The sequence below is a fragment of the Bactrocera tryoni genome, chromosome 5, assembly GCF_016617805.1.
Source record: "Bactrocera tryoni isolate S06 chromosome 5, CSIRO_BtryS06_freeze2, whole genome shotgun sequence".
Classification (NCBI taxonomy): domain Eukaryota; kingdom Metazoa; phylum Arthropoda; class Insecta; order Diptera; family Tephritidae; genus Bactrocera; species Bactrocera tryoni.
In genome coordinates this window covers 55,264,656-55,324,348 of record NC_052503.1, presented here as the reverse complement: position 1 = coordinate 55,324,348, position 59,693 = coordinate 55,264,656, and the positions used below count along the sequence as shown (strand labels likewise).

General features: G+C 34.5%; 3 protein-coding genes and 1 pseudogene across 5 annotated transcripts; 1 reads left to right on the top strand and 3 right to left on the bottom strand.

Annotated features, from left to right (window-relative positions):
- Positions 1 to 15,903: 15,903 nt before the first annotated feature.
- LOC120777990 (serine/threonine-protein kinase tricornered) lies at positions 15,904 to 19,527 on the bottom strand. Of its 3 annotated transcripts, none has more exons than XM_040109636.1 (6): positions 19,313 to 19,527; positions 18,065 to 18,595; positions 17,621 to 17,830; positions 17,456 to 17,562; positions 16,903 to 17,387; positions 15,904 to 16,836 (listed from the first exon to the last, which is right to left on the bottom strand). In XM_040109636.1, exons 2-6 carry the CDS (start codon positions 18,527 to 18,529, stop codon positions 16,742 to 16,744), a joined length of 1,362 nt encoding a protein of 453 aa, XP_039965570.1. In that variant the 5' UTR covers positions 18,530 to 18,595; positions 19,313 to 19,527; the 3' UTR covers positions 15,904 to 16,741. The 3 variants fall into 3 exon arrangements, with proteins under 3 accessions (XP_039965570.1, XP_039965569.1, XP_039965571.1); XM_040109635.1 differs by having other exon boundaries at positions 19,317 to 19,527; XM_040109637.1 differs by having other exon boundaries at positions 18,065 to 18,540; positions 19,317 to 19,527.
- An 18,894-nt stretch (positions 19,528 to 38,421) lies between these two features.
- On the bottom strand, positions 38,422 to 39,191 carry LOC120776394 (annotated as a pseudogene).
- Positions 39,192 to 42,165: 2,974 nt separating this feature from the next.
- Positions 42,166 to 50,302, bottom strand: LOC120777395 (tudor domain-containing protein 3). The gene is made up of 5 exons (XM_040108691.1): positions 50,196 to 50,302; positions 50,039 to 50,141; positions 49,387 to 49,971; positions 47,713 to 49,272; positions 42,166 to 42,890 (listed from the first exon to the last, which is right to left on the bottom strand). Exons 1-5 carry the CDS (start codon positions 50,228 to 50,230, stop codon positions 42,582 to 42,584), a joined length of 2,592 nt encoding a protein of 863 aa, XP_039964625.1. The 5' UTR covers positions 50,231 to 50,302; the 3' UTR covers positions 42,166 to 42,581.
- A 646-nt stretch (positions 50,303 to 50,948) lies between these two features.
- On the top strand, positions 50,949 to 56,004 carry LOC120778063 (deformed epidermal autoregulatory factor 1). The gene is made up of 4 exons (XM_040109746.1): positions 50,949 to 51,293; positions 51,511 to 52,174; positions 53,889 to 54,439; positions 55,356 to 56,004. The coding sequence occupies exons 1-4, from the start codon at positions 51,165 to 51,167 to the stop codon at positions 55,527 to 55,529; spliced, it is 1,518 nt and encodes a 505-aa protein (XP_039965680.1). The 5' UTR covers positions 50,949 to 51,164; the 3' UTR covers positions 55,530 to 56,004.
- The last annotated feature ends 3,689 nt before the right edge of the window (positions 56,005 to 59,693 follow it).

Here is a 59,693-nt window from a genome sequence, read left to right as displayed (position 1 = left end):
GAGCTAAATACATCAGAGACATTAAATTTTACCTACGAGATGGTATGGGAGAGCTTTACGGAAGCCGGTGTAAAAATTGGGCAATGGGCGTGGCACTGCCCACATTTTGGTAAAATCTCATATCTCGGGACCCGTCTAACCGATTTCGGCTTTTCGTATGTGGCATTCTTTTTATATTATTATGTCACAGAGCGAAAATGGGCGAAATCGGAGTACATTCACGTCTACTTCCCATATAACACAATTTCAAATTCCACTTGATTGTTTCACTTTTCAGTACACAAATCAAGAAGCAATTAATATAACGTGATGAAACTATGCACGAATAATGCTTTTAGTGTATGTCATTTTAGGAGCAAAAATTGTTAAAATTCAACCAAAAATGTTCAAGCCCCTAGATACCGATTAGTTCGACCCCAGTACCTATAGTTGACTTTTGATAAAAATATTGGTTAATGTGTGAGATATATAATTGAAAATCAGGGATAATCTTTCTCTTACAATGGTATGTCTGTATGTTAAAAATGGGTTGAATCGGGGAAAGCCCCCACACACCTAATATAAAGATTTTAAAACTTCCGGGAGACCTTGTACCGCATATATCGGCAAATAAGTGAGTTATCTCAATGAAAATTAGAGAGCGTGTTTTACGCATAACGTGTATCTTTGTGTCTAAAATAAATAAATTTGAGCGAAAATTTGATATATGATTGGTTTTTTGGTATGCGACTGGTTAATAATATGTGGCATTGGAAAAATAGATAAAATCGGGTCGATACTACCCCAAAGTCCATAAAATACATATAATTATTTTCGTCTTTCTAACACACCCTATGTGTCTGTCAGTATAGGAGTTATATATAGTATATGTATGTATATATAAAATTGATTGGATTTCGATCCTCTGGTTAACGGCTACTTTATTAGATTATGGGCGAAGGAGACAATTGCATTCATAACAAAGCAAACACGACATCTAACATAAAAAATAGCGGAATAACTGCAGTGTTGATAAAAAGGTATATTATAATTTGAGATAAACAGAAATATTTTCGAAGCATTTCACAGAGCAGTGCAATGTTTAAACGGAAACGATGAAGTATATGCGCACAAATTCAAACTGGTTTTGGGAATGGTAGAAATGAACTGCAATCAACTACGCAGTGCAATGGATCATAACTGGCTCAGTAATCAGTTGATGAATTTTATACCTCGTGCATCCCAAAGGACTTTTTCGTCTTTCCACTCTTGAGAACTGGTTCATCATGTGTAGTCCACTAGGCCAATAATGGAGCCATGTTTCTATTGTCACACTTCTTCTTCTTAATTGGCGTAGACACCGCTTACGCGATTATAGCCGAGTTAACAACAGAGCGCCAGTCGTTTCTTCTTTTCGCCACGTGGCGCCAATTGGATATTCCAAGCGAAGCCAGGTCCTTCTCCACTTGGTCCTTTCAACGGTGGGTACTGCGTCGAATACTTTCAGAGCTGGAGTGTTTTCGTCCATCCGGATAACATGACTTTTAATTCGCTGAACTACGTCAATGTCGTCGTATATCTCGTACAGTTCATCGTTCCATTGAATGCGATATTCGCCGTGGCCAATGCGTAAAGGACCATAAATCTTTCGCAGAACTTTCCTCTCGAAAACTCGTAACGTCGACTCATCGGTTGCTGTCATCGTCCAAGCCTCTACACCATATAGCTGGACGGGAATTACGAGCGACTTATAGAGTTTGGCTTTTGTTCGTCGAGAGAGGACTTTACTTTTCAATTGCCTACTCAGTCCGAAGTAGCACCTGTTGGCAAGAGTTATCCTGCGTTGGATTTCCAGGCTGACATTGTTCCTAAATAGACGAAATTATCTGCAACTTCAAAGTTATGACTGTCAACAGTGACGTGAAAGCCAAGTCGCGAGTGCGACGACTGTTTGTTTGATGACAGGAGATATTTCGTCTTGCCCTCGTTCACCGCCAGGCCCATTTTCTGTGCTTTCTTGTCCTTCGTTTGCCATGGTCGTCATCAAAAGGGAAGTCTCTCATCCGAGGCTTGTTGCTTCCTTTCATTGAGGGTGTTTTTTTTACGTGGCGGGTCCCAAACCCAGCGCACAACCCTATGTAGGGGATATTTCGCCTTCTCACTTTAGCTCGCCTTCAAACGGATGTTCTTAGGCTACCCAGAGGATACTCTTTAAGACCGGAAGTCGTGAGCTGCTTGAGTCATATGTAAAAGAATCGCTTCTGGCCACTCCCAAGTGAATGGCGATCAGAGAACTTTCCTCACTTGCGTGAACTTCTACACATGACTCCATCCTCCTCTATTGTCACATGTGCAGAACCCAAATTATAAGTACAAGCATTTTTCCCCGAAAAAGCAATGCTTTATTAACAGACGAAATGCTGTTTGACCCATTTTTTGTAAACTAACACAAATTACATCATCCAAAATGCTATATCTTATAAATGTAACTAATAGTTCTAATCTAATTAATAGAAATCATGTAGATGGTATTAGTAGTGCTTTTTATGTATCAGCTACTGTAAAGCAGGGAAGGGTCCTCTAGTTATACTATATATAAAAATTAACGAAATAGCTTATGTACCCGCAGAAACGTCCGAACAACAGCACGGAAAGATGTGAAAATTTGCGCAGTTATTCGTTTTTTCCTAACGGGGGCCTTTTTTGCAAAATCACCGTTGAGTTTGCAACTTATTTATATATTAAAAGAGAGCCGTGTAGGTTACTCAATTTTTAACTCAAGAAAGGCTGAACAGAAAAAAAATTCATATACAAGTTAAAAAACGTTTTGTTATTTTTATTAAAAAAAATGTTTTCTGGGAGCTATGCTCCTTTATTGAATTCCACTAAAGAACTAAAGTTAACAATTAATTATACTTAACTCTAGACCTATGTTTGCCGCTGCAACGGGTACGGAGTTTGCTGACGCTGCGCTTCCCACAGGTTGCCACTACACGTGTCGCACTCTCAGCGATTTAGTGGTGTCATATTATATTACTTTGTATCATATGATATTAATGCATCATATGATACTTTTTGAATGTATGGGGTGCTAACTAGTCCCCCCTTGAAATTCAAACGTCCTCGTTTGAACCTTTAGGTGTATTAAAAATTTGGTTGAGTCCTTCTATTGCGGGTTGTGACAGTTTATTGGGTTCCTCTTCTTTTTGTTTCATCAGAAGATTCTTCCCGAAAATTAAGGCGATGATTATTAAAATTACGATTAGAGTGATGCTGGTTCCGAATTTAACTCTGTTTGCTGCTTCTAACAGACTTACTTCCTTTGTATTGTTGAAGTTAAGCTGTTTCAGCATTTCCAGCGAGAGGAATTCTTCTATCTTGAGTGGTGCGGATGACGGTTGTAGGATGGCTGGTAGTGGTTTACTTGCTGTTCTTTCTTCGCTATAGAACTTTTTCCCGTTGATAGCAATGGTTACGTTGGTATACAAAATGATGAAAGTCCCGTTTAGAAATGTAGATTCGTTGTTTATTAAAATTTCTCCGTTGTATTTATTTAAAAGTAAAATTCCAGGTCCCATTTCCTCTATAGTTGGGATATGCTGATTGTTGACCTCCGTGCAGTTTGGCAAACGACTTTTTAAAAGATTAATTATACAAGTATCATTACTTAAATCTACTACATTATTACTTAAGCATATTTGTAGGGAATTGTATTTCTTACAATAATTTTCTATTCCATAAATTCCCTTTTCGCAGTTTAAAATTGTATTAAAATTTATCTTATTGATCCTCCCGTTATTTTTTACTGCCCTTATATCTAATGTTTTACAATTTTGGTTATCTACGGTTGGGAGGCTAACAATATAAATTATAATTTTGCCATTAGTTGCAATTTTTATTTCGGAAAATTCGAGTGCTTCGTCTAAATTTACATATGGAATATTGTCATTGTCTATTACTTCTTTCACAATATTTATTTCTTCATTTGATAAAATAAAAGAGTTTATTATGTTGGCTTTTGCCCAATGTATTGCGTATGTAAAATTTTAAAATTTCTTCCTTAATTATTTCTAATTTATATTTTAGCTGTAAAAATGCTTCAATTTCTAAACTTTTTTCATTTTGCATGGTTTTAATTATATTATTTGTAATATTGGTTATCTCGCTAATTTTGCCAATTGTAAGTTTGTTAATTAATACCTGATTATTGTTATTTTGTAAGACATTATTTATTTTATTTGAAATTATTTCGTAGTCTTCATGGTCAGGACTTCCTGCGATCCATTTCCATGCGCTACCCAGGAAATTTAACGATCTTTTTATTTTTTGTTCTACTCTGAGATTGTTAAGTTGGGCTCTTATCTGTGTTATCAAGTGGCATATGAAGGGATAATTAGGGTTTTTGCGGATAGTTTCAGTTTTGATAGTCGCTTCTATGTGGTCAAGTGTGTCCGTATATTTTTCTATGTCAATTTCATGTATTATCCTAAATGTTCCTGTTTGCAGTCTAGCTGTTCCCTTTTCTATTGTTATTAATTGGGAGTTTGAGTAGTCGAGGATCTGTACTTCCGCCAGGCATAGCGGTAGTAGTATTCTGAAAAAAATATCGTACATATTTAGTTACGTATTCTACCTTTGTGAATTATTTGTCCTTTTTCAGTTAACACGGTACTATTTCTATCTTCCTTAACTATTTCCTTACTGTAGGGTTTACTTAACTTAGTTCCTAATCTTCTATTTTTCTTAACGAATATTATTTGTCCTGGTAGATATGATTTTATTTCCTTCTTATTCTCATTATGGTATTCGATATCCTTTCTTTGTTTCTCGGCTAATTTTTCTAAATTGCTTTGTCTAGTTCTTTCTATGTCCTCGGGGGTAAATGTAACATTTCTATGAAAAAATAGGTCTACTGGTCTTTTAAATGTTGTGGAATGAACCGAATGATTATACTCAGATACTGCTCTTTCTAAAAGTTCTTCAAAATTTCTGTGTCCACCGTTTTCTTTTATGCAACGCATTATTTCGATTAATGTAGAGTGGAACCTTTCCACTTGTCCGTTAGCTTGGCTTTTGTATGGAGGAGTAGTGTAAACTTCTATTCCTAATTCGTCTTTCATCATAAATTTTAAGGAAGCTGAGTTTAAAGATGGCTCATTGTCGATAACTATTAATTTTGGTACTCCGAAGAAAAATATAATATCTCTTAAAGGTTTTCTGACGTCTTCTATTGCTCTGCTATTTAGGCTTTTTGTTATTGCGTATTTTGTAAATTTATCCAAAGCTGTCATAACTATCTTTCCCTCTGTTAAAAATATATCGATATGGACTGTGTGTCCTGGATATGTTGGTAATGGAGTTTCTGCAATTTTCGATTGATTGGGATGTCTCTCGTACTTATTTTCTTTACACACGGTGCAGTTGGCTATTATTCGTTTTATTTTATTTAACATACCTGGAAAATATTTTGTTTCGAGAATTTGTGTTTTGTTTTCAGTGGCATTCCTATGCGCTCTTAAATGTTCTTTTAATATGACGTTCTCCTGTTCTTGTTCGTTACTAATATCTTCAACTAATTTTTGGGTATATCAACTTTTAATGTTACTAAAATGAAAAGGATAGATATTTTGCATCATACCCATTATCCTTTCTTCTGTATGAATTCCATTTATAACAGATGGGTTAAGGTATCGTTTCATGTAAGAAATCAATAGCTGTTCGTTGTACTCTGGTTCTGTAATTATATGTCTATGAACTGTTGGAAAAATTATTTTAAATTGATATGAGGATATTTCATCGATCTTGAAAAAAATTTGATTTTTGAAAACATTAATTGGAACTTCTGTACAAGGGATTAAATTGTGGCTTGAGCTTTCATCGCTATGAATCGTAGGTGTGAGTGAATTTATTTGAATTGGTATCCTTGAAAGGGCGTCTGCAACTACATTTGTTTTACCAGGTTTGTAAGTTAGTTCATAGTTATATTCTTCTAAAATGGCTTTCCATCGCTTCATTTTACTATTCGTATTCTTATGGCTTAAGGCAGAGGTAAGAGGTTGATGATCGGTGATAATTTTAACTTTTTTTGAACCGTAGAGGTAATTTCTAAGTGAATTCAGTGACCATATTATACCAAGCATTTCTTTCTCATTGGTAGCATAATGCTCTTCGGCTTTACTTAAAGTTCTCGATATGAAAGTAATTGGTCTACCGTCTTGCGATAGCACGGCACCTAATGCGAAATCTGAGGCGTCGGTCGTTAGTTCAAAATCTTTATCGAAATTTGGGTGCGCTAAAACTATATCCTTGGATACTAAAGTATTTTTTATTTTATTAAATGCTTCTAAGGCCTCGTTGTCTAATTCTACTTCTATTTTCTTCGAGTTCCGTTTGGAGACATGACCGGCTTCTCCTCTTAATAGTGCTGTTAATGGTTTAGCTACTTTTGCGTAATCCTGGATAAATCGTCGGTAATAACCTGACATACCTAGGAAGGATCTTAATTCTTTGAGAGTTTTTGGAACTGGAAATTTAGCTACCGCTTCTACTTTTTCGGGGTTTGTTTTTATTCCATTTGAACTGATTACATATCCTAAAAATTCTACTTCCTCTTTAGCGAATGTGCATTTGTCTAACTGGATATTCATATTTGCCTTTTCTAATGTTTGGAATACTAACTCTATATTTTTAAAATGCTCTTCTTCATTTTTTCCGAATATAATTACATCGTCAATGTAAACGTAGCATCTTACTCCTATATGTTGTCGTAGGATGTCGTCTAGTGCTCTTTGGAATGTGGCCGGAGCGTTTTTTAGACCGAAGGGTAAGCGGAGGAATTCCGTTGTTTACGGAAAATGCGGTTTTTTCAATGTCTGACTCGCGAAGTGGAATCTGATGGAACCCACTTTTTAAGTCAATAACAGTAAATAGTTTATTGTTTCCCAGATTTGCAAGGACTTCATTAATTTCTGGTATGGGATATTTATCGGGGATCGTAACCGAATTAAGTTTACGATAATCAACGACCATTCTATACTTTTTTTCACCAGAGGCATCTGACTTTTTGTTAACTATCCATATTGGGGAGTTGTATGGAGATTTCGATCTCCTTATTATTCCATTATCTAGGAGTTCTTCGATTTGGCGTTCGATTTCGTATTTTAATGCCATCGGATACGGGTATGGCTTGGAGTAGACGGGGGTTTCGGTTATTGTCCGGATTTCACCTTTTACGAGAGTGGTGTAGGTGAGTTTTTCATCAGGATCAGAAAAAAGGTTTGGGCATTTATCAATAATATTATTAACTTTGTTTTGTTGTTGTAAAGAGAGGTGTGGAATATTGATTGCCACATTATTCACTTCGTGTGATATTCTTTGCTTTAACCTTATATTTATACCTTGACAAATCGTCATTAAATTTTTATCGGTATGAATAATTGCTTTTAATTCTTTAAGAGTATCGTTGCCTACTATGCCGTGAAACGACCTTAAAGTTGGCAATATGAAAAATTTTATTTTCCCTACTGTTGGTCCAAAAATATCGACAAAGGTGTGGTGGGTAATTTCGATTATCCCGGCAACTGATTTTACTGTAAAGGGCTTTTCGTTCAGAATTGGATTCCTAATTCTAGTGGATTGAATGTAATTCTTATTGGATCCGGTATCAATAAGAAAATCTATTGTGTCTCCGCGTCTTGTTCTAAATTCGTAATAAGGCAGCGAAGACGGCGCTAATCTAAAAAATTAATAGTATCAGGCTTATTTTTACCTGCATTATCATAATTGCTATAGGAATTGTCATCATATATCCCGTTCGGGTCTAATTCGACTGCGTTAGTAAAAAAATTTCTTTGTATTTTGCTTGGAGGGTGAGTCAGTTGTGCAGAAATAGGACGTTTCGGTGGTCGATTGTCCTGGAATATATTGGGCCTATTTTGATAATTAATTTGTCTTGACCGTATGGACTGGTCTACTTCCATTGGGGTCGGTGGTTTAGGTGGTAGGTTCGGTCTGTTATTAAAGGAGGTATTTTCTCTAGTAATATGGGGGTTGTTCGGGTAATTGCTGAACCTCGGCATGAATCCTTGGTTATTTTGCATATAGTTGGGAAAATGTTGGGGATATCGGTTTGTTTGGCGACCGAATGCCTGTTGGTCAAAATTTCGTCTGGGGGAATGGGAATACGTTAATTCGGGGTAAAAAGCTCTGTTGTTATTGAAATTATTAAAGTTGTTATTGAAATTATTAAAACTGTTATTTCGGGGAGGTCGTGGTGGTGGTTGGATATTGGGTTTGTGAGTATTGTTCGCATGATTTATTCTATATGTCATATTGTCAAGTTTTTGACATAAATGTAGTGCTTGGGGCAAGGTCGTCGGTTCTCTCATGCTGAGAAGACGAGGTAAGTCACCATTAAGTCCTCTAATAAATGTGTCAAGGGCTTTATCCCTATATGAGTTTGTCATAGTCCGTATGGATTCGTCACTTAGCTCGAGACATGAAATTTTGTCTAATATAAGTGAAAGGTGTTGGTAAACTTTTTGGTAGAAGGTTGCTATGTTGTCGTAGCGTTGAACCAGAGTGGTCATCTGGTATTCGAGGGTACCTATGTCCCTTTTATCCGAATAATGCATCATAAGACATTTTCGAATTTGACTCCAATCGAGTGGAGTATTGTATGATTCTAATGCGGTGTCGGCATCGCCAATTATTTTGTGCCTTATCGTATGAAGTATCGCAAAGTATTTAGGAGTATTCTTGACTCCCTCATAAGCTTTAAAAATTCTGTCTACGCTCTTCCTCCAGGAGTTAAATTCACCTGGTCGTCCTGAAAATTCCCTAAGGCATTTAACCATGTCCGGAATTTTATCTAGTTCGTTTATGTTATTCGCGTTCAGTGTCACACTGTGGTCGGGTTCGGTAAAGTCAGTAATATTCTGAGTACTCATTCGTTCGAGTACTTCTCGAACTATTGTCGTTATGGAAGTTGGGTTAGGGGTGGGAGGGTTTAAAGGATGGTTGGAGGGATTTGTAGGATGGGTGGTTTGCCCATAGTCTATCCTCATTTGATTTAATTGCTCAATTAGCTCCTCAGCTGTATCCGGCATTATGATAATCTTTTCTTTTACGTTAATTAGTTTTTTAAAAAAAATTTTCTTTGTAATAGTACTTTCTTTGACAATATTAGAATCTTTTTGCAAAGCTTACGTTAATTTAAGGTTTTTTTCTTTTTGTGTCGGATAATTAATTTCTTTCAATTCAAGTTTCGTATTCTTTATAATAATAAAATTCTTTATAATTTCTTTTTTTTCTTTTTGTGTCGAATAATTATTTTCTTTCAATTCAAATTCCGTATTCTTTATAATAATAATATTCTTTATAATTTCTTTTTTTTTTGTTTCGAATAATTATTTTCTTTCAATTCAAATTCCGTATTCTTTATGATATTCTTTATAATAGTCTTAAAATATAATATTTTATAAATCTTACATTAGGTGTTTCCAGCTTTCCATAGGATGTTGTGATGCGCTCCGGGGTTGTCCCTTTTCTTTAACAGTACTGAGGTCCCTCGGCGTTTAAAAATCCCACGTTGTGCGTTTTAGCCGCTCGTTAGCACAGTATTTATTGTATTTTCCGTTGTTACACACTTTTTTTTTTGTTTTTTAACTCACGGAGCCTTACTTTTTTATTTTCAGGCTTTTCTTTTTTATTCACAATCACTACCGTTCGCCACTCGCGAAGCCTTACTTTTTGTTTTCAGGCTGTTACTATTACGCGCGCTGGTCCCTGCTCGGGCGCCAGTTAAAAAACGTTTTGTTATTTTTATTAAAAAAAATGTTTTCTGGGAGCTATGCTCCTTTATTGAATTCCACTAAAGAACTAAAATTAACAATTAATTATACTTAACTCTAGACCTATGTTTGCCGCTGCAACGGGTACGGAGTTTGCTGACGCTGCGCTTCCCACAGGTTGCCACTACACGTGTCGCACTCTCAGCGATTTAGTGGTGTCATATTATATTACTTTGTATCATATGATATTAATGCATCATATGATACTTTTTGAATGTATGGGGTGCTAACTTACATATAAAAAAATTATATTTCAAATCATAAGTATGCGTTCAATATTTGTTTTTTCTGCAACAAAACAAAGTAATATCACACAGCTAATGCCAGGGAACAGTATTTCTTTTTACAAACGCAAGTCATCTATTGGGTTAAGCCTGGTTTTACATGAGCCAGGTCTTTTCAGTGTGGGCTGCCTCTGGCTTGGGACTATCGAATGCCCAAAGGTTCGATATCTCTGCGGGCATATATGTACATATGTCTCAAACTGTACAATTGGTACTATTGAGTATAAAAATACTCGACGCATGGTGACGTTTCATTTAAATCCGTTTATCTCGCCAAAAAGCCTCAACTTGTCTGTCCAATAGTATCACGCTTTGCCCAGCTGAGCGGAATCATCTATATACATAGTTACTATAAGTTGCCCAAGTTACCCATTTCATTTTCGTCAATTTCTGTGAAGTTATACCTTATTCTGGTAAATAAAGTGCCCAATTTTGAATATCTAAAATGGTAAGTATCGATGTTGTTTCGCATTTAATGTTCGTTTTTGTGCGTGGTGAAATTTCACTGACATTCAAACGAGTGTTTACATAAAAATTGAGGTTAGGTTTGTTTATTCAACAATAGTAGTAGCCAATTTCGCATATAGAACCCGTGTTTTAACTTGCCCTCGTCCTCGGAACACGGCGATTCCCGACGATAACGGCTGGTCCGGAAACGCCTGGAAATCAGGCACGGAAATTTTCCCGGCTCTGTCGGGAAATGGACCCGATTTTTATTCACATTTTGTAAAAAAAAAATATTCGGCCGAATATGCTGTCATGACTCCGTGTTTCTCGCACAAACTCAACAACAGTATTTCAAAGTCAGTGAAAGTACAATTAATCGAAAACGTTGCCAGTGCCATACGAGAAGTCGACAAATTCTTCAAGAACTCATTTCCAAAACGTGTGGCGAAGTTACCGTTGATCATCGAAGCTCTGTAAAAATCAGTGAGTGGAAGAACAGAGAAAAAGCAAGCAAAGCAACAATTTTCATATGGGCTTTGTGCAAGTTCGAATTTATCGTCGGGCTCTTCTGCCTCAGCGACATTCTATCGCTCACCCATTCGCTCAGCGTAGTTCTTCAAAATTAAGCAATTGATTTGGCGAAGGCATCAAAAATGATTGGGACGTTGCTTGCCACGTTGGAAAAAAAGAGGGAAAAAGTTGATGAAATATTCCGATTGATTTATTCAGAAGCCAAGAAAATGGCGGAAAAACTCGATGTTGACGAAGCGAAACCGAGAACATGTGGTCGACAAACGAAACGCGAAAATTACGACGTGAAAACTTGCGAAGATTACTACAGGGTCTCTGTCTACATACCTCTGCTGGATACCATCAAAGAAGATTTGGAAGCTCGTTTTTCACAAGAAGTTTTGGATGGTTACCAATTGAGTGTGTTGCTTCCAGAAAAAGCAAGTATTTTAAAAGAAAACGAAATCGATGATCTAATCGGATACTTGATAGAAAGATTTGGGAATTTTCTGGATGATGAAAAAAGCGTACAAAAATTGAAATTCAAAAGTGAATTAAGCTACTGGCAATGTCACTGGCAGCAGCAAAAAAAATTGAAGGCAGCGAAATTACAACTTCTGCACTGGAAACATTAAGAAAATGTGAGGCCGACATATTCCCAACAATCCACACCTATGTATCTCCGAGTATTCTGTACACTTCCCGTAAGAAACGCGAGCTCTGAACGTTCTTTCTCTTATCTTCCCCGCATCAAAACATGGCTTAGGACGACCGTGCTTCAAGAGAGAGTAGTTGGATTAGCGTTGCTTCATACTCATCATGACATCGAAATCACCGCAGAAGAAGTCATCGAAAGATTCGCAAAACTTGGCAGTCATCGTTTTGTGTTTTGAAACACGCAATGTAAAAGGAATTTTCTGTTTGAATTTTTAATAAAATGAGCCACTATGTAATGCATGCATATGGTTGACTTTTCGATTATACCACTTTGTTTACCAAAAAATTGGAATTGACAATTTTTGTTGTAATTTGTACTGTATTTCTCTCGCAATAATAAGTTTGAAGCCCAAATCGAAGGATAAATTCAATTTCCCCCCCAAGAATCGTCTCTGGATCCGCCACTGACAATGAGGTCATAAAAACTATTTGGATGTATGGCATTCAACTTTGGGTACGACCTGTGCAACTAATATTGATATATGCTACAAAGGTTCCAATCGAAAATGCTTAGAACAATCACGAGTTCATATACATAAAGACCTTGGTATTCCTATTATAATGAAAGAAATAGAAGACAGCAGAATTAAATAAATATCTAAACTCCGAGGTCACCCAAACACTTTGGCTAATGCTTACTAAATAGCAACGTATCACCAAAACAGCTCAATCACTAGATTTAAGATTTTTTAACTTATTGTTAGGCTTAAAAAAAGCAGATCCAATGAATAAAATAATATTGAAAAAAAAAAAATTACCTAAAAATTTAATTCGGGGAAGTTGGAAAAAAGTCACAGCTGTTCAAAAATGAGTGAAAATAATGAAGAAATTCGCTATATTTTAAAATTTTTGTGAAATGATGCTGCATCAGTTCATGTATCACAACAATGGTTCGCTCGCTTCCTTTCTGGAAATTTCGATTTACACTGATGGGATAATGTCTCTAGCGAAAAAATGGCAAAAAGTGGTAGTAATACGAAAAGACTTTTTCGACTACCCAATATTCAGATAATTCATAGTAATCGCACACATGAACATGCATACATATGCACAATCATTAAAATTTTAAGCACGTTTTTTTGTTGCTTATGTTTTCTTCGAATTGTGTTTGAATATGGAAAATAATCATTAGTTGGTAGTCGCTTTGATTAAGTCAAATTAAATAACGCAAAAAATTATTATATTAAAAAAGCTATTATAGTTTAAATTTGAATTTGTATACTTTTTTCATTTTGCAAGCAGTTAATTGACAAACTGTATGTACAGTAATGAGCGATAAAATAAAGCCACGCATTCACTGAAGATGTTACATTATTTAAATTCTTTTGTGAACCTAAAATGTCATGAACTAATTGTAGTTTAATAATCACATCGCTTGTGAATAAATATGCAGAAATAACTGTCTGCATTCAATTGTGTGTTCGGTTTTTGCAAATCAGTGAAATTGTGCTATTGACTATGAAACGACGTGTGCGTTAAAGTAAAGCCAAACGATAAAAATAATCATTTTGCGAAGTGAAACAATAGAGATGCAGAACCCAAAATCAGAGCGATTTTGCAAAAGCTAATCCTGCATCAATTGAAAAAAGATTCGTTTGTGATCTCTTCTGTTTTTTAAAAAACAGTATTTTTTGGATATGAATGCTTCGACCGCTTGAAAATCAGAAACAATTTGAAAGCTAAAGTTGTTCAATTTAAGGAATAAAAAAAACCTTTAAATTTTGCCGAAATCGTGCTGATTGGTTAGCTAGCAAGTGGCGAAATATTCCTTGGTCAGATGAAACCAGATTTATTCAACTCTAAACGGGACAGTCTCTCTTTGCAAAGAGCATCCAACACCAAATTTCTACGACAACACACTATAAAAACGATAAAACATGGCGGCGGGAGAATAATAGTTTAGGGGTACATCTCGTATTATGGAACAGATCTGCTATTTCGTATCGAGGGTACAATGGATGCCTTAAAATACACCTGAAATTTAAGTGAAACCACTTTACCTTACGCGGAGTTTAATGTGTCCCTTCGACGGATGTTTCAACAAGATAATGACCCAAAGCGAGCAAAGAAATGTTTTAGGCAAAATGGCATTGAAGTTTTAAGCTGGCCCCGCAATCGCCAGATTTCAATCCGCATGGGATAAAATTCCAAACGTTATATGCCAGAATAAATAGAATCTATGACCAGATGTTGCTCGGCAGTTATAAAAAACAATGGATGCTGCACTAAATACCAACGTAACATGTACTCGTATGCCAGACAAGCCCTACCCTTGAGGCTACAAATTGTTCTTTATGTGCGATAATTTAGGCTTTTACTACAATTTTGAAATTTACTCGGGGACCGAACGACTATCCATTTGAAAACGAACCGAATATAGGGCGTCATGTAATGTTGTAGTTCGTTTGAGCCGTATTGTGCCACGTTTCGTCAATTATTGTATATTTTTCGACAACTACTACACCATTTGAGTTATTTGCGCACTCAAGGAATTTAAGTATTGGTAACAGTTCGACGAAACAGAATTCCTAGCTGTAAACCATATCTGCATCAGTATGCAATTGTAGAACAGATGTTGTTTGTAACTGACAATTATAATAAATATCAAAATTTTGAATGAATCGGAGTTATCAGGCTTTTAAGGGTTAAAATTACGGTATTTTAAATTCCGTTGTACTCTTTAAATATCGGAGGACATGTGGATTGTACACATACAGTACTTTTCTGAATGTACTATGTTTTCGGATGAATAATCCCATTCCCAAGTCGGTCGAGTCTACGTTACCAGAAAGTACCCGGACCAAGGAGTGTCAACCAACAAAACAACACGAATAATCCTGCAAGGAGTGTGTGCAGAGGTATTTTTGCCCCTGCAGGTCCAAATACAAGCTAAAGCAGCCGGAGTTAAAGGTGTAGTACGAAGGCGTACTGTCTCGAAAGTCCAGCATTATTAGACAGTACTGTCTGGGCGTGGTGCCATAGCTTTAACGGAGCTACTATTTCGCATTGACAGTACCTTTGGATCAATCATTTCGACCAAATTTATTTATTTTTATACCCTGAACAAGGTATATTAAGTGTGCCACGAAGTTTGCAACACCCAGAAGGAAGCGCCGGAGACCCTATAAAGTATATATTTAAATGGTCAGTATGTTGAGCTGAGTCGATTTAGCCATGTACGTCTGTCCGTCTGTCTGTATATATACGAACTAGTCCCTCAGTTTTTAAGATATCATTATAAAATTTTGCAAACGTCATTTTTTTTTTCTCTTCAAGAAGCTGCTATTTTCGGAACTGCCGATATCGGACCACTATAACATATAGCTGCCATACAAACTGAACGATCGGAATCAAATGCTTGCATGGGAAACTTTTGCATTTGACAGGATATATTCACGAAATTATTAGATTGTTTTCTAAGGCAACAATGTAATCTCCGAAGAAATTGTTCAGATCGGTTAACTATAGCATATAGCTTCCATACAAACTGTATAATCGAAATCAAATGCTTCCAAGGGAAACTTTCTCATTTGACGATACAACTTCACGAAATTTGGTATGAGTTAATTGTTAATGTTTCTAGCAAACAACCTGGCTAAAAAGAACTAGTAAAATGTTTTCCTTTGGATGAAAACCACTGGCCGGTTACGTTTTTAGAATTACTTAAGCACATAGTAACTAAAAGAAATGCACCTGTGAAGAGTATAGTAGCTTCGGTGCAGCCGAAGTTAACGTTAAATATACATAAGTTTATAAAATAAGATATGATCTGCCAAAAAAAATGTTTCGCTATCCGTAAACGTGTATACATATGTATATATTTTAATAATAAGAATCCTAAGTCCTTTCTAAAAACAATAGGAATATATGTACAATTTCATAATGATCTTTATGTAATAACGACTCAGTTAACATTTTAAGTTGGAGTTGTTAAATGGAGCAGCTCATGAACAAATCGGAGGATTTGCTTGGATTTGATACAGGATAGGGCCCTGGTTGGGTAGCAGCTATCAAGAAGAAGAAGTCGGACAATGACTCTCAAAGAGGAAGAATAATTAAAGGATTCTCACAAAATTCATTCATTAAGGTCAAGATGAAAAGTTAAAAGAAAATACTTTAAGGCTTGTATTTTGCAAATTCACATTCATCTTATATTGCGTTATTTTTGTTATCATATTTCTATCGTTTATTTCTATGCATTACCAAAAATAATTTAAAATTTTTCGCAGACAATAAGTCCATTTCTTAACATTTTTATACGTAACATCTAGCAAATAAGCGAAAATTAAACATTATTTTATATTAAGTATCAGTTAATACACATATTAATATTTTTAGAATTATTAATAAAAAGTCAAATATATTTTTGTTAGTAATATTCTTCAACAATTATGAATATTGCGCACTAATTTGTGAAGTTTTTGTTTACTAAGCCCATATGAATGAATTTAGAATCAAAATTATGTATATGTTTGTATTGAAAACAAAAAAAAATCTATGATAAAAGAGAGCAAATCGTGATCTAAAATACAAGATAATAGATTCTCATTAGTTTACAAGAGAAGGAAACTAGTCTTATTTGAAATGTTTATAACTTGGTTATATCTGAAAGCTAAAGTTTAAAATTTTGTACATATACATATGTAATATGCAGTGAAAGGTAACCAATAAAAAAAATTACCTAGTACTTATGGATCCTTATTATTGCATTTTAGACGATATATACCTTTCAAAGACATGTTTTAAACAAGACTTACAATATAATTTGAAATAATCATCACAAACTGTCCACTACACTAACACTTATTAGTTGGAAATAATTATTATGTATGAATAAAATTAATTATTTATGCACACTGGTCTAATTAAACTCAATAAATACAATTTTCGATATTAAATCATTGAATCAAATTTAATAAATTATATCTACGTAGCAGTGCTCATACAGCAACTTCATTCCAAATTTCGTACTTCAAAGCGCTTAAATGTGTAGTTAATGAACACCCAATCCTTGGCTATTTCGCTGCCTTGAGGTATAGGGGCAGATGCTGTAAATACGTAATATGATTTGTTAATGTTGAATGAATATGCGGGTAAAAAAATATTAAACATACGTATTTCGAGTGAAACATCAGGGAACTCGTCAAAATTGGACGTATCGTCGATAGAACGCACATCAACGGGTATAGCTGCAGGACGCTCTCTAATATGTTCCCAATCAACTCCTCTGAAAAACGACACAGATTTTAAATCGTCAAGACCACGCTGTGAGCCTAGACGGCGGTCAGCTTCGCAGCAGAATTTGACAATGGTATCTTTTGCTTCCTCGGATATTGGTATTTCCGGTGGAAATATTAACGTTTCCCGCCAGTTCATCACTTTGCGATATGTATCTTGGGGATTATCAGAGCAAAATGGTGGATAACCCATTAGCATTTCATACATTATTACGCCTAATGACCACCAGTCACAAGCCGGTCCGTAACCAGTCTGTAAGAATACTTCAGGAGCGATGTAGTCAGGTGTACCAACAGTGCTGTATGCCAAAGCTCTACGATTCCGTTTCCACGATTCTGCTCTCCTTTTTGAATCCATTGGACTAAAATTTCAAAATTCAGTAAAATTCAAATATCTATAACCAAAAAGAAGACAATAAAATAAAATTACCTGGCGCATGTTCCAATAAAATCGGATGGTTTAGCTTGTGAAAGGTCCCGGTAAAAGTCGGTGCGATGTGATTTTTTCAATCCCGTACACAGTCCGAAATCAGAAAGCTGCATTAGTGTTAAACATTGTAAGGTTCAAAGCAAAAATTATTAATACTTAACTAACCTTTAGGTGTCCACGTGCATCGAGAAGCAAATTATCCGGCTTTATATCTCTATGAATAAATCCCAATTTATGTATTGAGTCAATTGCTAATGCCGTTTCACTAATGTAGAATTGCGTGCATTCTTCTGAGAGAGTATCTTTTTTCATTAGGAGGGTCATCATATCTCCACCCGGTAAGAACTCCATAATTAAATACAAATTAACAGGATCCTTTTTGGTGTAATGAAAAAAAATTATCAAAAATCATCAATACTTTTCCTTTAGTCAAAATACGAATTAATTTTCTTTAAAAATTGAACTTCGTTAATCTTATTACTTATATCAGAAAATTTTACATGGCGTACGATTTAATACATACATATGTATTTCAAATCTTTCGACTATGTGCTGCGTTAGGTATATTTTCTATTTATATATATATTTATTTAAGATATTAGAACTCACCTGAAAACTGTAGTACATTTTAACTACCCATTGGTGGTCTGCTTCAACAAGAACATCACGTTCGGCGCGGACATGAGCCACTTGTTCCTTTTCCAGCATATCAGCTTTACGCAGCACTTTCATAGCATACACATGCCCTGTGTCTTTCTTCTGTACTAGTCGCACTTCCCCAAACGCTCCTCTTCCAATAACTTTCAATGCTTCGAAATCCTCAACTCCTAACCGCAGTCTTTTCAGACGTAAAAATTCTGTTTCTTTTTGGGCATGTTGTAACCTTTTCTCCTGTCTTTGAGATTCCGTTAGACTTTCATCCTTCAGCTGAGCCTCTAATTTAGCTAGACGTTGTTTGCGTTCTCCGTATTGAGTTACTAAGTTGCTGTAATAATTTTCCAATGTTACTTTAGCTTTTGTTGCTTTGTCCAATGTGTGGTCGCTGAAGCGTATGGAAGAACCGTCCGCACTCATAATTATAGGATCTTTGATACACACAACAGTTAGCACAATGTTGCAAAATTGAATGATTAAGAGAACCTTAAAAATAGCATATAAAAATATAAATGTATATAGACATATTCGTGCAATAGCAACGCTTACAAAGCGATAGTACAAGCAAAATCGTAAAGTATTTTACTGTTCATTAGGGCCAAAATTATAATATTCAAAATCAGACTGAAATATTTCCAAACATATTAAATAATGAAAATTAAACAAATAAATAGACCATGAAAATATTTAACTGGTAAATTCGTTATCTGTTCGGGGAAATATAAGCGAGTCCAATGTTTTCGCTCGGATTGAGAGTGCAATGAAAATAAACATTGCATTGTACAATAAAAAAGACTATTCAAAACAGACTCAGGATTGATCAAGATATTTTTTTTTCGTAGCCCGAAAATATTACTTAGTGATCTCAGACATTTTAAAATTTTACATATTTTTATATTCTCTGTTAATCAATAGCTACCAAAATTTTAGTTTTTTACTTTTGGCCAATAATTTTAATTTAAATACAGAAAGAAGTGTTTTATTTTGGACGCCTTATTTAATGTGAATAATATATACAATATTATGTTAATACTAATGCAAAGAATACATATGATTTAAATCACACGAGTATGTTCGACTTCGGAAGAAAACATGTATGTTCAAATATTACTTTCATGGGATTCAATACTTATAGTTTTCAGTGGCCCTGATCACACACGTTTGCATCAGAATCAAAGAAAACAAAGCATACATCAACTATACCTACTTCACAGAGCTTGTAAGATTGGATATAACGCTAGCGGTTGAATCAGTTTTCTGAGTATTTACACTTTTTTGACCTTATTTCATTGCTCCACAATTTATAAATATCATCATCAAATAGTAAAGTTTGTGTATTTTCCTACAATTTCTTAACACGATAGAAATAAGAGATTTCCCGATAAAATACTTGTGGTCGGAATAAAAATGAAAATATTGACTGAAATACGAAAGCATTGCCAGACGGAATTATTTATTCATTTACATACATATATGAACTACAGACACTAAAAATGGAACATATTACTAGAATATTTTCGTTTTGGCAGCTTTACCGTGCGATTCTGTAACTTGAGACAGTCTCAAGTCTCTAAATTTGAGATTTTAAGTTAGAGACAATTTTTGAGACTTGAGATGATATTGCTATTCTGTAAGCGACAGTCACAAAATCTATTACATTTCATTATTCAGAGATGTTTTTACACTTGAATGAAAATAAATATGTCGATAACAAATATTAAATTTTCTATAACATAGTCAAAAAACATAATTATCAATGAAAATAAAAATATATGTTGACTTTGTTTCATAATATTTACGAAATTTATATAAAATTGGTTTATTTTTTTTAACCTTTTCGTGTTTGAGTTGCTTACAAAATATAAAGAAACGACAATCGATTAATATCTATGATGATCTCTATTCAGTATATTCAAAATGGCAGACAAGAGTTCTTTTTAGTTTTGTGACCTGCTAACTACCAGGTCTCAATATTTTGAGACTAACGCTAGAGACTGTTTAGTGAATAGTAACTAGTCTCAAATTGAGACTTTGCCTCAAAATGTCTCAAATAGAGACTAGAGACTGGTTACAGAATCCCGCTATTAGTTTAATAAAATGAAAGTATTTTTACTTTAAAAATAATTATAATATTAAATAAGACCTATATTTTGCAATGTTGGCAAATCAGTAAAAAAGTGTTTGAATGCCTTCCAAGTTATTTTGCGGTCTGACAGCATATTAAAAAATAGCTTAAGTAATATTTATGTATCTTATTTAAGGAATTATTAAAAAAATAAAAAAAAAAAATTTTAGTCAAGCATATATAACAGAGAACTCCATTAGTTATTGGTAAGGGAGTAAATTTGACATTGATGCATACAGATAAAGGAGAAATTTTTACGTTTTTCGTAGTGAATCCGGATGTTATAATTTTACCTAGCTCTTGATGTAAATAAAATTTTAATAACTTACAAATTTGAATACAGACATGCAGTCAGAAATGAATGAATTAAAAACAACCGCTGTATACAATAGCAAGCATATGTTAATACATATATGTTATTTATTCGTAATTACTAATTTATTTACGTTATTATTTATTTCAATCCTAAACAAAAGCTTTAGCGACACGTTATCCCCGACGCGGCATCCCTAAATAAAGCGGCAACTCATTGTCAAAAATCTCATTAAATTCTAAAACTAATACAAAAAAAAAAATAAACTCCAAAACGAATCATTTTTATTATTAATTCATTTGTACAAGCATTAAACATCGCGCGTCAGGAAATTAAAAAAAATGCATGCTAAAATCAAATATTTCAAACTTCTGTGTTGTCGCACAGTTTATTTAGGTAAGCGCCATACTAAATTTATGGGCATGAGGAATTTTTGACAGTATTTTGCCGCTACCTACTGACTACTTTTAAATTTTTATTATTTAGCCGAAATATTGCAAACGTAATTTTAGTTAGATGAAAGAATTAAGTAAAAATATAATTTTTGTAGTTGATTAAGAGATCTTAATGAACATGCATTTATGTTTATATGAAGATGAAAATGTTCAAAAGACCTAATCTGTGTACGCCAAATTAATGTCAAATTATTGCTTGCGTTATATTGCGTTCCAATGGAGACTCTTTTGTCGCTCATTATCGGCAAATTATCTTTTAGTGCCCCTCAATATGTTCAATGGTTCGAAATGTTTGTGCAGTTCGCTTATGCGACACTTATGGCAAATTCACGTAGAACTTTTGGTTCGCTTTGCGTCAAACGTTTGTATTGGCAGAAACGTTCGATGAACTATATTGTATGTGTACGTTCAAATAAATATTTTCGACGCGAAGCTAAGCAAAATTTTGGGCAACTTTCATCTTTTTACGCTTTGCCAAGCAACAGTCGCCATTTTTATTGGAGAGAAACACGGAAAGCAAAGTGTTTATTGTGGCATACCCTTTGTTCTGCGCTTCGTTCTTTCTGTACAAATTACTTTTGAATGAATAGAATAATATTTAGAATACCCGCTATTAATATTTTATTTTAATTAAAATTAATTTTTATTTATTATTACATTTAATACTGCTAAATGGTATTGTAAATATTTCCTTATTTACATTTTTTCAAAATATTTCTATTATACTATGCATACGACATACGAAAAACATGTAGATAACGAAATTCAAAATTATTATTATATCACGTTTCTACCAGAAATAAAGAGATGCCCAACTCTCCTGTCACTGGATATGTGAAAACCGCTCACATACCAAACTTTGACAGTTGACTGGATCTGGTAGGTTTTGACATTTTGCAATTGGAATGATTGGAACGGCAAGATTATATACCAAAATTTGTTGCCGTCGTTCAAAATCGCTAATAAAAAGTGGAAACAATGAAAATCAAAGAAAATACGAAAGTTAAATATATTTCATGGAACGTTTTGCAATGTGATGCATATAGCAGAATTAATTTTCAATTACCAATGATTAAAAACATTTAATTATTGAGAACTAACGGACTTAATTCACCTTATTAAGTATTGAAAGATCACAAGTGAGTTGTTTTAATATACCATAAAATCATAAAAAAGGATTTAAGTAGTTTCGTCATATATTAAAAGTCCAATATTTAATAATTTGCAATCGTAAAATATGTTGGGTGTTTTAATTTAAATGCCCAAAAATCATTATTTTGCCCGATCTGGCTACAATAGAAAATGATATGATTTTAAGGCGCTCTCAAACTGAAATAAGTTGGGCATCCCTTTACCCCTGTTTTCTACAGTGCAAAATTACCGTGCGATTCTGTAACTTGAGACAGTCTCAAGTCTCTAAATTTGAGATTTTAAGTTAGAGACAATTTTTGAGACTTGAGACGATTTTGCTATTCTGTAAGTGACAGTCACAAAATCTATTACATTTCATTATTCAGAGATGTTTTTACACTTGAATGCAAATAAATACATATGTCGATAACAAATATTAAATTTTCTATAACATAGTCAAAAAACATAATTATCAATGAAAATAAAAATATATGTTGACTTTGTTTCATAATATTTACGAAATCTATGTGAAATTGATTTATTTTTAACCTTTTCGTGTTTGAGTTGCTTACAAAATATAAAGAAACGACAATCGATTAATATCCATGATGATCTCTATTCAGTATATTCAAAATGGCAGACAGTAGTTCTTTTTAGTTTTGTGACCTGCTAACTACCAGGTCTCAATATTTTGAGACTAACGCTAGAGACTGTTTAGTGAATAGTAACTAGTCTCAAATTGAGACTTTGCCTCAAAATGTCTCAAATTGAGACTAGAGACTGGTTACAGAATCCCGCTATTAGTTTGGTGACCTGCTAACTATCAGGTCTCAAATTTGAGACAATATTTTGAGACTAACGCTAGAGACTGTTTAGTGAATAGTAACTAGATACTGGTTACAGAATTCCGCTATTAATCCCGTTACAATACTGATCGCCACATATTAGCTTCTCTAATACGTCCTATTCCTTTATCTATGCTTTGATTATCATCGGACAAGGCCACACTTGTTCTAATACCATGTTCAGACCGACACTTAATCACACGATTTCGGCTGTTGAGTGGTTTATCCCACTAATCTTATAAATTTATCAAGATTTCCCCATACAAAAATGACAGTTCAAAATCACTTCATCGGAGTGATTTGAAACTGATCCACGCTAAATCTCTCTGTGCGACTCTGATTTTGCGCCATCTACTTGTCAGCATTGAAAATTTATTACATTATCACTGCTGATTTAGACACTACAAAGGGGAGAAAATGTAAACAAACAAATTTTTATTAGAGCAATGAATCTAATTTCTGCTGAAAATCGACTTCTCAAACGAAAAAATGCGCCCACTATTTCCATTATATGTATATACAAAATACTATATGACAATGTTTTCTTTTGATAAATATTGAGCGATGTAAATTCTTGAATGACAAAAACAGCTGTTTTTAATCTTTTCAACGGCAGTAAGAACACTGTTGGGTTATGAAATGCTTAAATGTAATCTAATCTTTTAAATTGTCGGTCTGAACATGGTATAAAGCGCTTAACAGAAAACATTTATATTCGTATGTAAAATATAAGGGTCAAACCATTTCAAGGGGGCTATGAAAAATTCAAAAAAAGTCCGATTTTCAAAATTAGCAATTCATTAGGAATGGGACCAGACGCATTATCCGTGATATAAATATTTCGTCAAAATTAATTTTTTTGTTCAAGTTATTAAAGGTTGAAATTTAGAAAAATTTAGAAAAATTGGTAAAATTATTTTCTCATGAACTACTGAAGGTAAATCGATGAAATTTTGTGAACTCAAAGAAAAATGTCCGTGCTATATTATAAATATTTTTTCACGGTCAATTTGTTTAAATCAGGCCCGTCCAACATAATTTTGTGAAGGGCCAGGTTTAGCATTTTCATAACCGTAGCGGGCCAAAAAAAAAAAATAAAATGACCTTCAGTTTTGGTATATTTATTTATTTATAAAAAGCAACATCACATAATTCTTAATATATTATTATTAATGTAACTATGGCCTTAGCATGTAAAGATATTCTTATTCTTAAAATCTAATTAATGAGATGTCTGAAATTTTTTCTGTTTGCACAGCGCATCTATGTATGTCAGCTGGAGTTTTAGAAGTGGCTATGCGCAAAATGCCTTTAAGATGGCTATCTAATAAAGATGATCTGGTTTTTGATTTGTTAAATTTCATGCGAGAAAACAGCTGCTCGCAAACATATGTACTACCAAATAAAGAAATATGTTGAATAACCAGCTTAGTAAGGTTTGGGTATTGACTGGGTGTAATATACTTTTTTTTTTAAATTCAATTAAGTTTGGAAGACAATATGCTGTTTTTAGATGAGAGCTGCTTTGCAATTCTATTAACTCCAGCTGTAAACTCAGCGCAGCGCCTTCAATTTCAACATCAAATGGATTTTGAAACACTTTCATGCAGGGAGTTTGTGATTTGAAGTCTGCGAATCTGTCGTCAAACTCGTTCCTTAATCTTTGTAACATCAACACGTACTTGTCAAAATCCAAGGTATCTTGCTTTCTTGTAGATAAGGTCTCCCAATGAATCAACTGCTTTTGTTCCAGCTGCTTTTCCAACAACAAAAGCTTTTTTGTGAAAGCTAGAACGTGTTCGTATAACTGTGTGCATAGTTGGTCTTTCTCTTGTAGTTTTAAGTTAAGATCAGAAAGATATTTAGTTATATCAACCAGGAAAGCCAGATCAGCCAACCACTCCTCATCAGTAAGGAAAGTAATTTCTTGGTCTTTGTTGCCAAGAAAAATCTTTAAGTCGTCCAGCAGGGAATAGAATCGTTTTAGTGTAGCTGCTCTGCTGAGCCAGCGAACGCGACTGAAGTATACAATGTCTTCGTGATCTGAACCGACATCAGCCAGAAAAGCCTGGAACTGCCTGTGGTTAAGCCCTCTTGCGCGTATAAAATTAACTGTCTGCACTACTTTATCCATCACGTATTTCAGGCCTATACAACTGGGATGCCCAAAGACTATAAGAGATGGCGGGCCGGATGGTGGCCCGGGGGCCGTATGTTGGTTTAAATAATAGTGAAGAACACAACTCCTGCGCCATCTTAAAGCCTATGTTCCAGGCGTCGACGAAGATGTACTTAAGACTAAATGGTGTCCCGCTTTACCGAAGGACACTCGCGCCACGTTAGCATTGCAAACAAATACAACGTTGGCAAATTTACGGTAAAAACGCTATTCGGTGCAAACCAGGCTGCACATTTTCGGGAAACGCTCTAGAGAGTCGATAATGGCGGGTAGTGATGCTCTGCGAAATTCTCCCTGTCTTTACATTCGAGATCGAACCTCTGGTACCAATACCTGGTGGAAACAGGTTCCGATTTATCGGGTTTCCCAAAAGAATGGTCGAAAAATGCAACACCAACTACAGGCAGGAAACGGATCCATCATCCAAACATACGGAAAACGGTAATTGTCTCTTAATCTAGGTCTTCGCCGTAATTTTTTGTAGTAATTTACCATCGCCGACGTCACGAGACCAATCATTGGAGCTGACTTTTTGAGTCACTTTGACTTATTAGTCGACCTCAAGCAGAGTTCGCAAATACTCATCACTGAGGAGTAAAATTTTTATCTTCCTCCTCAGTACAACAGAATTGAGGAGCAATAAATTTTGATTTCCTCAATTGTGAGTTCAAAGGAAAGAGTGCTCTTCTAGAATATTTCTCTTTAATACTTATCTTATCTTTTCGCTCTAATATTTTCCGCATACGTACGTGCTCCTCAAAATAATACTCCTCACAAGAGCGCTAAGTTTCTTTTTCTCATCTCAGGTTTCAGCACTCAGTATTTTGTATCGCTGATAAAGTCAGTAATGCAGCAGAGAGTGCACTTGAGCAATTTCTTATTCTCTTAGAGAGTATGTATATTTATGTATAAATTTATGTTAAAGTTTAATTGTTGTTGGTGTAAATATTAACAGTTTTGGGTACATGCATGATTAACCGTTAATTTAAGTTGCATTGTGTGTAGGTAAATAATTTTAATCAGGAAGACGATGCAAAAATACTGTTCTCTAAGAGAATTTCGCTATACAATGATTGTTTTTTTTGTCATGGGTCGGCGTTTTCTCAATTGTCATTTTGGATTAAGATGCATTACAGTTTTGTTAGCTTAAAATTTTATAAGTTAAAGATGGGCAGGTTTTCAAAAATTGACAAAACAAAGTACGTATCATATGACAGTGAAACAAATCAATCGATGTGCCTTTTATGCAAAAAACAATTTAAAGGTCAAGTTTTGCACAACATAAAAAGACATTACACTTTAGTTCACAAATATAATTTTGTACAAATTGAGTCATCGGAAACATTAAGAAAAGTAAAAATAAAATTGAATCAAAGTAATTTTTTTAAGTGCTGTGTGGGGCTGATTACTGTTAAAGCCATACCATTTAGGCTTTTTGATGATGAACAGTATTTTAAAAAAATTATAGAGCCTTATGACCACGAATTTAATATAACAGTAAACTCAAGGGATATAATTGAAAGACTTGGCACATGTGCCGAACAAATGAAAATCAAACTATCTGATTTACTACGAAACAAAATGATTTGCATAAAGTTGGACATTGCTTCACCAATGGAAAAAAGTATATTGGGAATAAACGTACAAGTTATTGATAATTTTCAAATAAAAATTTTTACTATTGGGATGGTGGAATTGAAAAAAAGACACACTGCACTGTTTCTAAAGGAAGTAATCTTAAAAAGTTTCCATAAATTAGGTATAAACGCGGCACAAATATATTCTTCTACTACCGATAATGGAGCGAACGTTGTGAAAACTTCAGAGTTACTTCAAGAAAGTGAAACCACGGATGATGATGAATATGAACAAATTCACACTAGATTGAATTCGGTATTGTCGGTGGTAAGATGTGCTGTACATACGCTCCAACTAGCTGCACATGATGTATATAAAACTGTTTCAACAGAATTAACAAAGTGTAGAGAGGCGGCACGTTTTCTTCGAAAAAGATTCGTAATGAAAATTTTTGGTGAAGGTATCCGAATGCCTACATTAGACAATTTAACTAGATGGAATTCTACGTTCGATATGTTAAATTCTCTGTTGAACTTGGAAGAATTTGTAAATATTCACGAAGTTAACTGTCAAATAAATTGGGATTTCGTACAAAATTTTGTTGCTGCGTTTAAGCCCATTGCTGAATGTACAAGAAGTTTGCAAACTGAAGATTATATAATGGGTGATTTCTAGAGGGATTGGCTGCTTTGTGAAACGAAATTGGAAACTATGCCGAACAATATCTTCGCTAGTACTTTATTAGTTATTAGCAGTTGCGGAAGGAAAAGCTTCTTGAAAACAATGCATTCGTTTCCGCTTTATATATGGATCGAAGATTTAATTATATGGATTCACTGTTCTTCAATGAAATGCAAAGAAAACAGGCGGTAGTAAGTACATTTCAATCTATAATATCCTTACTTTATTATTTACTAAAAATTATGCATGACATTACTGATCGATAAAATATGATTATCATTTTTTGTTGGTTTATATTCTCTAGTCACATATAATTTCTACAAGCACAATGTTAAGTTCTTTGGAGGGAAATCCAATATACAATGATGCAGTGGACAGCCAAGTTGAATTCGAACCTTCTCTGTCTTCAAATGATACTTTTCAATTACTTGAACAAAAAGTTCCTTCTTGGACGCAGCAATCTCCTCAGTCAACAAGCAATGTTCAAACAATTCGTCAAAAACTTGAAGGACTAGCACACGAAACTCGGATGCCTTTCCAAACAAACATACTGGATTACTGAAAAGGTTTGCGAAGCCATGAGCCAGCTTTAGCCAAATTAGCCGAAGTAGTTCTATCTGTTCCATGTAATCAGACTTCAGTGGAACGTGCCTTTAGTGATTTTTCGTTAATTTTAACTAAGCATCGTTCCAGGCTCAACGCACAAAATATCAATAATTTGCTTTTGATAAGGTTAAATGAAGAACTTTTTAATAATATGAATTTTTCTTAAGGTATTTTTTCATCAAAAAATTATCAACTTTATTTATTGAATTATTTATTTATTTATTGAATATTTTCTATTGAAATATATACATGTTTTGTTTGTTTTAATAAATAAGTACTTACTTATGCACGTACATATGTATGTACAAATACGGAAAATAACTAAATAAAAATTTGAGTGCCTATTCTTTATTTGTAAATACATATGTATATGCTGTTGCTTTTTTTTCTTTAAATAAGAGACAATACTAATGACAAGTAAAAACAAGAAAGGAAGGGCTAAGTTCGGGTGTCACCGAACATTTTATATTCTCGCACGATAAAGTGATAATCGAGATTTCATTATCAGTCATTTACATATTTTTCAAATACCGTATTTGTCTAAAGCTTTATTCCGCTATCATCATTGGTTCCTAATGTATGCATATACATATTATACAGAGAAGGCATCAGATGGTATTCAAAATAGCGTTATATTGGAAGAAGGCGTGGTTGTGAACCGATTTCACCCATATTTCGTACATGTCATCAAAGTGTTAAGAAAATATTATGTATCGAATTTCATTAAAATCGGTCAAGTAGTTCCTGAGATATGGTTTTTGGCCCATAAGTGGGCGCCGCCACGCCCATTTTCAATTAAAAAAAAAATCCTGGGTGCAGCTTCCTTCTGCCATTTCTTTCGTAAAATTTAGTGTTTCTGACGTTTTTTATTAGTGGGTTAACGCACTTTTAGTGATTTTCAACATAACCTTTGTATGGGAGGTGGGCGTGGGTATTATCCGATTTCTTCCATTTTTGAACTGTATATGGGAATGCCTGACGAAAACGACTCTATAGAGTTTGGTTGACATAGCTATCGTAGTTTCCGAGATATGTTCAAAAAACTTAGTAGGGGTTTTGTAAACAAAACTATAATACACTCCTTAGCAACTTTGTTGCGAGAGTATAAAGATGAGTTTTATTTTTCGCATCACTTGAACACTCAGAGCGATGAAAATAAAGATGATGCGTTAGGCAAATAGTTATCTTTTAAAAATGCTCGCTCATGCTAATATATGAGTGAGCCAAATACGTGAGGAGTTTTTTGTGATGAGAATGTTAGTTAAGCTTGCGCTCCTGAGTATTTGAAATGATGTTCTCTTGCAGAATATTACTCATCAGAGCAAGAGCGTATTTTGATGGTTTTACGAACTCTGACCTCAAGCGAATATGTCTACTCGACGGACGCACTGGATTAACATCACCCGCTCAAATTGCTACAATAACGAATACGATTTCCATCCGAGCAATCAAAGAATATACAATGTACCGTAAATTACTACGAAATTTTCCAGATTACAAATCCAGGCAGCGAAACAAGAGGGAAGAAACACAATACTTTCCTCCACATGCAAACTTCAAACAGACCACCAGTAACTAGCAAAGCACGTCGTTTACCACCGGATAAACTGTAAGCTGTACGTCACGAGTTTGATAACATGATCAAACTGGGAATCGCTCGACCTTCGAACAATTCATGGTCATCGCCACTGCACTTAACAACAAAAAGCACTAGAGGATGGCGACAATGTGGAGACTACCGCAGTCTAAATGCTTGCACAATTCCCGATAAATACCACGTACGCTGCCTTGAGGACTTTACCTCAACATTACATGGTAAAAGCATTTTTTCAACTATAGATTTGATTCGTGCTCTTAACCAAATCCCGGGTATCAGAAGACAATTCTAAAACGGCCATTATAACGCCTTTTGGACTACTTGAGTTTCCTTATATGACCTTTGGTCAAAGAAACGCCGCTCAAACGTTTCAAAGGTTCATCGATGAAGTAACCCGAGATCTTCCATTCTTATTCGTATATATCGACGATATTCTGGTTGCTTCTGCCAACGAGCGCGAACATTTGCAACATCTTGAAATTTTATTTAAACGCCTTCAAGGTTATGGATTAGTCATTAATCCCACAAAATCTAATTTTGGTTTAACCGAGGTAAAATTCTTGAGTCACACCGTCAACAAAAATGGCATAACACCATTAAAAGATAAGGTTAACGCTATCCTAATTATTGGATTTCTTACTACTATCAAAAGTTTAAGAAGTTTTCTTGGTACAATAAATTTTTACAGGAAATTCATCAAACAAGAGGCCGAAATTCTCGCTCCGCTCAACTCATTGCTGGAAGGACCAAACGTCAAAAATTCGCAAAGAATAGAATGCACCAAAGAACTTCAGTCATCGTCCAACTGAGCAAAACAAGCACTTGCTCAAACAACTTTATTAGTACATCCAAATACAAACACTCAACGACACGTATTAACGAACACAATCGAACACAATGTTTAACTATAATTGATCGTTTTACGCGTTTTCCGGAATCAATAACTTTGGAAAACGGTACAGCAGACACTGTAGCACGAGCACTACTCGCCCACTGGATCGCTCGGTACGGTGTGCCAAAACGATTAACATCCGATCAAGAACGACAATTTGAGTCAAAGTTTCGCATCAAACATCTCCATATCATCCGCAATCAAATGGCTTAGTCGAACGTTTTCATCGCCAACTTAAATCTGCACTCCTTTGCCATCGAGAAACTTGGTTAGACGCTCTACCGGTTGTACTACTTGGTCTTCGAACAGCATGGAAAGAAGACATGGCCACTACGCCAGCCGAACTCGTTTATGGAGAACCAATACGTTTGCCTGGAGAATTCATCGCTCTTTCAAACAATCAAACAACCACTGCCGAACTATTTCACTTAAATCAACATTTCAAAAATCTAGCACCTGCAGAAACGTCAAGACACGGAAAGGGAACATTTTTTGGAACGAAGTTCCTTACGGCATGCTTGGAGAAGATATGGATTTTGCTGCGGGACCTAACGGAAAAAAAGTGATAGTAAACCCGTAAAAAATAACCCGTAAGAAAAAGACTGTAAGATCGCTAGTTTTAGCATACCTTTAGGTTTTGCAAAATAATTAGGCTTGAAAATCTGTAACATTATGTTTTATTATATTATTTATGCAAATTAGTTTTGGGTGAGAATTGTGCTTGCACTAAGTACGTTTAGGGGAAGTTGAATTGTTGCATATTTTTTGGCGCAGGTTGGTTAATGGTTTGAGTTTTTTTGTTATAATGCCCAAAATGTAGTATTTAACTTTTATTTTAGCGAAGAATTATTGGCAGTTCCTTACGGCAGACTTGGAGGAGATAGGGATTTTGCTGCGGGACCTAACTGAAAAAAGTGAGAGTAAATCCGTTATCTGTACTTAAATAAAAACTAATCAGCGAAATTTGAGAGAAAAATCAAGACAACCTACATAAAATTAAGCACAATGTTTTTTGCAAATTCTATCGATTCTACATTATCCGAAGGAACTTCGTTCCTACCTGGTGTCCCACGACACCACATTTCTTTTTTTATTTTAAGGACCTAAACACCTGTTCTCATATTTTGGTACGAAATGATCATATAGAAATTTCAATCTCATCGCCCTACGAAAGACCGTTCAAAGTTATCGCTCGTCACAACAAATATTTTGTCATAGACTACCGGGGCAACCCAACCTCCATTTCAGTGAATAGACTTAAACCAGTATACGTAGTCGACAGCGACGTAAACGAACTAGAATTCTTCACAGCAGCCGAGAAAACTCATCGTAGTACTTCTTTTGGAGTTAGATTTAGTAATAAGAACGCCTATATTCCAAATTAATGTATAAAAATTAAAATTCTTCCTAAAAACTTTAATTTGTTTTTGAGGGGGAGTATTGTAGCGTTTAGCATCTCTTCAAATTGTAATAGATCCACTTATTAACTATTTCTAATATTGTAACTTTCATCTGGTAAGACTGTATTCAGCAAACTAAAATATTTAATGCCGTCAATATTGATCAACACACATTAGCTTCTCTAATTCGTCCTATTCCTTTATCTATCCGCTTAACTGAAAACATTTATATTCGTATGCAAAATATAATTCTATGTCGGATTTACTTGTAAGTAAATAAAGATAATTAAATTAAGTAGCTGGTTAAATAGTGTTTGGTAAATGTTCAGGAGAGCACTCAAAGGCCCGGAATATTGTAGGGCGGACAATTGGTGTACTCAAGAGTAGATTTCGATGTCTTTTATCTGTACGAGGTTTACATTACACTCCCGAAAAGGCTACGCAAATTGTGAATGCTTGTTGCGCATTGCACAATATTTGCCAACACTTTCAAGTGGAATCTCCGGAAGAAATACCATCTACTTCAAATACTACAATGACCAATGATGTTTTGGACATAGAAAGGGAAGAAGAGGATACGGCTCGAATAATTCGCAATAATATTATGACTTCCCCATAAATAATTAAAATACTAAATTTTATTTATTATTTCTAATGTGCTATTTATTCAGGCATATAAGTATGTATGTATGTATATAAATTTTATTTAAATAAATTCATTAAATAACAATATCACTTCATTTTTTAATATAAACTTAAACTATGGTACAAAAATATAAAATATCACTTCATTCCAGAATAATTAAAAATAAAATAAAAAAATATTACTTCGTATGTTAAATAACCAAAAAAAATTAAAATCTTTGCGAAGAATTTAATTTAGCAATTTTTAGGCGCTGCACCTCAATTGTAAGTGCGTGGAGTTCATGCGCCTCGTTTGCTTTTCTTTCTCCATTTTCCTTTTTTTACATGTAAAGCTTCTTTTTGGAGAGTATAAGACTTATGTACAGTTTTCTCCAACTGTCCAATTTTTTTTTAAATTTGCTGTTGCGTTTCAGCCTGGGTTGAAAGGAGTTGCAGCCTATCCGACTCCATACAATTGTTTGCCCTCCTTGACTGAACTCTCCTGGAAGGAGTCGGGCGTTCCTGCACAACTGGAGTGGACAATGATCAGCGTTCAAGGCACATCGGCGACAGTAGGAGGTATATTCTCCACACCAAATGCTAGCCCACTTGGTGCAACTGCTTCCCTTAATTGAATAAGCTGGGCCACGCTCTCCTCCACTGGGCTCATCGGTCCACCACCAGTCGCAAGGTAGTTATTCCTGTTGTTTGCAAGTTTTTTCTTTAGATTTGCCTTATAGTGAATCCACACCTAATAAACAAATTTTATTTTTAGTTAGTATTTTAATGTCATAACCATAACTTACTCGTTCCCATTCGTAGGCAGTTCTGCTTGGTGGCCCTAAACAATTTAACTGCAGTGCCACACTCTCCCACAATTCTTTGGTTTTGAATTTATTGTTTCCAAATTGTGGCTTTCCTCTTCCTACTTCTGGAAACTTCTCCATTAATTCCACCAATTTTTCGAATTGCTTTTTTGTTGTAACTTTATTTTTTCTAAAAATATATAAAAACTATTAATTAAAATTAATTTAACATTAATTAAAATAGTTATTTTACCCGTCCTCCATTTTTCTTTAATATTTTTTAGTATTTCACCCCACGAATGTTGAACTTCAACGGCTATTAAGCAGTTGAAGTTTATTTATATACTAGTCAACCCCACTTGTACAGAGTTGAAAACCGCAATACCAAAAAAAGTTGAAGTTCGATCATACTTCAACCGTAATTTTTTTTAACGGATTGAGTTGAAATTGGCAATACTGAATTTTTAAACTTAGACTGAAATGCAGTTGGGTTGAAATCTGCAATAGGGGTAATAATTTCCCTACAGTTTCAAAAATTCCATGGATTCTTTCACCATGACTAGAAAATCTACGCTTAAAAAAAATTCGGCTAAATACCCTGGAAAATGCGACTCTTTTCGCCTGCACCGTGGTACATTTGCACGAACTTCACGCCATATCCTTTCTATGTTTTGTGTGTGTGCACCACTGTCGGGGTGAAAAACCCTTGTCATTAAGACAATCGTATCCCTTCCAACAATCGGAAGTGATGGTGGTCCGGGTAAAATTTTTTGTTTGATTATTTTAAGCAGTGAATTTTTTGAACGACTTTAAACAGCTGCTATAAAAAGTTGTTTACTACCGCGTTCAAAACCGCCAAAAACCCACTGTCCTTCAACCATTCTACCTCGGTTGTATTTTTGCTTTCCCATTTTGGCCTCGTCGATTTCTACAATTGTATTTTCCCCCCCTAATTTTTCGGAACTGTTGTTGAGCACTCATTCGATCAACACTTCCCTAAAAAAAGAACTCCAGTCTACCAATGTCGCATTCCTAAAATGCAACATGTTCGACAAAAATGTATTTCTAGGTGGATTTGTCGTTATAAAAAAAACTATAAAGTCCCATATGTCGCGAGTTGACAATTTTGTTTTGTCAGAGAACGTATTCTTATATAAACTTTGCTTAAATGAGCAGCGTCTGACTTTGTATTTTCTGTTTGCCATTTGAAACTTTTTGCTGCGTTGGCAACGCCAAAAAGAATCGGGACTTAACGTGCACGTCTCGTTGCATGTTCGGCATATTTTTTCGGACAGAAAATTCCGCAACTCTTCATCACTGTATTTGATGATGCTCCGCAAGTCGACGTCACACCCAGAACAACTGCTGATGGGCATGTCAGGCATGTTCTGTTTATAAAAAAGTAAACTTAATATAATATTAGAATATACTAAATCGTTTTATTTTGACGCAAAGATGAGTATTTCGTGAGTGGAAAGTAAATTGATTTTTACAAAAAATTAACACACTTTGCACATGTTCTTTGTGTTGAACTCCTTTGTGTGTTGGCGGCTTCGGCCAACCGACCGGTCGGTCCGACCAGGGTTATTTTTTTGAAGCGCGGCCTAATGCTGTCAACACACAACGGGGATCTACGCCAAAAAAAACCTGGTACATACCGGTGTTGGACCATTTAGGGTTATTTTTTTTAATTTAATAATGTGTGCAAAGTGTGTTGAAATTCCACTCATCATTTCATTTACGCGTCCTCCTTCGTTGGGGGACCTAAATTATATATTTACCTTAATTTTTATAAAATAGCTCCATGCTAATCCAAACTTAAACACGCAAGCGACGATTGAAAATTTTCCTGTAACGCATATACATGAATAACATTGAACGTTTTCCTGTCCTCCTTCGTTGCCAGACCTAAATTATATATTTACCTTAATTTTTATAAAATATCTCAATGTCATATACAGCGAATCCAAATTGATATATGTAGATAACAGTAAATTTAAGATTTTATACTCAAGCAATAATATACACAGTTTTTTTTAAACGTAATTCTCATTTATGTCCCTATTGCGGTTTTCAACCCAACTGCATTTCAGTCGAAGTTTAAAAATTCAGCATTGCGAACTTCAACTCAATCCGTCAAAAAAAATTGCGATTAAAGTATGATCGAACTTCAACTTTTTTTGGTATTGCGGTTTTCAACACTGTACAAGTGGGGTTGACTAGTATACAAATAAACTTCAACTGCTTAATAGGAGTTGAAGTTCAACATTCGTGCAGTGAAATACAAAAAAATATTAAAGAAAAATGGAGGACGGGTAAAATAACTATTTTAATTAATGTTAAATTAATTTTAATTAATAGTTTTTATAAATTTTTAGAAAAAATAAAGTTACAACAAAAAAGCAATTCGAAAAATTGGTGGAATTAATGGAGAAGTTTCCAGAAGTAGGAAGAGGAAAGCCACAATTTGGAAACAAATTCAAATTGAGGTGCAGCGCCTCAAAATTGCTAAATTAAAACCTTTGCAAAGATTTTATTTTTTTTTTTGGTTATTTAACACACAAAGTAATATATTTTTTATTTTATTTTTAATTATTCTGGAATGAAGTGATATTTTATATTTTTGTTTTTGTTAAGTTAACATTAAAAAATGAAGTGATATTGTTATTTAATGAATTTATTTAAATAAAAAAAATATATGCCTGAATAAATAGCACATTAGAAATATTAGAAATAATAAATAAAATTTAGTATTTTAATTATTTATAGGGAAGTCATAATATTATTGCGAATTATTCGAGCCGTATCCCCTTCTTCCCTTTCTATGTCCAAAACATCATTGGTCATTGTAGTATTTGAAGTAGATGGTATTTCTTCCGGAGATTCCACTTGAAAGTGTTGGCAAATATTTTGCAATGCGCAACAAGCATTCACAATTTGCGTTAGTCCCTTTTCGGGAGTGTAATGTAAACCTCGTACAGATAAAAGACATTGAAATCTACTCTTGAGTACACCAATTGTCCGCCCTACAATAATCCGGGTCTTTGAGTGTACTGTATTGTAGCGTGCTTGGGGTGAAGAAGCTTCCGCCAAGCGATAAGGCGTCATTAAAAATTTGTGCAGAGGATAGCCAGCGTCGCCTAAGAAATTACATTACTCCAATTATTTAGCAGTAAATACGATAAAGTCTTACCCAAGATCCAAGTGTTATTCTGTAAATGCACTTTCAAATCGCTAACATTGAAAACAAAAGAGTCATGATTTGCGCCTGCATGCCTAGCATCCACATACCGAATAGACATTTTATAATCACAAAGCTAAACATTTTAAGAAATTATACCATTTTGTTTCTAATATAATTCAGATTTTATACATACAATCATCACGTTTAAACTGTAGTAGCCCTTTCTGTTAAGATAAAGATGTTGCACTTCTTTTCTTGGTGAAATTATGCGAACATGAGTCCCGTCGATGCAACCAACTACTCCTCCTCAGTCATTTGAATTTTAATCCCTTGGGCACAAATACGTTGTTCCATTATATTTAGAACCTCTTTAATTACTAAAGATATGGTGGGTTGCGCCAACCCAATGTTAAAATCATTTCCACTGCATTTTTGATACCCACCGTCAGCAAGGAAACGCAGAGTTGCGCATAATTTTAATATTGGAGGTATGCTCCACGTTTGTGGAAATGTTCTTTCATCTCATTCAGTAAAAAACAAAATGCTTCTTTATTTAATCGAAAATAACTTAGGAATCTGCAACAAACATTATTAAAAAGCAATTCAATTGTGAAAAAAACTAGGGCTTACTTTGCATTTGGAAGCTCCAAAGGATTTGAGTGATCACGAAGGCTTTTTCGTATACGTAGCACATCAATTTTGCCCCCAATATTTTCGTCATTGTAATATAAATCAAAACTTATATCCATTTTTTATTTATCTTAATGTCTATTCACTTTTTCGCGAGCGACAACTGAATTCAATTGTTTAAATATGTCGTCTTAAAAATTTTAGCTGTCTCACTATCTGTCAAATTTCCCTTTCTTAGGTTGGCAACGCCAATCATACTTCGACTGAACTTAGTTGAAGTTCGCAATACCGAAAAATAATTTGGTTGATCTGCAGTTGAATTGCCTTAACTTCAATTCGACCAAGTCGGGTTGAAGACCGCAATAGGAGCATATACGACCCACATTCGGTTGAATGATAAAAATTATATTTTTAAGTTTTGTTTGAATGATTGAAATTATATTTTTAAATTTGTAAAAAAATATTTTTTTTCATTATCCATTTCCATTTCCATTTTCGTTGAAGTGAAGTGATTGTGAAGTTTTTCATATTTTTATAAAAATAACATAAAAACCAATTTCTCTTATTGATTAACTAAACAACATCAATAATTACGTGTATATATGTAATTGATAGAAAATATATTTTTAACATCTAAAGACGTGTTAAGTGTAAAAGTGAATTTTTAATTTTGGGGAAATACGATGTTTTTTTTTATTAAAACAATGAAAATATTATTTTTTAAGGGACGCGCCATACATTTTCGTAAAGTAGAATTGAAAACGAGTATATTCAAACATTTCCCGTGAAAATTGGTGCACATTCTCAGAAAAGCCGCTCTCCTGAACATTCACCTAGTGTTTTACCCATTAACACCTTAACGCCATATATACATACATACATATGTTCAAATTTATCTATTTCATGATGGATTCCATAAAACCTTTGTAAGATATAATAAGGGAAGGTTTTTTGCAGCATTTCATATGTACACTCAGTCCTTTTTTTATGCGATTATTGGTTCTGCCACTAATCGTGTAAAAAAGAATCGGGTAAAAATGGTTAGTTTTCAAATATTAACTGACGAATTGGTTCCGAATATAAAAAATATCGCGTATAACAAAATATACGAGCAAAAAAATATTCAAAAACAATACAATAAGTTTCAAATTTCAGACTTATAATTTATTCATTCATAACAAAATAAAAAATACAAAACAAAAACCATATATAAATGAGAAGAAAATAGAAAATAGGTAGATTTATTGAAAAACCGTTGAATTCTGTTTAATCACTCTCATTATCCGTAGTGGAAATTATTCTTAGCCGCTTATTTTGATGGCCGGCACTGATATCACTAGAGTTTGTATCGAAATCAATAGTAAGAACTATGGATTGATGTTCTGATTGACTTAGCATCTCCGACTGAGTTTGCACCATAAATTCAGTTAATTTTGTTTGAATGTTCTACTCGTAGTTCTTTATATCATAACATGCAGACTCAATTATTTTTGAAAAATTTGTACACGTTCGGCATCAGTATCTTTTGCTACAAAATAATTTTCCAATTCTGCTGCAAGTCTAAGACCTTGCTTAATCGTCTCTGCTTTAATTGGATGCTCGTCTATCTCGGTGTCGCTGCCATTTTCCGATTCGATTACTTCCGTAGCTATTTCAGTCAAATCGTCATTACCGAGCTCTCGGTCTAGAATAATCTCGTCAATATCTTCTCTCGTCATATCTGCAAGAATTTCAATGATATCTGAATAATTAGTTGAATTGCTTGTTACGGACATACCACTTTTAACACATTCTGGACAAACAGATTTCCAGTATGCATTTAACGTATGTTGCCTTATTTCAGAAATTGCTTTTGACGCGTACAAGATGCAATACTTGATAGAAAAATTTTTCCAAGGATCGGTGAAGTCCAATTCAGGATTTTCCTCCAGTTTTTCCATAATGAACTGAAAAGTTTTTTTGAGGTAGTACATTTTAAAAGTCGCAATAATACCTTGTTCCATCGGTTGGATAATTGATGTAGTATTCGGTGGGAGGAAAATGATATTTACATTAGGATGTTCAGTCAACGGATGGCCTGGTGCATTGTCAATTATTAAAAGAGCTTTAAAGGGCTGTTTCTTCTTCTCCAAATAACTTTTAACTTCTGGTACAAAGCATTTAGCAAACCATTCTTGGAATATATTTCCAATTACCCTGGCTTTTTTATTGGCCATCCAGTGAGCACGTAAATGTTTTAAATCTTTGCCCTTTAGTGCTCGCGGCCTGAGTGCGCCGGCATATTAAAAATTATTACGCGTAAAAATATGTAAACAAGCAAAAAACGAAAAAAAGCAATCGCGTTAAAGTGAGAAATTCGCGTAAAAAAGGAATTTGCGCTGCAAAAATAACCGCGTTAAAGTGAAATAGCGTAAAAAGAGATCGCGTAAAAAAAGGACTGAGTGTATGTACCAGTGATCTGCAGTGAATGAGTTAAACACAACTTTGAGCCACTTGCGAAAAATTGAGTATGAAGCAAGCAAATTATTCAAGAACCTCGCTTAGATGCGGATTGTGGTAGACGTTCATTCACCGCAGTGAATGATAGTACTCGGCGACGGAGTCTCTCTCCCACCACGAATCCCACACCAAACTTGCGCTCCTTTATGTGGCCACTGTTGTGAATGCCACAAGGACCTACTCGTCTCTGTCCTTGTCCCGTCCATCGCATTTCTTGGACGGCGGTGATGTCAGCCTTTATTTTTACGAGGACATCAACCAGCTGGGCAGCGGAACCTTCCCAATCAAGGGACCGGACAATCCCAGCGCACAACCCTATGCTTGAGTTTGCCTAGTTTTAAAATAGATTCAAGATTTTATAACTTATTGTGATTGGCTTTTAAAACAAAAAGCAGATCTAATAAATAAAGAAATATTGAGAAAAAACAAGAAAAAACGTTAACTTCGGCTGCACCGAAGCTAATATACCCTTCACAGGTGCATTTCTTTTAGTAACTACGTGTTCAGTTTGTATGGAAGCTATATATTATATATTATAGTAATCCGATCTGCAAAATTTCTTCGAATATTACATTGTTGTCTTAGAAAATAATCTAATAATTTCGTGAATATATCTTGTCAAATGCGAAAGTTTTCCATACAAGCTCTTGATTCGGATCGTTCGGTTTTTATGACAGCTACTTATATGTTATAGCTTCTTGAAGAGAAAATGACGTACAGAAATTGACTCAGCTCAACATACTGATCATTTACTTATATACATAAGTATGTCGAAGCGGTAGTACTTGTATTTTGTGTGTCAGTGTACATGCGTATGTCGGAATGCTAATATTTTGTGGGCAACTGTATGTGCCACAGCGTCGTTTGAAGTAGGCGACGCATTGGCGGCATATATTACGGTACTATAGAATGTGAATGCGCAAATAAGCATAGTAACAGGACTAGCGAAATTGTTACTGAGTGAGGTCTGATCGTATTCTGCGAACAGAGTGAAGAGAGGCAGGAACCGTTAGCTACTTTTAGAGCAATGAAGTGGTGCGTATATAATTAGGCGCTATGTCCTCGCAGAAACAGTTCAAGAAGGGATCTTGATAGGAGCAGAACTTGCTGTGCTAGTGTATTGAAAATAAAAAGTGAAGTTATAGTGCTGTAGTAAAGTGCTAAGTGTAAAGTGGTACAACGACATGGAATCATCAACAAGCAAATCCTCTACAGAATCATCAATAAACGAAATCCCCGATACATACATATGTATGTATATACTTTATAGGGTCTCCGACGCTTCCTTCTGGGTGTTACAAACTTCGTGACAAATAATTACTCTCTATTACTTATAATACGCTTTCTCATATTCAATTAAAAATTGCAGAAAATTTAACAGTGTTGGTGAACAGCTGGAAATGCTTCGATGTGTTTGCGCAATCTGTTACCTCCGTCTTGCAGTGATCTTTCTACGGCGGCTATTTGGTTGAAGCGGAGTGGTTGATGGGGATGTTGATGATGTTGGAGATGGGATCGGAAGAGGTACAACGCTAATGGAAGGTGTTGATGGAGAATGGAGAAAGGAGTCTGACACGGTGAAGGAGGTTATTGTAGAGGTAGAAGATGGTAAAGAAAATACTCGTGGGAAGTAACTTGCTTTTTGGGCTATTCACAATGATGAAACTGGCCTAAAATATGGAAAGCAAAACTTGGTAACGTTGAATACAGGGGATACAAACTTGCTTCAATTTAATTCTATATCTTTGTTGTTGTTTCGACAAGAGAGCAGAAGCTATTGTCAAATGATCCTTCGATGTTTAAGAAAACGCTATATTGATGTCAGGTGTAATTTTCCACTAGCTCCTTCTTTCGGCAATTTCTTTTTCTCTTGGCTGAACGGTCCCCTTACTGTGTTTGCTTCTCCGCTTTGAACCTGCAACAGGCCCAATTCACATCATTGCCCCTTTAACGCCTGGATAGTGTGAAACGCAGACGAAAAAGCGGGGCCGCCCTTAGGAGCATCAAGACGTCATTCCTTGATCAACGACATCAAAAAAATGCCGCCCGGACTACGGACACAACAAACTTCAGACACATACTGATCGCCATTCACGGTGTAGCCATCAACACCTTCACCGACTCCCTATCAGTGAATGGCGTATTTGGAGTCAAACCACCACCCAAAGCACACGAAGAGTTACAGTTGTGCTGAGAATCTAGAGTGACCCTTGTGCAACTTCGCTCTGTACAACCTGAAACAGGTTGAACTACTTACTACTTATCCAGAATTGACCCAGACATACCAAATATATGTGCCGAGTGCAATGAGCCCCCGAATGATTCTATCCTCTTTGCATGCCCAATGAATCCCACTCATTTAACACTCCTCTCGCTATTCCAGGACCTCGTTGAAATAGCACTCTGCCTGGACCTACCGTTAGATGATTTCAATAAAACAATACTTGAATCTTACCACCCAAGCGGTGATCAGTTAACCGCTATAACAACAACATCTAAAAAAAAACAATATTTTCCTTGACTTCTACCAATTCACTTTATTTGTTTTGTATTTTATGCCATCCAAGTTAATCGTGATCATGTAGTATTTATAAATCAATTGGATCGAGTTTTATTTTACGGAATACACATATTTTTTTAAATTCAGATTCAAAGTTTATAATAGTCTTATTGAAATCATATTGAACGAGTTCTAATTAATATATTTGAACAATTTTTACATAATTTAATAATTCTGATGTATACATGATTTTGGTAACATTATTTTTCTTAGTTTTTTTTTTTTTTGAAAGGCCCTTTGAAGAAATCTAACTCGCCCGTCTTCTATGGGCATAATTCATCTATAGTTTTTATATAATGTGAATATTTTTTTAACAGTGGTCAATTTAATAAATGTAACACATTTATTGTTCACATTTTAATACATGTCAATTTTCCCGTTTGTGTGGTGGCACATACATTTGCCTCTCACCTCGAAAACGTTGAGTGCCCGCTCCACCGCGTTGATACGCACCCTGTTGGACTTGTTGAGATAAATGAATTGGAGCTATTGCATTGGATTTTCCTTGAAGTGATTGCTGATAAGGCAAAGAACTGTTATAATTATTCACAGGACAATGATTGCCATCGGTTATTGGCAGACAATCAGACTTTAAAACTTCTTCGTGGTTTCCATATCCAAGGTAAAATACTACACATGTTTTCTCGGACACCGCGGTTACTTCTGCTTCGTAATACTGCAAAATATAAATTTAATAATATTAACGTAAATAAATATTTTGATATATGTGAATTAATATCCATATAGAGTGATTCGTTTTTATAAATATCAACGAAAAATGTAAGTACATATAAAGATTCATATTTTGTAAATAGTTATCGACGGTTTTATTAATATTGTTGTAGATGTATGTAATAATGAGCCCTATTATGGTTATTATGGATTCAACTGCATTTTGGTTGAACTATTGGAAATTAAAACAAATTTTAATCAAATCTTCAAAAAAACTCAGTGGAAGAGTTGTCAAACCCCAACTATTTTATTATGATTTTCAACTCTGTGTCGGTGGTGCTTAGTATCAATTGTAATTGAACATACGTCCTTATACGGTAGTTTGTTTAGGAAAGTATTATTCCCAATATTACTTAACTTACCTATTGAGGTCGTGGAAAAAAATTCCGGTAATATGTAGGCTACTTCTTTCGCTTTGGAGATAGCATAGATTTGGAAATGTCGTCTAGAGGCGTTGTGTGCTTTTGACACGTCTAACGCTACTACTTGGATCGACATCTCCCATGGTGATTTTTAATTTAGGTCACGAACTATTTTGGTGTTTATGACTGTGCCCTTTCCTAAAGTAAAGATTTAACGGTTACGCAGAGATTACTTTCAACATAAAATTCGACGTTAAGTGATAAGTAAGTCCATTTATGGAAATTTACCAGTGGTGGAGTCTCCGAACTGAGACCTCTGATGCTAGGATTACTTGTAACTGCGCACGGATAGGGCGCCAAAGAAGTTTACTGTAATTGTTTTAATTTCGACCCAGATAGATTTTTATCATTGACTCGGACCACTGTCTTGTTACAGTCGAGATACGCTCCTTACGTACAGCTGCAACCGAAACCATTGGTTTTTGGAAAAGCCAAAAAAACAGCTGCTACGATGAGGAGTGACGTGTCGCAGTGGAGAAAAAACAGACTTCCTTCCTATGCTACAATCGACCACAACATGTGTGGGATGGAATAGATACCGAGAGTTGAAAAGGGAAGCGAGACGGATTTGCAAACAAAATGCGAGAATCGCAGAGCTTGATATGCTGGCCGACAGGAGCTGCTCGAAATTTCTACGAAAAGATGCTGCGACTAACAGAAGGTTTCAAGGCCGAAGCATACCCTTGTAGAACACATTGCGTTTTTCGCTTTAAATTCTGTCACAATCGTGGTTAGATGCGATGGTGCACTATTATTCATAAATCCATGAATTGTTCTTCCAAATTTCCGGCCGTTTTTGGCGGATGTTCTCACGCAAACGCGGGACTCTTTCGAGTACGGATAAATAGTACTCTTTAATGACCGTGTGTCGCTCCGGAAGAAATTCGTGACCACATATACATATTTCGAAAAAATTACAATGAGCATCAACTTAATTATGAGCGGCTTTCCATTCTGATGATTGTTAACTTGTTTGTATGTCAAACTCATAAGTCCATGACTCATCGGAAGTAAGGAGACCTGTTACGGTACTCTTTCTGAAAAAAAAACTCAGCCTTATCGGAACGAGTCGAGCAAGAACGCGTTTTATACCCAAAATATACACCAAAATCATTCGAACGGACTCGCGAGAGATGTCGAGCTCTCTTGCCACCTCTCCAACACTTCTTTGACCATTTTCAAGTACCTTATCCTTCACACTTTTAATAGTTTCATCAGTTGAAGAGGCCGAAGGTCGTCCAGAACGAGGCGATCTCTCGACCGTTTTTGAAAGCTTGGTACTACTCGTAGGCTTGTGTTTTTGATAAAACTGATTCACCGTAAGCCTTTTCCAACATTTACAACGACTCTGGATACGAAATTTGAGACAAATTTTTGGTTCGATATATTTATTTATTGTAAAAATCACAACGCATTACTGAGGTGTACCGACTGCTGTAAACAAACTGGTTGACAGATCGCGCTCATATTTGGCACAGTAATTAGGGACAGTTTTACCAACTTAGCAAAATACATTTTTTTGAAATATCATTTACCCGGGCAATTTAATTTCAATTTCCGGGTGCCTTTTTCAAAATGTATGTAATTTGGTCTTAGAAACGCACCTTCCACATTCCAACGATGCATGAATAATATTGTTTGATCATTGCTCCATAAACATTGTTTTGCTTAAGGTGTTTTCCACATCTCACGCTGAACACTTAAATTCATTACAACTTCTTTTTAAAAAATTGTCTGAAGCAAATTTAAAATGACAATTAAACAAATGAGAATCCCTGAAAAAGGAAGCTAACTTTCATAGTCATATTGTAACTCCCGATAGAATCAAACCAAATCCTCTCATAGTAAAAGGTATTAGAGCATTTCTTTGGATTAAACGTTATCGTATTTTATTCGAAATTACTCTAAAATAGCAAAACCAATGACAAATTGCTTAAGGAAATGGGCTAAAATAGAAGTAAAAAACATGATTATGTAGAGGCTTATGAGAAGCTTAAAGACTTGATAAGTGAACCAATTTTGCAACTTCATAATTTCTTAAAAAATTTGTTCTGAATACAGACGCTAGTAATTTTTCTCCCGGGGCCGTACTTTCTCAAAATGGTCGTCTTATCCTTTGTCATAGTTGGCTACTAAAACGTTCCGCCATTACTTAACTTACTTAACGACAATTTGTTTATAACAAATAAACGCTACTAAAGTCGATTATAAATTTACTTAATGAGCCAATGAATTTGTAAAATTATAATACGTTTTCTAATTATAATACAAAAATATTTTTCTTGGCTTATCTTTCTGTTATCACAACATTTTTGAGTACCACCAATCAATGCGAATATTATTTAAAGTGTGTATTTTATTTTTGTATTGTATGATTATTAGTAAAAGCACGCTCAGTTTGCTTTAAACTAAAAAAAAATAAAAATTGATCGATCCGGTACTGACTGTTACTATAGGAGCTATAAGTTTTTATCGTACGATGTGCCCAATTATTCAATAATATATGTATTTATCATATTTTATAGATTTTCGGTGAAAATTTTGAAACGATATCACATCTTAAGGTATTTAAGGTCCGAGGCTCCCATAAAGACGAAACCGCTGTGCAATGGTTCGGAGGAAAATATTATTATATTATTTACAAATGTTTGTCAATGGAAAATATAATGAATTTTCGATTTGGTTTCGATTTGATATCCCTTTTTGAAATTTAAACTTATGTTGAAGCTCACAAATATATGTATGTATATTTTTTTTATTTATGAAGTGCTTTGCTTTTAATTTTAATAATATTTTTGTAAAGTTTTATTCCGCTATCATCATTGGTTCCTAATGTATATACTCGTATTATACAGAAAAGGCATCAGATGGAATTCAAAATAGCGTTATATATAGGCGTGGTTGTGAACCGATTTCATCCATATTTCGTACATGTCATCAGGGTGTTAGGAAAATATTATATACCGAATTTCATTGAAATCGGTCTAGTAGTTCCTGAGATAAGGTTTTTGGTCCATAAGTGGGCGAGGCCACGCCCATTTTCAATTTTTAAAAAAAAGCCTGGGTGCAGCTTCCTTCTGCCATTTCTTCCGTAAAATTTAGTGTTTCTTACGTTTTTTGTTAGTCGGTTAACACGTTCGCGTTCATTTAAATTTAGCGGGTGGCTGCTAGAGAATCACTTAATTTTTCCATACAAAATTGAAGAGCGGGAATTCCCGTTTTTTTTCTACAGGTTAATTTTTTTAAATAGTCTGAACAAATTAGGGAATTCCCGCCATTACCGGAATTCCCGCATTTATTTCTCAAGAGCATTTTTATATGTGCAGAAGAAATTGCGGGAATAAGCGCGGGAATTCCCGTAATTGTTTTATTGAAGGAAACATGAATGACGGGAATTCCCGCAATTTACGCGAATGTGTTAACGCAGTTTTAGTGATTTTCAACATAACCTTTGTATGGGAGGTGGGCGTGGTTATTATCCGATTTCTTCCATTTTTGAACTGTATATGGAAATGCCTGAAGAAAACGACTCTGTAGAGTTTGGTTGACATAGCTATAGTAGTTTCCGGAGATATGTACAAAAACTTAGTAGGGCGGGGCCACGCCCACTTTTCCAAAAAAATTGCGTCCAAATATGCCCCTCCCTAATGCGATCCTTTGTGCCAAATTTCACTTTAATATCTTTATTTATGGCTTAGTTATGACACTTTATAGGTTTTCGGTTTCCGCCATTTTGTGGGCGTGGCAGTGGGCCGATTTTGCCCATCTTCGAACTTAACCTTCTTATGGAGCCAAGGAGTACGTGTACCAAGTTTCATCATGATATCTCAATTTTTACTCAAGTTACAGCTTGCACGGACGGACGGACGGACAGACAGACATCCGGATTTCGACACTACTCGTCACCCTGATCACTTTGGTATATATAACCCTATATCTGACTCTTTTAGTTTTAGGACTTACAAACAACCGTTATGTGAACAAAACTATAATACTCTCCTTAGCAACATTGTTGCGAGAGTATAACAAAACAATACAAAAGAAGACATCATTTTGACTTTATGGGTACAATTACTTTTGACAAGATGTTGTTTTTGGGTTATATACAAACATATATAATAGAATCATGTATTATTGAGAGAAAAGTGTGATATGATCGATATACTACGAACAATATGGTACAAACACCCCACGCTTTTCACAAAACAATACAAGTATTTTTCAATCAATATTACTGTTGTTACCAAATTACAGTTCGGTATCTTAATTTAGTGCTTACAACCATACATACATGCGAATCTAATAAAATGCAACATGTTGCCAGAGTACAGTTATAAAACTTACCCGTCCATCATCCCAGTATTTGGCAAAACAGAGATCTCCAATTTTCCAGTGCCAGCCGTCACCTTGTACCATTCCAAAATGACTTGGAATGGGTGCTACAGTTGATTCCGTCGGTGGGGTTGGTAGCGAATAGTCACTTGTAGGAGAAACATACGAATTCATTTGAAACGGTGCTTGTAAACGGGACGACGAAGGTTGCTGTTGCAGTTGAGCATATAAAGCTGACTTTGATGAAACTAGGCCTTGGCTCTTTAACAAGGTCATAGCAAATTCATTAGTTTTTTTGTTTTGAAAACCAATAATTTTACTTGTGTCGTAAGAATAACCGTCATTAGCTTGCGCAGAGCTTTCTATTTGATTAGTTTGCTGACTCGGTCCGATATTTAGGGGAGTGTTCGGTGATATTTGCAAGTTAGAGCAAGCTTCCCCAGTTGTGTTACCGGGACTACGACCGAGATCAGAGATTTTCAATTTGGAGGTGTCTTCAATTAATTTATTTATTTGGCTGGTATTACTGCTGTTCGAATTTACTCTGGCAGTACTTTTAGTTGCACTACTATTTTTACTATCAGTATTATTATTTTGATGTTGATTGCTATTTTCACGTTTATTGGCAAGTCGGCTTCTGTTTTCATTGTTTCCGCCAATATATTCTGCTCCTCCATGATTTCTCTGCTGTTGTTGTTTTTCGTTTCCTCGCTTGTTTGCATAATTACTAATTTCAGTTTCTGGTAAATCTCCATTTGAAGTATTAGAATTTTTTCCTCGTTCATACGATACCCGGTTATTACGACCTTGGTTTGTATTTATATTTGAGAGGCAACCAGAAGAACGAATATTCTCGTTATTACGATCATTTCCAGATTCTTTAAAAGGATTAAAAGTCGGGGTATTCTTCAATCTTTCATTAAAACTACGTCCTCCCCTAGTATTGATATTACCGCGATCAGTTCTCTGACGTACATTTACTTGTCCAGTGGAGCGGTTAGCGGCAAAACTGCTAGACATCGTATTTTCAAACCTTGCATGCAATGTGTTAGAATTAGTCTGAACATTGCTTTCAGTTATTTTCTTTTCAGTACCACTAGGTTTGTATGCTTCTTTCTTATTTTTTTCAAATTTATTTGACTTTGTTGGCTCGTCAGGGATATTTGTAGTAAATGTTGAATTGACTGGATTGCTATTCGATCCAGCATCTACTGGTAATTTATCAGTCAAAAAATCAAAGAGGGATACATTTCCGGCTGGTTTCGCTACATTAGCATCCTCTTTTGCTAATGGCCCTCCTCGTTTTCCAGGTCCCATTTCTCGTGTTGGGACTCCTCGATTATTCTTCGATGATATAAATGTACCAGCTTGCGTATTTCTGAAATTTCCACTTTCATTCCCATTTTCTTCCGCTCTTTTGACTTCTCCTCGACGTTTTAAGTTATAAAGGGCACGTTCCAAATTATTATTAGTGGTACGCAAAACCTGTTTCGCATCTTCTTCACTAAAACCTTTTTCAAGTATTTTTTTAACATTATGATCCAGCATTTGTTGTCCGCCCCCGCCAAAGATCTAGAAAATGTATTAAAAAATTTAGTACGAACATACCGTATACATATGCATTTGCTTAGAAAATATTATTTTTAATTAATTTTTCGAGTTTTTTTTTAAGAATGTAATATATACCTTTTTCGATCCCGTTTTACTTGCTTCTGCTATTGCTTCGTTACGCATGGCATTAAACTCCTCGTTCTCTTTTGTTTCTTTCCCATCTGATCCTGCAGCTTGTAAACTTTTAAAGTTACGCTCATTTGATAGTGAATTTTCTAGTTTTTTTCCAAACGGTATCCATGGTGGTGGACCATTAGCTCCGCTCATTCTACGTCCGCTTTTGGCATATTTTAACATAGTACGTGCCAGTTCCCATTTTTCCACCAGTGCCTCAACACGACCACCTAAAACCTGTAGTTCTGAAGAACGTAGGATTAAAAAATTTTGCATTAAGTTAAGTCGTTCGGAACGAAAATAAATTTTTGTTCCCGGTGGTAAGTTCATATTCAATGTCGAAATATTTTCTAGTTCTAAGGCATGAATCGTGGTTTGACCATCAGTCAGTTCCAATTGTAAAAATCTTGGAGAGGTTTTGGATTCTTCGTTTGATTTTGGCGCAGATATATTTCTTGTTTTTTGCAATTGGAGAACAATTCGACCAGGAATACTGTTGTCTTTTTTTATTGGAAGAGCGCCGCCACCGATTTCTCGTAAATCCATCTGTCAGACACAAAACGTTACTCTATTCAATAACCATATCTTTCATATTTAGATAACTGCCCCTTACATTCATTATGACAGAAATTACTTTTCGAACATCATTGACTTCCGTACCATCTCCATTGGAGGCTGCAGCAATAACTTTTTTAATCCCTTCATCAGTTATGTACCTATATTTCAAACATTTACAAAATATTTTGGATTTCAACGTTTAGCATATTTACCAGCCCTGCTCCAATAACTTTTTACCCAACTCCATTTTTTAGCAATGAAAATCTGCAAATCCTTAAAAGTTGTTGAAAATACACACTAAAGAAATACAACCGAAAATGTAATGGTGTAATAATAGATTTCACACCATATACAAGTGTTGAGTAAAAGCGGCAACTCTTTATTACAGTGTCGTACTTATATATTAGTTTAGTTCTTTTGAATTGGTTCTTCAACTCAATGGACGCAATCAAAATCAAACTCAATGGGCGGAATCAGAACGGCTTAAGCTTAATTTATAGCTTCTGATTGGCAGAGAAGGAGAGGGCAAAGGAGAAAAAATCTTGCAGTTATGTGGAGAAATCCATGAATTATTTTGTTTTTACAACTAAGCAATAAAAATATGTGATGGAAAATATTTGTTGAATAAATTTTTTTTACAACTAAGCAATAAAAATATGTGATGGAATATATTTGTTTTCATTTAAAAATTGATATGGTAACCCAGACCCTTTTTTTTCAACTGTCAAAGTTCCAATTGTTTGTACTGAGTAATTTTTAACATAATTTAATAGATTTTTGTATTAGTTATATCAATTAATCTATAAAATTTTAAACACAGTACCATAAAATTAGTATAAAAAAAATCAATACTTGATGTTCGTCAGCTTGTTGATTTTAAATATGGCAATATCAACGAATGAGGGAATTTGAAAGAAGTCGCCTTCCAAATGTCAATTTTTGTTTGAGCGGTCACAAATCAAACAAACCTTTTGTTATCAAGAAATGTCATGTTCAGTTAATATTTTCCACAAAATTTTATTTATAAGCAAAATGTGATTTATTGTTTACAAAACTAACGAATTGAAAACTTTGCTGATTAAACTTAACGTAAATTCATTAAAATACGGGGGAAAATAGTGTGAGAAGCGCGAAGTACCAAATAAAAGTGAAATTAAGTGAGAAAAAAGTATAGTGTAAAGATGGAACAGGTCGATTCTGCTGAACTGCATCTAGGCAGGATACGAGATGTAAAAGACCTGGGTGTTCTTAATGACGAAGCGCGCGATGTTGTGAAGGAAGAGGTGATTTTGGAAAGTTCTGGTCACCAGGTAATTATAATAAACTGGTGTTAGGGCTGGCGGCGTGGCGTTCTGAGCACAAGTTTGCGCGCAGCCCCTTCCCGCGCTCACAGCTTTTACACCCCTTTCCCTTGCGTACAACCTTCTGTCTTCAACAGCGCAATTGATGTGTACACAATTTTTTCTTTTTTTCTCGTTTGCTTCTGCATTTATAACTATACGTTTTAACAATTGGAAAAATTAAAAGCTGGATACTAAAGTGCGAATGGTGACCTCTAATGAGAATAGCGGCGGCAGTGGAGGTGTGGTCTCTGTACCGGTGTCCCTGCCAATAGGCTCTATGATCACAGGAGCATCATTTAATGTGATCACACCGGACCAATTACCGCATTTTAAGCAAATGCTTTGTGTCGATAACGGTTATATATCGAGCAGCCCTGTCGTAGGCAGTATGGGGGGAGATTTGAAGACAATTGTCATCCAGCAAACGACCGGAGGCGGTGGTGGAGTGGGAATCAATCACGACGGTTCTGGCAGTAATAACAGTCATGATAGTACAGCAACCAGTGAACACCCTGCTCAGGGTGCTGGTTCAGGCTGTGGGTCAGGGACAGGAGTGAATTGGGCTGAAACAACCCATATGGAAGTTTTTCCAATTCGTTGCAAGACAACCAGCGCTGATTTGTACCGTAGTAAGTTAGGATCTGGAGGTCGTGGACGTTGTGTCAAATATAAGGATAAATGGTATACGCCCAGCGAATTTGAAAATGTTTGTGGACGTGGGTCGAGTAAAGATTGGAAGAGATCCATTAAATATGGTGGAAAATCTCTGCAATCCTTAATAGATGATGGAATTTTGACACCACACGCTACAAACTGCAGCTGCACCGTTTGTTGCGATGATGAAGCTGGTGAGTAAACAACTATAAAATTAAATTTAAATCATTAATATAGGGCCGCTTTCTCAATGTTTGATTAGCAGCCAACTGTCACTTAAGTTCTGGTTAATGTAAACAAGACACCTTCTTTCGGGAAAGAACTTAGCTGACAGATGGCTGCTGACCAGACATTGAGAAAACGTTTCTAGACTTCTATAATTCTTTATTTACCTTATAACAAATAATTTAGCGTTTGTGTCATATCATGTTTATACAAGTTTAATTATATAACAGAAATATAAATTTATATAAGTTTCTTAAAAGCAGCAAGTTAATAAATCCAAAACATTTTATTATAATAATTGTATATATATAACTCCAGCAAACAAAAAATAAATGTTAATTTATATTTAGTTTTAAAATATTGCAAACTTTGTTTCGAAACTAAAATAAACATATGTAAAGTGATCCATCCATATATAATTTATATAGTATACACAGTGGTGGACTTATAATTAGAAACGATGTGTTAAAAGAAATCAAAACGCTGCATGCTTTTTATAAGACTCGCACTGTAAATTATATTTACCGTTATTCATAATGTATGCGTTGAACGGCGTTACTAAATAAGCACGTGCCTATTTGCTGATTGATTATTAAAAATTAAAATTATGCCCCGGTGTGTGTTTCTTGGCTGGCTACGTAATTTGAACGCTGAAGCTTTTCTTTATATTCTAGGATTTCCTTAAATTTGAGCCGCTTGTTTCAAGACCGATGCCCACTCGCAGCTGCACCTCTGGTGAACAGACGCTGCAATTAGAATTCAGTAAACCAAATATGTCGGAGTTGCTCCGCTAAAGCTTCCGCTTTTAGCCGTGACTTGACAGGTTAAGAATTGGTTATAGCCCTACGACTGTAACTGCTTACCCAGAAGCATGACTATAGTTATACCCCAATGCATTAATTATAAGAATGGGAACAAAGTAATGCACTCCAAAAATGAGGGAGAAATTGTCAATGTCGGCTATCGCACAAATGTTCGCCGTGCACTTGTGAAATAAAAGCTGAAGTTGGACATCAAATTAATAAAGAAATGTCAACTCGGATGATAGGGAGGCGCTTAGAAGATGTGGGTGATGCTCCCAACCCAATTGAAGACTTATGCGTAAATGTAATACGAGATTTTAGGATCAAAAAACCGCGGAATAGAGACAAGTTGTTTCAAATGTTTCAAAAAAGTTGGAACAGCGAATCAGAGCAAACCTGCCAATATTTAATTCAAAGTTTGCCGCGAAGCTTGGACAATGGTTAAAAATATTAAAAATTCAATCCATATTGTTCAATTTGAATTTGTGTTTAGCTCATTTCCTTAAAAATATAATTAATGTTGTTTTTTTTATGTAAAATTCAAATAAAAGGTGTTACATCGTTTATCCCAAGTAATAGTTTTAATGTGGCAATATTATTTTTTAATGAATTAAGAAAATTATATACTGCAAAGTCGTTTCTAATTAAAAGACCAACACCGCCATAGAATCAAAAATTGTTTTTACTTACAACAAAATTTTACCAATGTACAACAGGAGTAAACAATTAAAACACTTAAAAGTAGTGATGATTTTTATTACTAAGCAATCACCAATTCTTTGTCGTTTGATTGTAATATATAAAATTATTCATTGAATATCTTTCTTTCTAAGCATACATATATAGTTCAGATATTCTAATATTATATATATTTTTGTAGCATCTGGTCCTGTTCGTTTATTTACTCCTTATAAACGTCGGAAGCGAAACCAAACCGATCTTGATGTTGATGCAGTACCGAAGCGAAAGCGCAATAACAACCCGAATAACAGTAATAATAACGTCGAACCGCCACCGACTGCAACTGTGGTTGATGAAAATATCTTCTTAACTGCTGAAGATAATATCACATCAAAAGACGAACCCTGGCCTACATTAAATGACAGCCTTGATACATCGACCGAACTGGTTGATCAAACTCAAATTAATCCCTATGATCGTGAAACATACGTAGTCAATATAAATGACACTAGTTCCATTGCTTTGTTGGATAATAGTCAAGCAATGAAAAATCTGGAGAATGTCTATTGCACAATGGTGAAGGCCACAAATGATTTCAAACGTATTCTGACCGATTTAAAGAATTCATATGATCGAAAGATTGAAATTCTTCAAAAGGAGCGGGATGCAGCGGTGGCCGCCATGCGAAACCTTGAAGATCCAAATATTTCTGGTTCATTGCATGGAAATGAAATAATATCGGCAAAGAAGGTAATTGTTTTTGTACCGAGCATACTAGTAAATCAATTTAAATTTGATTTAGTAATGTACATATACGTTTAATCCAAAACACAACTAACAACAATACAAGTTAAACTAAAATATGTTGGGTTTGTTCGTTTCACTAATATATGTAATCAACTATTACGACATAAATACATACAAAGTAGATATGCATACTCTGATCCTGCCTATATATTTGCAAACAAGACGTTCTGTTATGACATATTTCGAGAATTACAATGTCAAAATTTAAAGCGCTGAGTAATATTGACATGCCTCTCAATAAAGAAAAAAAAGAAAAAAATGGGTGAACGTTATTGCAAAGGCAAAAGAAGATTTCTACTTTGAAAAATTGCTTGTGCACCAATTATGTGAAAGTATTTTTTCTCCGTTTAGACCAATTTTGTCTTCATAAAAATCGTTATCGATCGCAAATAATTTTGAAAACTCTTTTTTACTCCATTGTCGAAGACACACTATGAAAGTTTACTTTTCACAATCAATTATCGAAAGAAGAAAATGTAGTTTTATGAATAACATATGAAATTATTTTTTTTTTTTAATAAAAAGACGCTTTTCTCCACATCTGGCGAAAACTCAAACATATTTATAGAATAATTTTTGATATAATTTTCAGAATTCTTGTAAAAAATGTTTTATTTTTTCTTCATTTCTTCTTCAATCGACATCAGTTGAATCAGTTAAAAATTATTGTTTGCCACAAATGAAAACCTTGGTTCAATATCAAATAAACCGTTCATATCATGTTTCTGAATAATGAATTTTCGTAATTTTTTTCTTTTTATTTTAAAATTATATTTACGTTTACTATTAATTTACAATTTTATATACCAAAATATGTTTTTGAATAATATACTAACTAAACGTAAATTTTATAATTTAGTGTGCTAATTGCAACAGAGAAGCTTTAGCCGAGTGCTCGCTTTGTCGAAAGACTCCATATTGCTCTGAATTCTGTCAACGAAAAGATTGGAACGCTCATCAAGTGGAATGTACAAGGAATCCTGCTCAGACAACAACTCAACAAATTATGCTGCTGGTGGATGAGCAGTCCTAAGCGAATTGTACATAATAAAGTATACATATTTTAATTCTTTATACATCTGAAAATGATAAAAGAATTTAATAACTGAAAACCGGATAATGCAAAAGCTAATTAAATACAAACAAAATAAGAAATTTATTTAAACTACAACACGAAGTAATGTGAAAGCCAACATCCAAAAAGGGGAAAATACAACAAAAACAAACAATTAAAACAAAAAAAATTGCATAATACATATTCGTCTATGTATACATTTTCATTAGTTTTTAAGCACATAGTTAAACTTTTAACATTTTATTATTTTATGGATAAAACTGCCGTTACAACATCTAATAAAGATTTCAAAATCAAATTCGTAAACATAAGTGTAGTGAAAAAACAAAAACAAAATAATAATAATGTGTTTTGTTCATGGCACTTGAAATCTTTAAATTTGGGTGTGTAATGGTTAAAATGATTAAATTGGAAATAAATACCCTAGACGCGATTTTGTATTATAAATTTTTGGGTATAAGTACATAGATACCGGTAAGTAGTAAATAATGCTGAAAGTTTTGTATATAGCTAGCATATTGACATTTGAATTTTTACTTGCCACTTTGAAACACCCTTTATTACTTGAAAACAATTTCTAAAAGGTACGTACATTTGTATATGCTTATAAATGGTCGAAGAAGTAATTCGTATATCAACTCTTGTTTCAGGTTAAAAAGTATTGCAAGAGAAAGATGTCGAATGTGCCAACCAATTTTAACGACAATACCGTTAACAAAATAGAAAATGGGATTTTCACAATGTAAAGTTAAAATTTTACGCGAAGAATTGTCCAGATTCATGAATTTTTTCAAATTTTTGCTGTATGTATATAATTAAGAAAATACTAATTTTGAAAAAATTGTGTTCATTATTGAAATATCAAATATTTTACGATAGCATATAACAAATACATGCCACAGAAATTTTTCCTCAACATCTCATTATTTTTATTTATAACTATAAATATCGGTTATTTAAAAAATTGTATTTGTTTACAGAGATTTATCAAAAAGTTCATTGTATCAAAATCAATGTACATCTAAAAAAAAGTTATAGAGTGTTTATCAAGAAATTAACTAGACGTAATTTTGATTCGAAACTGAAAACTCGTTTTTCTCGAAATTTCTTTCAAAAATTTATGATTTCTGAAATTAAGATATAAATTTACGCAGAAAAATGTAGATTTTGAACAAATTTATGTGCTATGTGGTTAAATTTGAGAATTCTGACGTTGATTATTAGATTTATCGCACTTGTAGCTTCAACATAATTATTGTATGAAAACTAAGAATAATCCGAAAGTTGCAAAACACTCACACTTTTCTACACCACAAACTCACTTTTCGATCTTGAATTCCGTCTGATATCAATTTTTCCATTCAGTTAAGGGGGTACTCCACTTTTTAGGAAATTTTTTTGTATGCGACAACAAAATTCAATCATTTTAATTTTTTAATATATTTTTATTTGTATTTTGAAATGTACAAAAAAAAAAATTTCGTTATTTACATTTTTGTTATATTTTTTTTTTTAAATCAAAGTAGTCCCCACAAAAAAAAATAGTTCACTGGTCATGGTGATAGCGGCTGTTCATGTTGTCTGAAATAAATAAATGGATTATTATTCAGTAGTTCTGCGGCTATCGTCCCTACCAAATAATAGGTTGTCAAAAAAGTCTTGAGTATTTTCGCTAGTTGGCGCTGAAAGCGCGTAGTTCTAGTTTAATTCGTCGCATCGGGTCATGCTATACCTTTTTGGAAAGCTCATTTCACGCGCTAACACATGTTTGACTGCTTGTCGTTTTTTTTTTAAGTCGTTCGTGAGTTATAGCGTCGCAAACGTGGAGCAAAATAAAGAGAAAATACGGCATATTTTACAGTACTGCTACGATAAAGGCAAAAATGCATCTCAAGCTGCCAATAAAATTTGTGCAGTTTATGGACCCGATACAGTTTCCATTTCCACCGCACAACGATGGTTTCAACGTTTTCGTTCTGGTGTAGAGGTGGTCGAAGATGCGCCACGCTCCGGAAGGCCTGTCGTCGAAAATTGCGATAAAATCGTTGAATTGGTCGAAAGAGACCGGCATAGTAGCAGCCGTAGCATCGGTCAAGAGCTGGGCATGAGTCATCAAAAATTCAATTCAATTTCATTAAAAAAAATTCAATAAAAGTACCGCAAGACTTTTTTGACAGCCCATTATAATCAATTTCATTAAAAAAAAATGTCGAACTTCAAAAAAAAGTCACGAAAATCTTGTTTTTTTCGTTAAAAATCGTTAAAAAAAATGAAAATATTTTCAAAAATAAACAGTTCTGGTAGGGACGATAACTATAAATGAGTAGAAGAACATATGTAAATTTTAAAGCAATCGGTTGAATACTTTTTTTAAGACCATGACAGTTTCAGAAAATGATGATTCGAGAAAAATGCGTTTAGAAACGTAGCAGCTGCAGACTTGTCATGGTGCCTGGTAGACAGTCGCTTACGACCATTGTATAACCCTACAGGTTTATATAGGTTTATACAATGCTTAGGACACGTCGGCGACTATGAGCAGTAACTTATCAAATACTATGAATTTCGGTCTGAATTTTTCACAGCATGTTTTCAATAGGTTTTGCTGTCAAAATATAAAAAAAAAGTCGATTTTTCGAAGTGTTTACATGACAATACCCCCTTGATACAATTGATCACATACATACGTATGTAGTTTTGCAAACAAATGTCATTTCAAAAAATATATGTGTAAATCTAACTTTTTCTGTTACTATTTCTAATACTCGTATAAGGTTGCGTTGATAGCCCAAAAACAACAATTTGTCCAAAGTAATTCGATCCATAATGTCAAAATTAGCCGTTTCCTTTTATATTGTTTTGTTTTTATGATTCAAAAATAAATGACGATTAATACATTTTTTAAATAACTAGAGAAACCAATTACAGATATACAAGTACTATTCAAATATGTATGTATTTGTTTCAAGCGAATTACTTCTTTCCAAGTAACACTTTTTCTTTTTTAACAAATAATTCTATAAAACAATTTATTAAACTGCAATTTTTAAATATTTCACTCTAATAGAGGTGATAGATATATAGTTACATATATTTCTTAATTCATTAATGCTTAACTTACTTGCTCAAGGATAAATCTTGTTTACGGTGTGATAATCGGTGAATTGCAGTTCATACCCTGACCTTTTTATATTACATTGAGAAATGGGAGAAATCAGACTACAATCACGCTATATGAATATTTTACGTGGAATGAGATTCTTCCACTTCGAGGTTCCATACTTTTTAAAGAAAAAACGCAGACATCAAATTTAATGGGAACTGTTTATTATCATTCGAAGGAATATTCTTTGGCATTTATTTCTTGAAGACTATCCCTTTCAAATGACGGAGACGTGTCAGATGATCCATCCGTTGAGTCAAATTTTCGATGACTCGTTCGAGCATTTCGACTGGTAATGGGCGAATGACATACAGATGTTTTGCTTCAAGACCTGAATCGAAGTGGGATTGTCAGCATAGACTTTAGACCTTAAATATCCCCACAGGAAAAAATCTAACACACGATCTTGGTGGCAAATCGACCGGCCCAAAATGAGAAACTATCTGCTCGCCAAAGTGTTCTCTCAATAAATCTATTCAACGTAACCGTCATCGCTGGCATCATTTTTGAAGAAATATGGAGCGATGATTCCACCGGCGCACAAACCACACCAAACGTTGTTTTTTCTGGATGAAATGGCAGTTAAAGTTGAATGATTTATAAACATAGTTTAGGCTTAACTCTTTCCATGATGAGATGCCAAACAATACTAAACAAAAGTAACATGACAACTTGCCATGACTGACGCCTGATCTGTCAAAAAAAGTTATTGAAATAGAGCCTCTACTTGTTAAATCAAAACTTAAAAAGTATCATAAAGCTAAGTCACCTCATGTTCAAAAATTGTGTAAATCGCACCATAATAGTACTTCTAATCTAAAATACCGTGTTTTTATAAACATTAAATACTTCTAATCTAAAATGACGTGTTTCCATTCACGTTACATACACGTATTCATAATTGCTGAATTATGAGGATGCATTGTCACTCCCTCCTACAGGTATGGACATTCCTTCGT

Bases quoted from the DNA above. Each gene is read 5' to 3' on its own strand.
- LOC120777395 (XM_040108691.1), bottom strand. From the start codon at position 50,230: ATGGAGTTGGGTAAAAAGTTATTGGAGCAGGGCTG. The intron at 49,972-50,038 runs GTAAGGGGCAGT...TGTGTCTGACAG, and splicing joins TAATTTCTGTCATAATGAAT to ATGGATTTACGAGAAATCGG. The intron at 49,273-49,386 runs GTATATATTACA...TACATTTTCTAG, and splicing joins GTAAAACGGGATCGAAAAAG to ATCTTTGGCGGGGGCGGACA.
- LOC120777990 (XM_040109636.1), bottom strand. From the start codon at position 18,529: ATGAGTGCGGACGGTTCTTCCATACGCTTCAGCGACCACACATTGGAC. The intron at 17,831-18,064 runs GTGAGTTCTAAT...TACACCAAAAAG, and splicing joins AAATGTACTACAGTTTTCAG to GATCCTGTTAATTTGTATTT. The intron at 17,388-17,455 runs GTAATTTTATTT...TTGAAATTTTAG, and splicing joins TTTATTGGAACATGCGCCAG to TCCAATGGATTCAAAAAGGA.
- LOC120778063 (XM_040109746.1), top strand. From the start codon at position 51,165: ATGGAACAGGTCGATTCTGCTGAACTGCATCTAGGCAGGATACGAGAT. The intron at 51,294-51,510 runs GTAATTATAATA...AAAAATTAAAAG, and splicing joins TGGAAAGTTCTGGTCACCAG to CTGGATACTAAAGTGCGAAT. The intron at 52,175-53,888 runs GTGAGTAAACAA...ATATTTTTGTAG, and splicing joins TTGTTGCGATGATGAAGCTG to CATCTGGTCCTGTTCGTTTA.